Raw genomic sequence first — 72,089 nt, forward strand, 5'->3', positions numbered from 1 at the left:
CAGTCCAATCACAATGTGGGCAGCTTTCAGTCGGAATGGCTGTGACCTCCCTGCTTTCCAGTATGCCAAATCACCATTGAAAATGTTGTTGCAGTACAGTCTCCTTGAGCCGTAAAGACATTGCAACCACTGCCCCGGCCCGCCCCCCTTCCATCCTCCTCGTGTTTGGTTGCAGCCTGTCTCCCTCCCTAATAGTTATGCATGGCTTTGACCAGAAACTCTGCTTTTAGGAAAGTCTACACAGCCACACAATCAACACACACACACACACACAAACATATGTAAAGAACACACGCTCACAGGAGTCTGGAGTGCTCTAGCTCTCTTTCTCTCCTCTCTGGAGTGAGTCTGCACGTTTCCTTGTGTGCAATGCTGCTGTTGTGTGTTCATCCATTGGGTGAGCGTACTCTTTTGCAGTCTTTCCCTCTTGTCTTTCATCCTCTCTCACTCTTCTCTCACTATCCATTATCTCTGTCTCACTCCCTCCTTTCCCTGTATCATCTGTCTTTCTTAAACCATCCTCTATCTCTCCATCTCTGTCTCTCCATCTCTGTCTCTCCATCTCTCTACCTCCATCTCTCTACCCCCCCTCCTGTAATGCATCTCTGGGGTTCAACTCTGTAACCCAAAAACACCCCCCTCATCGCTCCCTCCCCTTCCCTGTGGCACAAAACTGATTGAGGATGACTGGTTCTTTCCCGGCTGCTCCGATCCAGCGCTGGCCAGCCGGCAGCAGGAGTTGGAGGAGGAGCTGGTGCAGGCCCGGGGTCTCACAGGGCCACATAGGGGCGGCAAGAAAATGGGAGGCACCGCCCACCAACACAGCCTGCAGGTACGGAGTAAAAGGGAGAGGGGGAGAATGAATGATGGAGGGGAAGTGGCAAGATGGGTGAGTGATTTGGTAGAAGGAGGGTGTGGTGAGTTCAGAGCTGGGAAGGAATAAGGCAGCAATAATAATAATTTTATGTGTGATAATATTTGTCCTCTTTCAAGTACAAGTGTATTAATACACGTGTGAATTATTGCATATCCCAACTCTCCCTGAGACACCCTCGGAGAGCGTGGTCACATGGTCACGGCCAGCAAGGATGCCTGTAGATGATCAGTATAACAAGGGAGATTAAATGTTACTGTAGTTCTGTCTGACGTTAGATTTGTACGCTATCCTCTGTAACATCCCAGACGATATGTACTTCAGTCACTAGACTAAAATGAGTATTGTCACCCCACCCCCACGCAGGAGGACTTTGAGTTTGATGGCAAGCAGGCGTTCCACCAGGACCCACACAGTGGCGGATCTGAGAGCACCACCCCGATGGAGGAGGAGGGGGAGAACATGGGAGGTTGGTGGCCTGAGTACACTTCCCCCAACACAGGTGTGAGACCCACTAGACAGTTTACGCTGGCATGCACGTTGTCGCTTTTTGTGTATTTGTCACCCACCCACCACCATTTTGGGAGCTTGAGATGTTTTAGTCCTTTGGGTTGTTTTTTGGTCATTTTGTCAACGTAGGCCTAACACTCCTCCGCCGTTTTGGGAGTTTTACATGTTGGTGTTTTTTCTCCCTCCAGTCTAACACATTCAACCCCAGAGTGGATACATTCCCTAAGGTTGACTCATCTGTGGGGTTTTGTGTTATCTCATCACAAGTTGAGATGGTTATTATTGGAACATGTGCATGCTGGTTGAACTGGCTAGTATTTGGCTCGCTACGATGTTGGTCCATGTCGAATGCATTGAACTCTTGTCAGTTCATATGAATTTAGGTGGAGAGTTCCCCCCGTCCGTGGTAAGTGTTTGGCTTTTATGTTGTTTTGCATGCCCTGTCTGTTCTTCATTTTCCTCTTATCTCTCCTTGTGTTTGACACATTCACTGTGTTGAAAGGTTCATGGTTTTTAATGGGACAAAAAAATATAAATAAATGTCCAAAAACCAGTGACCTTGCATGGGGCAAGTAGCAGGCCAACTATCATAAACATTGTAATCCATCTCAACAATATGTTTGCATGGAAACGTTTCAGTTGTGACTGTATAAAGGGCTGTTTCTATGACTACAATTTGCATCCATTTTCGCTAATTATTGTTGATGATGATAGATAACTACCAGATTTCTCAACCACTGAGTTGATTGTCTCTTTCTTGTCTATGCGACTGCCCTTACAGGTGGCCTACGGTCGGTAGTGGAGGAGTTGGAGCTGGAGAGGAACCAGCTGCAGGAACAGATCCTAGGCCTGGAGGACCGCTGTCAGGACCTTGAGGACCGGCTGCAGCTACAGGCTCGCATCGAGTCCCTACAGGTAAACTCTCACGTCTCACAGACCTGGTTGGACCCTCATATCTCACACCTTGTAGAGCTATCAGAACCACATGCACCTTGCAGAATGCCACACTGTACCAAGATAGCCTCCATAAAGACACTTAAAGCAGGGGTTCCAAAACTTTTTCACTCAGGCCCCCGTTCCAGCATTGGGGGAACATCCCACACACCACGTCTGTTTCTATTGGCACAAGCACTGTTCATGACACAAACTGTTCATACATTTTGCCGGTTTAAAGCATATTTCCTGAAATTCTACAAATTTTTTAATTGGTTATAGAGAAAATGTTGCCGTTTTTAAGCTAATTTACTTGCAGTTATATACATTCTGCCATGTCTAATGTGTATTCATGAAATATTTGAGTGACTCGAACATTACTACACAATCTGTGCTAAAAACCTAGCTAAAAAACATTAGCTGACATTTGCTAGTTGATCTGCAAATTTCTGACAAGTTATAAATAGATCTCTAAGGTATACAATGACCGACATATCAAGAGGAATACCGTAATTGCTGGACTATTAAGCGCACCTGAATATAAGCCGCACCCACTGAATTAAAAAAAAAATGTATTTTGTACATAAATAAGCCGCACGTGTCTATAAGCCGCAGGTGCCTACCGGTACATTGAAACAAATTAACTTTACACAGCCTTTAAACGAAACACGGCTTGTAACAAAAATAAATAGGCTTTAACGAAACACGTCTTGTAACAAAAATAAATAGGCTTTAACGAAACAGGCTTGTAACATTTTTTTTTTTTTAAATAGCAGTAAACAGTAGCCTACCAAGAAAGTCCTTGGTCACTATCTTCCTCCTGTGCACTGAAACCACTGAAGTCATCTCCTTTGGTGTCGGAGTTGAATAGCCTCAGAATTGCTTCATCCGATGTTGGATCGTTTTCATTGTGCTCTCCTCACTTTCATCCGGAGGCAAATTCCCCGCTGAGCTTATGCTGCCCTCTTCTTCAATACGCAGCAGCTCCACGCTGTCAGGACCCACTGGCAGACTTGACCATAAGTCGCTCTTCGCATGCGGCCCGTTTTAGAAAAGGATTTCTCCCCACTTGTCATCCAATCCATTTTCTAGTTCGGGCCATCTGCTTTTCTTTCCTCTGAAAGCTTTTGTTGTCTTTTTGCACTAAGTCAGTTTCTCACGCTGCTGTTTCCAACGTCTTATCATCGACTCATTAAGGCCAAGCTCCCGTGCAGAAGCTCTATTTCTTTTTCAAACAGCCAGATCGATCGCCTTCAAATTGAAAGCTGCATCATATGCATTTCTCCGTGTCTTTGCCATGATGAGGGTGACAAAATGACTACCGTAATCAGAATGATGGAAAGTTTGAGCGCGCTCGATTTACTTCACATTATATGACGGTGCTCAGTTTTTTGGCGGCATGAATTTGTGAAAGCGGGAAAAATCCATAAATTAGCCGCGTCATTGTATAAAGCGCAAGGTTCAAAGCGTGGGAAAAAAGTAGCGGCTTATAGTCCGGAAATTACGGTACTGATAATTTACTACCCAATTCGAAATTTCCCCTTGTCCATTCTATAATTACAACTTTCAAGAGTAAGTTGATAGCCAAAAAAATTCCCAAAAAAGTTCCCAAAAAAATGTTGGGGGGGGGGAACCCCACAGTTTAGGAACCACTGACTTAAGGGACCTTTCTTTCTCCCCTCTCACACTTCCATACCACTCACCATAGATGACCCACTTATACCCTCCTATACCTCCTGGTCTGTTAATAAAAAGAAGCACACAACTGACTTTGGGGTTTACTTACCTGTGCCAGTTCCTGAGGTAGTGGAAATCTAAACCAGTATATTGTAACTTTGTCAGCTGCTCCCATTATCAACATTTTGCATCTTATAAGTTCTCCTTTGTGTTTGGGAGTTTGTTTTGCTTTTGCTTTTGGATTGACTTTTTACTGAATTAATTTGTACTATTCAGTTTATTGCATGTTTCCTCCCGAGGACTAGGATTTTGTAACAAACCCCTCTAACACAGGTGACGTTTGATGTAGATGAAGAAAGGCATCCATTTTGGGTTTCCCAGGTGTGTTAGTGTTTGTGTGCGCTAGAGAGAGCACCTCCGGCAGTGAAGACTAATCCTTTGGCTTGTTTGTTTTGGAAACCCACTGTTCTGTGTTCACGGCTTGCGAGCAGTCTTCTAATAAGCGAGTGCTGTGTTGAGCATATTTTGGCCACAAACTCACTTGGTGTGGAGAACAAACTCACTTGGTGTGGAGAACAAACTCACCTGGTTGGTTAATTGTTCAACCATCATATAAGGAGCATTCAAAAGTATTTGACAATTCTAATCAGGCCAAGTTCAAAGCATTGTTTTACCCTAAGAAAGGCAAAAAAGATAATAGAAATGATACTAAGCCAAAATGTCCTGAAAGCTGAATTGTGTTCCTTTTATGGTGTGTTGTTTGGACTAAACCTAACACTGTACATAGAAGAAAGGGAGTAGTATTTTGGGTCAATATGTGTGCAGTGAGATGGAGTGAGCTTCCTACCGGCTTTACGCTGAGCTTTTCTCCAAACCATGTTAAACCTTCCCTCTCCTCCCCTCCCCACAGAACGAGTCCGAGAGACTACAGGGTCAACTGGCCAGCCTTCGGAGCCAGCAGAGCAGGGATGCAGAGAAACACCATCTCCTGGTCACCAGCCTCAACGAGCAGCTCATAGGGTAAGCCCACACAATTCAAAAAAGGTCACGGGTCACACACAACTAGTAGACCGGTTCATTTCCCAAATTTGTATCCAGTGCCAGTTAGTCATTTAAGGGTAAAAGGAATGTAAGGTTTTTGTACTGAATAGTTTGGCTCCATGCATCTAACTGCAGTCATATGCAAATTATTAATAAACAAATACAATCAAGCATGGGTAAAGTTGTGCACTGAGGATGATCATGTGTGTGTGCTATTTTGTTTTTAGATTATCACCATGTCCTCATTTGTAACCTTTAAAACATCTCCTTTCTCTTTGATGCTTTTTAGACTGAGCGACACCCAAGAGTGTCTCGAAACCTCTCTTATAGAGAAGGAGAACACATTAGTCAAGACCTCTGAGAAACTGGAGCTCATCGACAGCCTCCGAGATTCTTTAATGGAAAAGGAGGCGCAGCACAAAGAGGTCGCCGACAAGCTGCTTCAATCTGAGAACAATGTAAGTACAGTAGCCTGTTTTGGCCATCAATTAATAGTCAAATCTGTTTTATAGTAAGTCATGACACCTTCTTTTCTTCTTTCAGCTCACTGAAGTCTCCACAAAATGCAGTACCTTTGAAAAACAGTGTTCAGAACTGAAGACAGCGGTTGCAGATCTCACACATAAGCTGAGTGTGCTTAAAGAGAAGGTAAGGTTTTCGGTATATGACTACCATGGCTTAATTATTACTGTGATGAAATATACATATTAATTGGAATTCAGGTTAGAGTTTTTGCATATAAGTAACCAGAAGTGATGTTTATCTCAGATTTAATAGTTTAGGCAAACTATTAACTTCACACTCATTAAATGGCAATGATATTGACAGTACTTTAGGAGATTTCTGCCTCCAGTAACATACTTGTATTTTTTCCAAACCCGTAGACACAGAAACAAGAGGCCACAATAAAGACTCTTCAAAACGACCTGGATCAAACAAACGATGAACTGGACAAGTTGAACACCACCCATCTGGAAGAAAGGTCTCAGCTAATCCACAACCTTCAAAGCTGTGAACGGGAGATTGATAACCTCAGAGACGTCCTCTCAGACAAGGACAAGGAGATCTTTGCCCTCTTGGGCAACATGGCGGAGTACGCAGAGCAGATCATGGTGCTGAAGCAGGAGATCAAGCACAAGGAGGAGGACCTGGTTCGCATCGAGACCGCCCTCACCAAATCGGAGCGGGAGGCACAGATCATCAGAGACTCTCAGAACTCGGACCAGCAGGCTCTGAACACCAGGACGGCAGAGCTGGTGGAACAGCTGAAGGATGCAGAGACTGAGCTGAGCAAGGCCAAAGAGGAGAAGGAGTCGAGGACAGTAGAGGTGGAGGAGCTGAGGAAGCAAGTGGAAGAGGACAAGCGGACCATCCTGGAACTTCGAGGGGAGATCCAGCAGCACAACGTGGACCATCGTAATCATCTCTTGGAGTGCGAAACTCAGATCTCTTCACTGAAGGAGCATGTGACTGTTGCTTCCCAGAAACTACAGGAGTCCGAGGGTCTCATCTCTCAGTTGAGGGAAGCAAGTACATCCTGCAAGACACTGAAAGACCAGCTCCAGGACAAGGAGCAGACGTATGAGAAAGAACTCAAATCGGTCAAGGAGGAACGGAACAAGCTTCGCGCAGAGGTGTCCAAACACAACGATGACCTTAAGACCCTGTCCAACCAGCTAGAGAAGCAGACAGAGTGTCAGGTACAGTTGAAAAAAGAGGTGCAAGAAAAACTGGAGACAATATCCTCTCTTGACGAAAAACTCAGGGCCATCCAGGAAGAGGCCGAAGTAGAGCAACAGAAATGTAACACAGAACTGCAAGTCAGAGATTCTGAAAAGGAGAAGTTGGCGAAAGACCTGCAGGTTAAATTGGAAAATATCTCAAATATGAAGAAGCTCTTGAACAACATGAAGACTGAAAAACAACAACTGCAAGCTGACCTGAAGGAGAAGGTAGATGAACTTAAGTCGCAAAAGCAGCTTGTAGACGAGCTTAATACAAAATCTACCGCAGCTCTTGAACTTAACAGCAGTTTGAACTCTCAAGCAAATGGCCTCAGAGAGGAGAATCAGAGATTGCAACAGGATATAGCTGGAAAGCAGAAATCCATTTCAGAGATGACCGATGAAAGGGATTTTCTGAGAAGCAAAGTCTCTGACTTCGAAACACAGCATTCAGAAAACAGCGAAGTCATTGAAGGGCTTCTGAAAGACAAGGAGGAGCTGAGTGTTAGAGCCAATGAACTGAACAAGGTCATGGAGCAAAATAAACAGTCAATTTCCAAGAGTCTATTTGAGAAAACAAATGAATGTAGTCTTCTAACTAAAACACTCAGGGAAAAGGAGGAGACAGTTGCACGTTTACAGGTGCAAATTGACAGTTTGAACACTCAGGTGGAGCAGTTCCATCTCAACATTGCTGAAAAAGAGAAGTCTGTCACTGATCAAAACTCACAAGTAGAGGCACAGCAGAGCCAGCTGTCGCAACTCCAGGAAACAATGTATTTACTGCAGGAGCAGGAGACTGCCCTGAAAACTGGGCTCACGGAGAAAGACACCGTATTGCAGCACAAATCAGATGAGTGTAGCTCTTTACAGAATAAACTTGGGCAGCAGAAAAAGCTTCTATCCAAGTTACAGGGTGAGACTAAATCACTTAAAGGACAATGCTCACAACTGACCCAGCGTCTGGAAGAAAAAGAAGAGACCTTCAGACAAATGACACAGGACTGTGAAAACCACAAAGACGAGCTGAACCAGAGGAACGAGTCATTGAAGTCACTAAGCAGTCAGCTTGGTGTCATGAACGAGAGCAGTGCGAAGTTGGCGTCTGAAAACACAGAGCTGAAGACCACTCTGGAGAACCACGCAGCAGAAAACAACAAGCTGAGACATGAGATGGAACAGAGGCAAACTGAGGTGGTTGGCCTCCACAGTCACATCCAGGCACTGAGTGAGCAAAACCAACAACTCCGAGCTGCTTATGAGGTCAGAGATAAGGAACTTGCCCAGCAAATGCAGGTTGCATCTGAGCTTGATAGAAGGGTAAATGTGACTCTTGAGCAGAACACAAACCTGTGCTCACAACTGAACAGTCTGACAGAGGAGAAGCAGATACTGCAACAGGAATTAGCTGTACAGTCGGAGTCCATTTCTGAATTAAGCAAGGAGAAGAACTTACTTCAAGATAAACTTTCCAATTTTGCAATGCAACATTCAGAAAACTGCAAAATTATTGAAGGGCTACTGGAAGACAAAAAGGATCTCAGTGTCGCAGTAGAGGAACTCAACAAAGTCCTAGAGCAAAACAAACAGACCGTTTCAGAGAGTTTGCTGGACAAAACAAATACATGTACTAATCTCACCAAATTGCTTAGAGGGAGTGAAGAGGCACTTGCACATTCACAAGACCAAGTTGAAAGCTTAAACACACAACTTGATCAACTGAACAACAACATGACCGAAAAAGAGAAGACTATCAGAAATCAAAACTCACAATTAGAGGCCCAGCAGAGAGAGTTGTCGCAACTCCAGGAGACATTGGCTCTATTACAGGAGCAGGGGACCGCACTGAAATCTGGGCTCACAGAGAAAGACACCATGTTGCAGCAGAAAGCAGAGGAGTGGAGCTCTTTACAGAATAAACTTAATCAACTGCAGGGCGAGACTAAATCACTCGAAGGGCAATGCTCACAACTGACCCAGCGTCTGGAAGAAAAAGAAGAGACCTTCAGACAAATGACACAGAACTGTGAAAACCACAAAGACGAGCTGAACCAGAGGAACGAGTCATTGAAGTCACTAAGCAGTCAGCTTGGTGTCATGAACGAGAGCAGTGCGAAGTTGGAGTCTGAAAACACAGAGCTGAAGACCACTCTGGAGAACCACGCAGCAGAAAACAACAAGCTGAGGGAAGAGATGGAACAGAGGCAAACTGAGATATTAGATCTTAAGGACAACATCCAAGCATTGAATGAACAGAATGTCAGACTAAAAACCGAACTGAAAAACTCTGTCACAGAGGCATCCAAGAAACTTGAAGAGATTTCAGTTCTCAAGGCAGAGTTCTCTAACAGGGACAGTTATGTGTCTAATTTAACAAAGCAACTGACAGCAGCCTGCTTGGACAGGGATAGCTTAGGTTTGAATTTACAGCAGAAAGGTGAGTCCCTAAAACAGCAGGAGATGTTTATTAAGCAGTTACAAGCTAAGTCAGTAGAGGGTGAGGGTCAGATGAGCCAGGCCATCACTGAGCTGCAGACACAAGCTCAGAGTCTTCAGAAAAGCCTTCAAGACAGAGATGTTTCGCTGCATGAGGCGGAGAAACGGCTGAGTCTGCTCAGAGAGAAGTTCACCTTAGAATCTGAGGATTTCAAAACCCAGCTGAATTCAAGTGCGGAAACAATGAAACAGCTTCAGGGTGATCTGCGTAATGCGGTGGAACAGAGTAACCAGCTCAGTGGGAGGCTTGAAGAACAAGAGGCACAGCTTAAGCAGAAAGTTGATGATTATGTGAGTTTAAGGACATATGTTTCAGAGCTGGAGGATTCCACCACACAGCTCAGAGGTCAAGTTGACAGCCTGACCTCTGAGTCATCCCTGTTAGAAGAGACCCTGAAAGAGAAAGTCAAGTTCATCCTTGAGGCCCAAAGCACCTCCTCAGCTGTTAGCGAAAGCCTAAATTCAAAACTCAAAACCAAAGATACAGAATGTGAGCGCTTAAAAGAGCAGCTTTCGCACCTCCAAGAGTCCGTTTTAAAGCTCAATACCAAAGATGCAGAATGTGAGAGCTTAAAAGAGCAGCTTTCACACCTCCAAGAGTCTGTTTCAAAGCTCAATAGTAGCCTCAGTGCCCAGTCCTCTGAAGTGGCACGACTTCAACAAGCCTTAGAGGAAAGAGGGACTGTCGTTATGGACCAGTCAAAGTCCCTTCAGGAGCTGCAGAGAAGGGCAGATGAAGCAGCCCTCTTCAAAACCCAGTTCATGGAGAGCACAGAGTTGGTGTCACAACTGCAGGGTCAGATTCAGGAACTCTCCACTAAGTCTGCAAGCCTCAGCCAGTCAGCAGAGCAGAACCAAAGTGCCTTTGTAAATGTTCAGGAGAAGTATGCTGCTCATTTAGAGGAGCTCCGGGAAGCTCGGACGATGCTTTCTCAAAGGGCCGAAGAGATGTCCAGTCTTAATAAGGCCCTCAGTGACAGCAACGGCGCAGTTCAGGCAGCAGAAAGCACCATAGAGGTGCTGAGGAATGAGTCTTCCTTGCTACGTCAAGACCTTCGGCAAATACAAACACTGAATGTCGACCTTTCGAAACAAAAGGAAGACGCCCTTGCTACCCATCAAAGGAGCACCACAACATTCACTGTCGAAATTGAGAGACTAAAATCTCAGTATTTGCATGTGGCTGCTCAGGTAAATGCACTGACAGAAAATCTTGAGCAGAGAGAGATGTCTCTTCATGCCATTAACAGTCAGTACACAGCCCAGGTGAAACAGGCAGAGCACGTAATATCAGAAATGCAGAAACTAGAAGAGCAAAATAACAAGCTAAGAGAGGAGATCGCTCTGTCAAAGCAAGAAAATCAACAGCGGCTGGATGCAGCAATCAGTGAAAAAGAACGTCTGCAGCAAGAAGTTCAGAAACTCATAATTGAGAGAGACGAACATGACAAGAGCTACAGCAGCCAGATACAAACAATGCAGGAGCAGCTGCATCTCCAAAAGCAGCAGCAATCCAGCAGCGTGAACGAAGTCATGGAGAAAATGGTGGCTGAGAAGGAAAGACTACAGGTTGAGGTTAGTGTCAAAGGTGAAGAAATCACCGGATTGAAATCAGACATTCAAAAGATAGGGCAAACTCTTCAGGACTCTGAGAAGGAGTGGCTATCGGTCCTGGATAGAGAGACGCAGGATAAAAATCTCATTGCGGAGCAGTTGAAAAGTGTTGAAAATGAAATTAAGTCTAAAGATTTTAAAGTTCAAGCATTGAAACAAGACCTAGATAGTTTACATGAAAAGTTGTCAGAGGCAGCAACAGCAATTAGACAGGGTTCAGATCTGCTTAAAGCGAAAGAGGTAGAGGCATCCTCGTCCAGGGTTCAGATTGAAAACATCTTAGTATCTGTCCAGGAAAAAGACAAGCATAATATTGAATTGAGGCAGGCTCTTCAAGATATGGAAAGTGAGTTAAGACAATTGGAGGTCAGCAAAGAGTGTTCTGACAAAGATTTGTCTGTATTGTCCCTAACCATGTCTGATAGAGTAGTTGCTTTAGAGGAGGAAAAGGTCTCCCTACAGACTATGCTCAAACAGTTGAGAGAAAGACATCAGTGTGAGCTAGATTCTTTGAGGGGTGAATTAAATAAAGTTTCAGAATTGTTGAAACGGACAGAGTGTACCCTTAATGATAAAGAAATGGGCTATCGAGGTGAGAATCAACAGAATGTTTTATTGCAAGAAAAAATACAGCACCTTCATGCACAGCTCCAAACTGAGACTGAAAATCTGAGAGAGGCAGGTATTAAACAGACAGCTCTACTTAGTGACATCCAAACGAAAGATGAGCAGGTCAGCTGCATGACCATCCAAATAAGTCACCAGAAGGAATTGCTAGCAGGTCTCAGTCAACAGTTAAGGGAGAAAGATGCTTCAGTAGCGCAGGTAATTGAATCCGCCTCAAACGAAAGGATGAAATACGCAGAGGAAAATAGTAATTTCCTCTCACAGCTGGACAGCTTGGAAAATGCACAAAGTAGCTCTATGAAACAGCTTGAACATATGTCCTTGCAACTAGAAGAGAGCAAAGGTCATCTGTCACGCTCTCAAAGTGAACTTGAGACCAAGGATTTGGAGAATGGAGATTTGGTTAAAGAAAAGGATCATCTCAACACTCAGCTCACTAAGTTAACCAAAGAAAAAGAGGTCATGAAAAAGAAGCTCCAAGCTGCCCTGGTTGTAAGGAAAGAACTATTGAAGAAGCTAGAGGAGCATGAACATCAAATAGAGCAGAATGTGAATAAAGGAATGGAGATTTCAGGCCTACAGGATCGGTTGCAAGAACTCACTTTACAGGCTCAAGCTACTGCAAAAGAGCATGAAGACATTGTTGCAGATATTAAACAGCAAGTTCATCAGAAAGAGGGTGAATTCCTAGAACTGGCCAAGGTCTTAACAGTGCGAGACAGTCTTGTAGAACATTTTGAAATAAATATGCAAACTTTGCAGGCGAAACTAGATGAACAAGAAGCAAGTTTGACAACAGCACTGCATCATCTCAATGAAAAGAGCATCATCATTGATCAACTTAATTCCAACATCTCTGAGAAAGAGGAGGCTTTTGAACAGGAGAGAAGTGGTATGATGCTGAGGTTAGAGAAGCTTCAAGAGGATATGAAAAAGAGCGAGGAGAGTTTGAAGGAGGACATGTCAAGTTCCAGCGCTACAGCTGTTGACATTGAAAACGAGTTGACGAAGGTGAAGCAAGAAAAGGCAATGATGCAGAAAAAGGCTCAAGCTGCTTTACTGGCACGAAAAGAGACTATTAAGAAGTCTCAAGAAAGTGAGAAAAAGTACACCCAAGAGCTTTCAGAATTAAAAGATGATTATAAAGCACTCCTGGAACAACACTGTCAGCAGACCAATGACCTTTATGCTGTCCAGTTAAGTTACGACCAGAAGGTCAAGAAGTTTGAAGAAATCAGTCAGGCCTCAGTCTCTCAGCTAGGTGAATTGGAGACCCTAAGACTGCTTGTACAGGAACGGGATAAAACTCTTCAAGACCTCAACATATCCCTATCAGAGAGGGAGAGTCAAGTGCATGACTCCTCATCATATCAAGCAGAGCTAGAAACCCTTCACTTCAAACTGGAAAGCATGTCCTCTGAGTTGGCAAATAAGGACAAGGTTCTCATAGCACTGGAACAGAAGTCCAAAGCATTATCTGAGAGAATGAGCTGCACAGAAAGTCAACTTGAAAAAGCACATGCAGAGATAAAGGAGAAGATGGAAGAGCTCGCAAGACAGCAACAAGCAATGGAGATGGCCGAGCAGCAGCACCAGCAGGAAAAACAAACTATGGTAGATGACCACCTGGTGCTGCAGAACCAGTTGGGCGCATTACAAGCCACAGTGGAGGAGCTAAAACACACCTTAGAAGCACTTGTTGGTGAGAAAGAATCCCAGTTACACAAATTTATAAGTGAAAGCAAAGAACTAATAGAGGACAGGGATCGAATGAAAGGAGAGCTGGAGAATGCACTCACTACCATCGCCCAGCAATCGTCTGAACTTCAAATCCTCCAAAACACTTGGGCTGAAACTCAACAGCAACTCGGTGAAGAAAAGGAACAGCTAAAAGTGGAGCTTGAAAAAGCACAGTCCCATTCTGCAGAGTCCCAGGCTGAAATGGAAAGTCATAAGCTGCACATGGAATCACTACAGCAGGAAAAAGAAAGCGCCTACATGGTCATAGAACAATTAAACTGTGAAGTTGCCATGCTGGATGCTCAGCTAAAGGAAGCTGGAAAAGTACATGAGGAGCTTCTTCAAAAGATACCTGGTTTGCAGGATAAATCCTCTGAACAGATTGGGGTAATTGGGAAGGAGGTCCAGTATCTTAAGATATCCCCTGAAGAACATGAGATGAGTCTCAAGGAAAGAGATGATGCCCTGGTGATTTCTCAGGCTCTGGCCACAGAAAAGGAAGAGCTTATTGCTGCCTTGGAACAGCAACTGCAGCGGCAGATTCACCTTCACGAAGTTGCCATGGAAAAGATGAGGACTGAAGTTGATGAGCTTCAGCAGAGGTCTCAAGAAGATGCCAGCAAAACAAAGGATCAGGGCAACCAAAGCAAAACAGCACTTCTCACCAGGAAGCTTCAAGCAGCCTTAGTTTCCAGGAAAGAAATCTTGAAAGATAATAGCTCTCTGAAGGAACAAATACGTATACTCTCAGCTAAAAATGAAGAAATTGGGGCACCATCCATTGTACTGGAAACGTCTGTTGCCAAGTTGAAACAACAAAAAGAGGATCTGGAGAGTTCTGTATCATCCCTGAGCAAGGAGAAAGAGAAGCTCATTGCCGAGGTTGATCGCATCCTCAATGATAATCACAATTTATCTGCAGCCTGTGAAAGCCTCAAACTCACCATAGAAAATATCACCCAACAGAAACAGGCATTTTCGTGTCAGCTTGAGTCCCTGAAAGACTCGCAGACGGATGAGTTGTCGGAGTGGAAATCTAAGCACACAGAGCTGAAACAGGAGTATGAGTCACTTTTACAAGCGTACGAGAATGTCAGTAGCGAAATGGACAAGATGAGACAACTATTGGAGGGGGCAAGAAGAGAGAGACAAGAAGCTATCTTTAAAGCACACAAATCTGAATCTGAGAGGGAGAATCTGGAGAAGCAAGTTGGGGAGATGGAGGATGAAAATGAGAAAATTAAGGAGAAGATGAGAAAGTTTACTAAGGCAAAGCAGCAGAAAATGGAAGAGCTGGAGGAGGAGAATAAAAAAATCAGAATAGACTTGCTAGAGTTTGACGATAAGCAGAAAGCCACAGTTGAAGAGTTGACTATTAAAAACAACCACTTGGAAGCAGAGATCCACAGCCTTGTAGAGTCCTCAGAAGCGCTCAGGCGGAAGCTAACAGAGATTCAGCTCAACAATGGCAGTCTGGCAGAGGCACTCAAAGAAGCAACCTGTTCATTAGAAAAGTGGCCCACCGAATCAAAAGCATGTGAGCAAAACATGCAGCTTAAACTAGATGATGCACTCATTTTGAATAATTCACTGACTGCCCAGATTGAGTCACAGAAGACAGAACTTGCTTCCCAACAGGAAATCAATAAGTTAATGCAAAAGGAGAAAGAAACTCTCTCTGAAAGAATTAAACAAATGCAGAATAAGCATGAAAAGGAATTGGGAGAAAAAGACGATGCAATCTCAGAGCTCCAAGAAATGATCAACAGACACAGCCAAGAGATCATCAGCCTAAATGAGAAGGTCAGGATCTTGGAGGACGACAAGTCTATATTACAAGAGGAGCTTGAAAATGTCCAAGAGATCTCAGACAAAGTAAAACATGAGAATGAATATTTGGAGATAGTGATCCTCAAAAACGCTGAAAGAATTGATGAACTGACAGAGACAGTCAATGTTCTCCAAGCCCAGAACACACAGCTCTCCTCTCAATTGACTGAGAGCAAAGAGAAGGCGACTCAGGTTTGCCAGGAGAAGGAGGAACAGCAGCTGAAGTTAGTTAAGGAGTTTGAGGAGAAACTCAAAATGTTCCAGAGAGGCAATGAGGGCTCCAGAAATATAAAGAAGGAGCTACAGGAACTGCTGAAAGAAAAGCATCATGAAATCAATCATTTGCAACATGACTCCATCAAATACCAGGAGCTGATTTTAGACCTAGAAAGGTCTCTGAAGGCTTCAGAGTCAGCGCATGAACAGGTGGAAAAGGAGCTGAGGGAAATGACAGAGAGGATATCTTGTCTAGAAGAAGGGAGGAGGCATCTTGAAGCTGAGCTTACCACACACAAGAACCTTCTCAATGAGGCAAAGAAAGATTTGACAAACATTAGCTCTGAAAAAGACCAATTGGTTGAGGTTGTATCAGAAAAGAACAACCAATCAGAATGTCAGGTCATGGAGAGAACTAAAGCACTACAGCATGTAGCTGAGCAGCAAAAGAGTATTTTCATGGAGAGGGAGGTAATTTTACAGCAACATATAGAGGAACTTATGGGTTCCAAGGAGAAGGAGAGTCAAGTAGTTTTAGAATTGAAGAGGAAAATAGATTCTCAAGATTTACAGATGAATACTCTGAAGAGAGAGGCTGACACTAATTTAGCTAAGTTAGCAGCCCTGTCCTCTAGTCCTCAGGGTACCGATGCTGTGAAACAGTGGAATGATATGTTCCTAAATACCTTGCATGAGAAGGATAGCCAGCTTCTAGAACAGGGCTTTGTCATAACGAGATTCCTTGAAGACATTCGAGTGAAAGAGAAGGAGGTGACTGAACTGCAGGTAACCAAGTCGAGGCTGGAAAGGACACTTGGTGATTACACAGTAGCTGCCACAGCTCAGCAGAGGCAGTTGTTTATAATGGGTGCCAGCAATAGAGAGCTTAACGAAACCGTGGAGCTCCTGAATCAACAGTTGCAGGAACTGAGTGAGCAGGTTGATAGATTAGAACAGGATAGGTGTGTACTCAACAGACATCTCACTGGCAGTGTAGATTCCACATCTAAAATGGAGTTTGATCTCCAGCAGCTGGAAAATACACTTTTAGACACAGAGTCCCAGCTACTCCTCTCGCAGTCTCACAGTGACATGCTTCAGGTTGATTTTGAGAAACAGGAGGCCATTTCACTGCACCTGAAGTCACTCCTGCAGAACAAAGATGCAGAAATCTCCTCTCTGCTGTCCTCCAGAGATGGACAGATGTCTGGGTATCTAGAACAGCTGCAAGCCAATCACCGTGCCCAGGTTAAAGGCTACGAGGACAGACTAACCGCCTTGTACTATGAAAGGGAGAAAGCTGACAAGGAGTTCAGAAGGCTGGAGAACAAAGTAAAATCCCTTCAAATGAAAGTTGACAAGTCCATTCAGGAAAAGGAAAAAATGGCTGCTCAGATGGAAACATTCAGGAACTCCATGGTCTCCTTGCAGACAGAGAGAGAGCGTTTGATGTCAGAATATAGGATGTCTGAGGCAAGGAATCAGACTGTAATGCAAGGCAAGGAGGGGTCGGCTGAAGGAGACCTCAGTGCAACCAAGGGCCTTAAACACGAGATTAGGACTCTCCTTCATCAGATGGATGATCTGAACTCGGAGAATGCCATGCTCAGGGCACAGCTGATCAGATATAGAGAAGACTTGAATCGGGTCCTGTCCTTGAAGGACAGCCAGTTGAAAGAGTTGCTCAGGAAGCAGCAAGATGCCATCAAAAACCTGGAAAACCAAAAAGCCACAGCTGAAAAGCAGAACCGGAAGACCCTTCTGGAACTCAAGAGGGAAGGAGAGGCAAGCGATGCCTTTAAAGCTGAGAATTCCAAACTTCAAACACAGGTCACTGATCTGGAAGCTAACATATTGGCCCTGAATAAGGGACTGCAAGAAACGAATAAAGGCAAAGTGATTGCCGACTTGCAGCATGCCGTGGCAGCCAAAGCTGCGGAATGTAACGACCTCCAGCAAAAACTGTTTGCTCAGAAAGTGGCAGCGGATGACTGGAAAGGCAGCCTGCAGCTCCTGGAGCATGAGACTGAGAAGAAACTGGGAGAGGCAGAGGACAAGTACAACAGCGAGCTCGATGCCTTTGAACAAGAAGTCGAACTGATGAGAAACGAGAAGGAGACCGCTGACCAGAGGCTTGCTGAGCTGGCCAGGGACCTGATGCACACTGAGCAGCTGCTGTCCAATGCTAGAGTCCAAAGCACGGACCTGAAGTCTCAGAACGAGTCTCTGGGTAAAGCCATGGCCGCCTTGCAGAACGACCGCGACCAGCTCATCGAGGACTTCAAGATCCTCCAGAACCGATACGACGAGGAGCTCCGAGAGACCCAGGGGGCCATGACCAAGGTGGAGAGATGTCTAGGCGACACGACCTCGGAGCTGGCCACCTTGGCCAAAGAGAGACATATACTGGTACAGAAACTCTCTGCTCTAGAGAGCAAAGATGCTCCCTCCCAGCTCACTTCACTGGTAGACGAGCTGTCTGTGGCCTTGTCAGAGAAGGAAGGGCAGCTCCAACGGGTTTTCCTGGAAAACAACACATATAGCAGTAAGGTATTTGCTTTCTCTAGGTCCATGGCCAGCCTCCAAGATGACCGAGACCGGCTGATGGAGGAGCTGGCTGGGGCAAAGAGGGCATTCGAGTCCAGGCAAGGATTAGGTCCAGAGGTAGTAGACATCGCAAACACGGGGGAGTCAAATAGCCATAGAAGCAGTGATATTCAGGTCCTTCAGACTGGGAGAGATGTGCTGGTAAGTCACCAGTTGTGACTCAAAGCATGTTGTTTGGTTGTCATTTGGTTGTGTTTTGGTTTAGGCTGTGTGTGTGAACTTGCTGAGAGCATGCAGGGGACCAGTCAAAAAGCTAATCTACCTGTCATGGCTTTGGTGTGTGAACTTCCTGACAGCATGCAGGGGACCAGTAAAATAGCTAATCTACCTGTCATGGCTTTGGTGTGTGCAAGCATGACAATTTGGTTGTGTCGCAGGAATGCAGTTTTTTTGTGAAGTGTTCAAATGAGTCTCCTCAATGTGCGTTGTTGTTGTGTCTCTAGTGGTTTGTTTTGTCTATTAAAGGAGATGAGACAGAGGGTGGATGAGCTGCAGAGCGCCTTGCAGCAGGCACAGGCCTTCAAACTGCAGACTGAAACAGAAGTCAGCGGGTACCAGGCAGAGCTGGCTGAACTGAGGTAAGATCCTAACTGAACCTACAAAGATTTGAGTTGGCCATTAAATTGTATTACTTCTGCCAATTGGGTTACTTTTGCACATTGGTGAGGTCAATGCTCGAAAGCATTCAATGTGTTCTGAAAGATGAGCCGTCGAGGATTATAATAATTATGTCTTTGATGTAATACAAGCAAACCACACACACGGGAGTCCAAATGTGCACTTCACATTTCTAAATTCACAGTATGGAAATGTATGATCTCTATGATTGATGTAGAATTACAACCCATCATACCCTGGGTTGATCTAAACAGAATGTTTGCTTTATTGTGAAGAAAATTTGCAGTGGAACACGCACTTGAATGCCCTCACGACTCATCAAATCAAAATGTGTGTGTTTCTCTGAAGTGCCTTGTGAAATCCTAACGCCGTATAATCGTTTTTTAGAACTTGGCTAGTCTTGTTGGCAATAGAATGAGCATGCCCACCTGATCTAGACAGTAATGGTGGGGATGCAGGGCTGTGTTCCAAACAAAAAATTACCACTGTGCTTGCTTCATATATATTTTTGTATTTACTTAACCTTTTATTTTATTTTTATTATGTAACTTCCTCAATTGCACAGCTTGAAGGCTCTTTCGTTGAGTGATACATGTATTGAAATTAGAGGTGTGAGGCCTCTTGGAGACACCAGTCAGACCTCTCACTCAAACCCACAGTTTGGAGAGGTGTGTGACCTCTTGGAGACACCAGTCAGACCTCTCACTCAAACCCACAGTTTGGAGAGGTGTGTGACCTCTTGGAGACACCAGTCAGACCTCTCACTCAAACCCACAGTTTGGAGAGGTGTGTGGCCTAATGGAGACACCAGTCAGACCTCTCACTCAAACCCACAGTTTGGAGAGGTGTGTGGCCTAATGGAGACACCAGTCAGACCTCTCACTCAAACCCACAGTTTGGAGAGGTGTGTGGCCTAATGGAGACACCAGTCAGACCTCTCACTCAAACCCACAGTTTGGAGAGGTGTGTGGCCTAATGGAGACACCACTCAGACCTCTCACTCAAACCCACAGTTTGGAGAGGTGTGTGGCCTAATGGAGACACCAGTCAGACCTCTCACTCAAACCCACAGTTTGGAGAGGTGTGTGGCCTAATGGAGACACCAGTCAGACCTCTCACTCAAACCCTTGTCATTTTATTGTCTTATGTTGCAATTACCCCAAATGTTGCGTGAATATTGTTATCATGTTACCAAATGTATACAGATGCTGCGAAAAGTAGAGTAAATGTAAAAATCACATAAAATTAACAAGTTTATTTTTGGATTCGGTCTTGTCAGATGAAATGTTGTCTCCTCACCTTTGTTCTGATCATTTCCCCATAATCTCCAAAGTGTTTCCTTTCAACTGCTACCATGATTGTACATAGGCCTATGCTTCTCATATTATTTTCTGTTAGAGAAATTATTATTTGGCCCTGTTCATATATGCCAATTCCCCTGAGTGTAAATGGTGAACAAAGGCCCCGCTTCACATTTCACAAAAAAAAAATGCAAATGATGTAATTGTTACGCAACAGATGGCATCTAGTTACCACAGTGGAAACTGTGTTGCTGCACCAGAAAAGGTGTTTAGCTCACCAGCAGGTGACAGCCCATCCATCTGTCCTCATTGTGTCCCTTCAGGTTGTCTCCCCACCCACACAGAGCCCTCCCAACCCCCACTCGCTCACATGCCCTGGCAGGTCCCCATGGTCAAGCACTATATGAGTTGTCTCGTGATGACAATCCCCTTCAGCTGCTAGATCTCCTGCCAACCCCATCTCCAATACAAAGCAGGGCTCAATTCCATTTCAGTTAGAGAATTGGGAAAAAAAAGGCACATCTATTTTCAATACGCCTCTTATATTGACTGCGTTTGAAGTGGAAGTGGAATCTCCCCTGACCCACGCCTCCATGTGTGTTCCTTGTTTTGCCCAGTAGTGGTTCACTGCTTACTGCAGCCATACAAATAGATTGATTGTCCGCTACTAAAGAGAGACCACTGAATAAACCACACTACTGACTGGGTCCACCAGTGGGTACTCAAGTGTTGAGGCAATGACCTCTGACCTCTGTTCCTCCCCAGGTCTGAGAGTAGCAGGCTGCAGTCTGAGTGCCAGCGTCTGGCTGGGGAGAGGAAGGAGACCATGGCCCTGGTGGGAAAGGATGTGTCTGATGACCCGTCACTGACCCAGCTCCAGGCAGAGAGAACTCAGCTGCAGAGTCACCTGCAGCGCTGCCTCTATGAGATCCAGCAGAGAGATCTGCACTGCCAGCAGCTCAACGCCAAGGTACTGAACACGCACGCACTCACAAAACGACCCAAATCAGCTCTGCAACCAAAGTGCTGAACACAGAAACCAACGCACAGGTATTGAATAATTTTCTACTAAGTTCACCATACTCAACACAAATCTTTTCTCCTCCCAACCGCTCCTCTGTCCTCTCCTCATCTCTCAACCGCTCCTCTGTCCTCTCCTCATCTCCCAACCGCTCCTCTGTCCTCTCCTCATCTCCCAACCGCTCCTCTGTCCTCTCCTCATCTCTCAACCGCTCCTCTGTCCTCTCCTCATCTCCCAACCGCTCCTCTGTCCTCTCCTCATCTCCCAACCGCTCCTCTGTCCTCTCCTCATCTCCCAACCGCTCCTCTGTCCTCTCCTCATCTCCCAACCGCTCCTCTGTCCTCTCCTCATCTCCCAACCGCTCCTCTGTCCTCTCCTCATCTCCCAACCGCTCCTCTGTCCTCTCCTCATCTCCCAACCGCTCCTCTGTCCTTTCCTCATCTCTCAACCGCTCCTCTGTCCTCTCCTCATCTCCCAACCGCTCCTCTGTCCTCTCCTCATCTCCAAACCGCTCCTCTGTCCTCTCCTCATCTCTCAACCGCTCCTCTGTCCTCTCCTCATCTCCCAACCGCTCCTCTGTCCTCTCCTCATCTCCCTATCTCAGCTGCAGCAAGTGGTGGAGGAGAAAGGGGGTGTGTCGACCCAGCTGAGGGCAGTGTCTCAGACGCTGAGAGACACCCAGAACCGCTGCTATTGGCTGGAGAACCAAGCCCTGCCTAACCAGCACCACCAGGGCCTTGCAAAGGTAGAAAGTCGTGTGTGTGTGTCTCAGGCTTGTCTGGTGTCTGAATGACTATAGTGTGTTTGTCTGGTATCTGTGTCTGACTGTGTGTGTATCCTTGTCCGTCTGTGTTTTAATGAATAGTAGCCTGGCTGTACTCTGTGTCAGTAGGTTACTATATGTATGTTTGCATTTAACGTTGGACACATGCTCATCCTACTGAAGTGAATCAGCTCCAATGTCCTGCTGTTGTCTCTCCCGTCCAGCAGGGGGCGGTGTCTGTAGAAGTGGCTCCGGGAGCTCCCCAGGAGAGGAGCAGTGCTGTGGTAGACATGGAAGCACTGGAGGCCGGCGAGCTCAGGACCAGGTGACTCTCTGTCCCTTCGTCTGTCTCTCTCTCAAACTCTCTCTCTCTCTCTCTCTCTCTCTCTCTCTCTCTCGGTCTCTCACTTTGTTGGTATGTTTTGCTCTCTCTCTCTTATGTTCTCACTTTCTTTCTCTCCCTTTCTTTTTCTCTCGCTCTCAGTGTCCATGCATGGTTAGCCTGTTTCCAGATCTGTTTGTGCTCTTGCCAACCATTGCTGTCAGTGTCAAGCCAAACAGTCTGCCAGTCTTCATATATATATCAACAACCAATCAGTGACCTCTCATAAATACGGTTTCATAGTGAGCATTGAGAATACCGTGATGCCAGACTGTTTGGCATGACAAGGCGTGTCAGAATGACTACATTGTGTGTGTGTGTTCCAGGCTGGTGGAGGTGGAGCAGAGCGTGGTTCAGCTAAGTGAGAGTCTGGCTGAAGAGAGGACCAGGAGGGAAGCAGCCGAGGAAGCTCTGGGACTGGCTGAGGACAGAGCCAAGAGGTGACATGCACACACACACACACACACACACACTAATGCAGGGTTGAGACATGCCTAGGGGAGGGGTCTGGTCTGAGGAGGAGGATAGTATGTATTCTGTAGTACTGGGATAGGTAAAGATTTTGCCACAACTGGACACACACACACACAGCTATTCTCACACTATGTGTGGGTGCCCGTCTGTTTGAGTTACCATGCCAACTCATTGTCATGCCAAACAGCAGTCTGGCCTCACAGCATTCTCAACGTTCACTACAGCCTTCAATGTCAACACCATCACTGACATTAGGGGAGACGACAGGAAATGTAGCTAATAAACTTTAATTTGACCATTAATAACATACACACTCTGTCTCTGTCTCACACTCTAACACGCTACCCAAACCGGACGAGTGTTTGAGCGTTGCAAAATAATAATGTTATTCAATCATTGCACCCACACTGCTCGCTCGCGCCAAAGAGCGTCTGCGTTGCCAGGCGCTAAAATAGAAGTTGCTTCTGTTTGTGACGCTGAACGCAATGCAAGTCCTGCCTCCCATCTCCTCATTGGCTTTTAGAAGCATATACCCACGTGCCATCTCCTCATGTGGGTGATTGAAAGATGAACTGAGGTCGGTCGGTTGGTTGTGTTAATACATCTTATTATGAAAGTTAGATGCCAATCGCCATTATAAAGTCAAAGAAGAAAAAGCCTGAAATAAGGATAGATGACTAGAAATGATTCGGTTGACCGTTTTATGTGTGGATTAATTGTCGGAGTAGAGGACCTTGTGCATTTCAGGTAAAATAACAACTCAACATTTATATCCCAGGACAAATTAGCTAGCAACAGAAAGCTAGCTAAATAGGACAAATTAGCTACTAACTGCTAGCTAGCTAGATAAATTGCCATAAATGTTTAATGCTTTTCGACCTGTCCCCATATTAATATAATTGGTTCAGAGTTTGTTTTGATATTTCAACCGGTGTATTGTGATCGTGTGGCGGGACAAAATCGATTTGCGCGCAATACCTCTCGAGAATCAATTACTCTCAAGAATCTCTAGAAATTCTCCTTAATTTCTCGTGAACAAGAATAGACCCTTAGCTCCTACTCTCAAGAATCTTTCAAAATGATTCTTAATTCTCATCAATGAGAATAGACCCTTTCTCTTTGGCACATGTTCATACTTTCTGACACAGGTGCTTTTTAGATAGACCTGTCAGTAGTTGTTATGCTGGTAACGGTTCATGATGATTTGATGATGATGTGAATGGTTGTCGCTGTGGTAGTTTTGATTGTTGTTGCAGAAGCACATGCATAAAGTAATTGCCGCGCAGGGATGAATAAAGTTATTTGAATTGAATTCACACACTCAGTACTAAAGGCGGATGTCTCTTTCCTCTCCAGTGTTGACTCCAGTCCATCCAGGACGACCCAGAGAGACTTCAGCATCCAGCTGGATACAGAAGAGGAGTGGGAGGCCCTCATCCTCAACCCCAACGAACCCCTGTTCACACGCAAGGTCAGTGTTATTCACAAAACTTAAATGAGTCGATGTCCGCAACCTTGTGGAAAGCTATTTGGCATAATAATAAAAATACCCATTAAAATCTGTCTGTTTCTTTGCTGCATCTCAATCCAATTAATTTATTGCCACCGTGGCCCGTCGGTGTAACTGCTAAACTGCTTGCTGTACACTGTTTTGTGTAATTGTACACATGGATTGGATTGTGGGTTTACTAACGTGTTAGTTCTAGGTTGACTATAACGTTAATATGGTGACAATAATGAAGGCTGTGTAGCGGTTTGGCTTGGATATGTCTCTTTTGCACCTGGTCACAGACCGCTGTTGTGCACTGAAGTCCACAAGCGAAGGGAAAAGGTGAGAGGAGGAGAGCCTGTAGATGCCAGATGGAAAGTGTTTGATGCTGTATGTGGATACTATGAAAGTGAACTGTGTGATCGGGTGTATTCATTCCGCCGATTCTGTTTCAAAACGTTTCTTAATAAATGGAAGCAAATATGGGCCTCCCGAGTGGCGCAGTGGTCTAAGGTACTGCATCGCAGTGCTAGCTGTGCCACTAGAGATTCTGGGTTCGAGTCCAGGCTCTGTCGCGGCCGGGAGACCTATGGGGCGGCCCACAATTGGCCCAGCGTCGTCCGGGTTAGGGGAGGGTTTGGCCGGCAGGGATCGACCTTCGCCTCTCCTGAATCCGTACGGGAGTTGCATCGATGAGACAGGACTGTAACTACCAATTGGATAGCACAAAATTGGGGAGAAAACTGTAAAAAAATATATATTCAAAAATAAAAAATAAATTGAAAAATGGAATCAAATGAAATGGGGAGAGACTTACCTGAATTTGTCCAATGAAAAGTTATTTTTCCATTTTGCAACTGTTTGGACTAATGATTTCACCCCAGATCAGCTAAACGCAGGCAGGAGTGTTCAAGGCTGCGTTGAATGTGTCACTGTCTGTCATTTTGATTACCAAAATGTGTCTCTCGACCTGTGCAACTATGTTATAAACTTTAATTTGTAGGCTAGGGTGTAGCAACATCATGATTCTTATACGGCAAAGTTGAGTATCTTGTAGTAGCCTAAACCTATGGATGTTACATTGAGCTGGGTGAATGGAATAAGAATGACATCATCCAATATGATGTAATAGAAATAAGGCCATGCACCAACAAAAAAACTAACATCCTCCCTAATCTTAAACGGCACCAGCCGCCACCGATGCAGAACTACCTGGTCCCAGATCTGTTTGTGCTCTTGTCAGCACCCCTGGAGAAAGGCAGAAGTAACGTTGGGGCTGGTTTAGATATTGAATTCAACAAATGTAAAAAGAATCAAGCTAAAACGTGTGTTATTTGACATGTGCATCCTCATTCTACTATGTGCTCTGGTCAACTCCATTACTGTCATTGCAAGGCAAACGTGTTGGGCATGACAAGGAGTTGGCATGATGGCACAAACAGACTGGCACTCAGGCTAGGACTGTTCTTCTTGACTCACCAATCATCAATCACATGTATGATGACCAATGGCAACCAATATGATTACCAATGCCTGTTTGACGAATGACTCTCCCCTCCCTCTCCTAACCAGGTGAAAGGCGGGATGCTGGCCTGCAGGCGCTGGATTCGGGGGCGGAGCCTGTACTGCTCCAAGCTGCTGACGTCACGGGCCCGCTCGCGCTACCTCTTCCTTGGCTACCTGCTGATTCTGCACGTGGCTGTCCTCATGTGCCTCACCGGCGTCCTCTAGTGCCGTGGGGGTGAAAACAATCACAAATTGCAGATAGAAATGTATAGAGCAGACTATGAGGCCCGTTTTCTCCACGACAAAGACGAATGTCTGTTCTACTCCATTTCTAGGTAGTTCACAATGTGTTTTTTCCCTGGAACGTTATTCCACCTTTCAGAATAAGCTGCAGGTTTTTGTCTAGTATCCAGAGTTTTCATGAGAGTGAGGGCTTTTGGGGTGTCTCGAAAGTCTTGTGGCTTCTTCGCCTCGACTCCTTCCCTTGGTTCTCACTGGTCTGAAAAGAAAATGGACAGCTGAAAGTGGATCCTTTGGTTAGATCCTACCTTGTTGTTTTCACCCATCATTTTTTTGTCAGATCAGCGCAGATGGAGGCGAGAGGAAGAAGACTGTTATTGACTATTAAGACTCACCCTTTGGAATGTCTCAGGAGAAAGTGCCGTTTCGATCCCGTCTGTTATGTGTTAAAGCCTGAGAGGGTACAGAAAGCCATATCCATTCTACATGAACGCTAGCCTAAGATGTACGTACGTGTGTGTGTGTGTGTTTGAAACACATTTGTGTGCGCAGGTGTGTGTGTTCATTTGCACGTGTACAAGAAAAAAAACACTAGTCCACTGTAACCTCATTTAGATTTGACCTTGGAGAACAAAGACTGGTGTAAGTCTGAGATGATACATGAACAACATGCTGAAAATGCCCCACTCAGACTGATGCTGATGTCTGGCAAGACGCAGATAAGGTATTTCAGGAGAGAAGGGTGAGAAAAGCTACCCATACTACTATTTCTGCAAATATGCCTATGTTATTGCACTGCTGCTCAACCCTTCTCCCCAATACCAAACCCACTGTGTGCTCAACCTGGCACTACCAGGCCATGGCACAATGTTCCCTTTGGCACCCCTTGGTGTCTCCTGGGTAATAACTGTCTCATGGTGGCCTTGGCACAATTATAAGGTGTATTCTATAGCTGCTGCATTCAAAGCTATGCACTAAAACTCTTATCAGGGGGTGGAGGTTTCCCTTCTCTCCTTCAGCAAAGATATTCAACATAATATAGGGCCAGAAGTTTTATCTGACCATGTGTCCTGATAAGGAAATACTGATCTGGACCCTAGTAATAGGATCTAACTGGACCCTAGTAATATGATCTATCTGGACCCTAGTAAAATGATCTAACTGGACCCTAGTAATAGGATCTAACTGGACCCTAGTAATAGGATCTAACTGGACCCTGGTAATAGGATCTATCTGGACCCTAGTAATAGGATCTATCTGGACCCTAGTAAAAGGATCTAACTGGACCCTAGTAATAGGATCTAACTGGACCCTAGTAATAGGATCTAACTGGACCCTAGTAATAGGATCTAACTGGACCCTAGTAATAGGATCTAACTGGACCCTGGTAATAGGATCTATCTGGACCCTGGTAATAGGATCTATCTGGACCCTGGTAATAGGATCTATCTGGACCCTGGTAATAGGATCTATCTGGACCCTAGTAATAGGATCTATCTGGACCCTAGTAATAGGATCTATCTGGACCCTAGTAATAGGATCTATCTGGACCCTAGTAATAGGATCTATCTGGACCCTAGTAATAGGATCTATCTGGACCCTAGTAATAGGATCTAACTGGACCCTAGTAATAGGATCTTACTGGACCCTAGTAATAGGATCTTACTGGACCCTAGTAATATGATCTATCTGGACCCTAAAGGTTTTACCTTGTCAGATCACATGGTCTGAAAAATATCCTCCTACCCCGTTTGTGAGCATGTACCCTGGTAAGTGTGTAAGTAAGATGTTGTATTTAAGGCTGGAGTGTAAAAGGGTGCGAGTGTGCACCCTTGAAAGTCTACTTTGTGTATTTATGTATCTATTTGTTGCTCTGTGCCCCCCAATGCGCTGTTGTTCACTGTACATGTCTACTTCGTCTGTTGATTGATTACATGCTGAGTGAGTCACATGTTTGATAACGCAGGGCGGCAATTCACAAAGCAGGAGGCAATATGTCAGCCATCTTACTTTGAGACACTATTTGTATTTCTCTGGTTTGTATCTCATCTGTTTCAAGTTTAGCATGGGAAGTCCTGAGAGAATGTCATACTAATAACAAGTGTGTTTATTACATCTCTGCACTAGGAAATATGAAGCCTGAGTGACAGGCTGTTTGTGCCATCATGCAAACTCTTTGTCACTCATTGTTATACCAAACACGTTTGGCTTGACAATGAACAATGGAGTTGGACAGAGCACAAACAGATTTGGGACCAGGATAGGAAATCTGGTGTTTCAGAATATTTACGGTAGTTAGCCAGCTGAGCTAAAAACATTGCTCCTGCTTTGTGGAATACCACCATAGAGAATGACAGACGCCTTTAGTGGCCAAAAGGCTGTATTAGCATGGGCAGCGCCGTTGAGGGCTTCCACCATTTTAATGTAGTCAACTGGGTTGGACTTCCAACTTCATTGGCTGATCCCTCCTGGTAACCCTGTTGGAGTCATGTCCAACCGGATCATTAGGAGGGATCAGCTAATCGTGAAGAAGAAGATTGACTACTTCAATGGCACTGCCCAAGCTGTCAGACGCTGTAATGGCACAGATACAAAGATAATGGATACCACCCTGTTCTAACGTTGGTGTTATGGTACCGTGGTCCTGATGGTCTGTATATATGGTGTGATTGAGGAAAGGATGACAAAATACATCTATTTATAAGAGGAAATGCTACTGAGTGAAGCCGAAATGTCATATTTTCTAAATAGGGTCTATTTTTTAGAAGTGAAATCGTTTGGGACAGAAATACTATCCTATCCAGGCATTAATGGCTTCAATACCTTGAAAGGTTGACTTTCACAAAGAAAGGAATTTTAATAAATCTGTTTGAAAAACACGACTCAAGTTACCTGTTTTTGATGTGTGTGGACGTGAAGTCCCCACAAAAATAGTAAACGAACAACAAATATTTGACCAACTGGGGACATTTTGTTTGTCGCCACAAGGACAAATGCTATTTCTAGGGGGTTTAGGGTTAAGGTTAGAATTAGTGGTAGGGTTAGTAGCTAGGTTAGGGGTTAGGGAAAATAGGATTTTGAATGGGACTGAATTCTGTGTCCCCACAAGGTTAGTTATACAAGACTGCTGCATTCAAAGCTATGCACTAAAACTCCCAGTTGTATGCATCTCATCTCACATCAGGGGGTGTAGGTTTCCCTTCTCTCCTTCAGCAAAGATATTCAACATAATGTAGGGCCAGGAGTTTTATCTGACCACGTGTCCTGATAAGGAAATACTGATCTGGATCTATCTGGACCCTAGTAATAGGATCTATCTGGACCCTAGTAATAGGATCTATCTGGACCCTAGTAATAGGATCTATCTGGACCCTAGTAATAGGATCTATCTGGACCCTAGTAATAGGATCTATCTGGACCCTAGTAATAGGATCTATCTGGACCCTAGTAATAGGATCTATCTGGACCCTAGTAATAGGATCTATCTGGACCCTAGTAATAGGATCTATCTGGACCCTAGTAATAGGATCTATCTGGACCCTAGTAATAGGATCTATCTGGAACCTAGACTTTGTCCTGGTCAAGTTGCATGGGAAGTAACTAGCTGTTTCATATTTAGCATGGGAAGTAGTGAGAGAATGTCATACTAATAACAAGTGTGTTTATTACCTCTCTGCACTAGGACATATGTAGCCTGAGTGACGGTCTGTGCCATCATGCCAACTCCTTGACACTTGTTTGGCTTGAGAATGAACAATGGAATTGCCCAGAGCACAAAACCAGTGGAAGCAGAATAGCCCCAAAACATAAATGATCCACCACCATTTCTTTACAGTAGGAATGGGGTTATTTTCTGTTTATGCATCCTTCTTTGAACAACAAACCCAACACTGGTGTGCGTGAACAAAGAGATCTATTTCATGTCATCCAAGAACTGTAAACACCTGGAGTTTGTTAAACAACGTTGGTACTTGGATTGGAACCGGTGCTATGGTCAGATGACATGAACATTTAGCTCTTTGGCCACGAACACAGGTGGTGGGTTTGGTGTTGAAATCAGGATGCTGTGCCGCCCCCTCCCAGGTATGAAGTCATCATGAAGTGACATTAACATCCATAAGGACCTGTACGCCAACAATGTCCTCTCTGGTGGTGCCACCATGTACTCTGGTATCAGTCACCACATGCAGAAAGAGATCACAGCCCTGGTCTCCAGCACTATGAAGATCAAGGTAAATCACTGAGAACATGTGGTGAAACTGTTAAAGAATATACCCAGTCTGAAATCAGCTCCCACTCCTACTTAATCCACTGCAGGTCTGATGTTGTAACCAGTCCATCTCAGTGTCATTTCCACAACTATAGCATTTAGACCAGGGGTGTTGAACTCAATGGAGCACATAGTGTCTGCTGGTTTTTCCTTTTCTACCTCACTTTCATTATCTCCAGCGCAATACCAGTGTCTACAGTTGTGAAAACGTTGCAAAGTGAAAGATTTGTCTCTACCACTGCCTCTACAGAGAATGTTTTTTTATTTATGGTATTACTACAACCACCCAAACATCACCCTGCTCTGTTCCACTAGACAGGATGTTCATCTTCTCTGCAGTGTTCCACCACTTCACCACTTCCTGAGGGGGAGGGGACCAAAACAGTTTGAGTCTATCTAGTCATTTCAAAGCATAAACTTTCAGTGGGACACTTCAGCAATACAAAGTTAACATACTGTACTTACTGGTCACGTGAAGGCCCATCGGTTGGCTGGATCTGGTGTCTACATCACAGTGGTCAGGAAGAGAGACGAAACAACGGTAGTACCCTGAGTCAGACAGGGTGATGTTGTGGAGGGTCAAGTAGGACACACCTGTCCCTGGACCTGTATGATTCCAGGTGAGGGTGTGTCTGGACTGACCCTTTAGGGGTAAACAGGTATCCCCATCTTCCCTGCACCATGACACTATGAGCTCAAACCTGAAACTCACCACACAGGACACAGTGACAGAGCCAGAGATGGGAGCCCTCCACCAACAGCCATCAGACACAGAAAACTCTGCTTGACAATCTGTGGATTAAAACAAGCACACTCAAGCCTGAAATAAGGCAAACATCTCATTTGAATAGCTGTTTTGGGAAATCAGGAATTTAGCTGCATGGAATTCTAAAGTACAGTAGTCAAGAGGCATAGATGGACAGCATTTGTATTACATGAAGAAAGTTGATCTTACCATTTACTATGACACTGATGGAATGGCTAATGATCATTGATCGATCTGTATTAACTGAACACCTGTACAGTCCAGCATCATCTAAGGTGAGGTTAGTAAAATGCAGGAATGTTATTCCAGAGTTACTTGTTAAGTAGTTCCACTGGGTTTGGATGTGAGGAGTTTTGGTCACAGGATTGCAGATATCTTTGTTCAGTTTACACCAAGTGACTTGTGGTAGATCAGTGCAGAATCCTACAGTACAGTTAATCGTCAGTTTCTCCATGACAAAAGCTTGAACCACAGTGTTCCGAGACACTAATATAGTCATCACAGATGGGATGTTGCCCTGTGGGAGAAAAATATTATGAAACACCACAGCGAAATATTGGATTCCGTAACAACAAATGTTTTAGATTATTCTCAAAACTTGACTTGGCATTAATGGACATTACACATAGCATAGCCTTCACCAGGCAGTCACTACATTAAATAATGAATCATCAGCATCATTAATAAAATAATTGGAGCACACTGTTCATAATCAGAGAATAATGTTATTTTAAAAACATTGAAAAGTAGCTTGAAGAAAATATTAGAAATATTCTGGTCAGTACCTTGAAGTTGTTTTGCAAACAGCAGGAGGAGGACCCCAACCAAGCCTTTCCCTCCTTCATTAGACGTATATGTATCCATTGTCTTCATTTGAGCCTTGGTCTTTAGTTCACTGATAATACACATTGAACTATACTCGTCTTTGTCTTGTCTAATGCAACGTAAGGCACTGTTTGACTGTTTTTATCTGTGGGCTACTTCCGCTACCACTACTTCCTCTGTGGTTTTTATGAAGCGTATGTCTGCTGCTAACATCTAAACCAATATTATGTCTGTGGTCTTATCTGCCTTGTTCTTTGATCATGATCTTGTTGAGATGGATACAGATAAACAGGAGTCCACATAAACTGGGTCTACCAGTGCATCCAAACATTACTGTTGGCCTATTCTGAAAAGACCCTACACCTCTTGAAATAAATACATGTATTTCATGTGTTCTGGATTCAGAGTCAAGCCTTTCTGTTGTCTACTAAGCCTACAGATAATAATACATTGTACATATTGAAATACAGTATAACACTTCCATTTGAGGAGTATTACGCAAAAAGGTTAAATCGATCTCAAACTTTGTTTTGTCCCAAATCAAACATAGAATATTTTAAGGAGAGATGTAGCACAATCCTTGTGACCACGACAGTGTTTTATACAATCTAAGACAAACAGGGACAAAGAAAGAGAGACTATGAAAATACATCTCTGATTGATCCCAGACCTGCTGGCCAACTCTAGGAAATACTTCTGTTATAGTATACAATCTATTTGCTTTAATATTTTTTCATGGTCTCAATGTTTTCTTAGCCCTCAAGTCACATCTTGACACCAGATGAATATTTTTTTTATCAAATCAAATGTTATTAGTCACATGCGGTTATGTTGGTTAGTCACAATACAGTGAAATGCTTACTTACGAGCCCCTAACCAACAATGCAGTTAAAAATAAAATAAAAACAGATTAGAATAAGAAATAAATGTAACAAGTAATTGAAGAGCAGCAGTAAAATAACAATAGCGAGACTATATACAGGGGTGTACCGGTACAGAGTCGATGTGCAGGGGCACTGGTTTGTTGAGGTAATATGTACATGTAGATGTAGGTAGAGTTATTAAAGTGACTATGCAGAGATGATTACAACGGAGAGTAGCAGCGGTGTAAAAAGGGGGGGGGGGGGCAATGCAAATATTCTGGGTAGCCATTTGATTAGATGTTCAGTCTTATGGCTTGGGGGTAGAAGCTGTTTTTATGCACTTTTCTCTCGACGTGTATTCTGTCCTTGAATTTAAGCATGAGAATATCATGCTATTCACCCGCTATTTATTTTGGGGTGGGGATCAATGAAAGGAAGGTGTGTCGGAGGTGTGTCTACAGATAAACCTTATTCGGACCTTGACTTCATTCCCTCATAATTCCACCACCTTTACGTGCATTGAAGCGATAAATAATGTCGAGCAACATGTCGGTTCCAAACTGGAACAACATCTACCTTATTTTCCCCGACATCAATAAAACCATTCTCCATTCGCTGTAGTTTACACATGTAGAAGACCTAGGTAAGAGGTATAGACGGACAGTGTTTGTATTGAATGAAGAAAGTAGATTTTACTATTACAACGATGGAATTGCTAATGATGTAGCGTCTATCTTTATTCACTTGTACTGAACACCTGTACAGTCCAGCATCATCTATAGATACTTTAGTAAAAGGCAGGAAGGAGGGGTTTTGGTCACAGGATTGCAGATGCCTTCATCCAGTTTACACCATGTGACTTGTGGTAGATCAGTACAGAATGGGACAGTTAATCACAGTGGTGTAAGGTACTTAAGTAAAAAGACTTTAAAGCACTACTTAACTCGTTTTTTGGAGTATCTGTACTTTACTATTTATATTTTTGACAACTTTTACAACACTACATTCCTAAAGAAAATAATATACTTTTTACTCCATACATTTTCCTGACACCCAAAAGTACTTGTTACATTTCGTATGATTAGTAGGACAGGAAAATTGTCAAATTCCTGCACTTATCAAGAGAACCTCCCTGGTCAACCCTATTGCCTCTGATCTGACAGACTCAATGAACACAAATGCTTTGTTTGTAAATTAATGCCTAAGTGTTGGAGTGTTCCCCTGGCCATCCGTAAATGTTTTGCTTAACATAAGGAATGTACAGTTATTTATACTTTTACTTTGCCTTTTGATATGTTTATTTTAGCAATTACATTTACTTTTGATACTTAAGTATATTTAAAACGAAATATTTTTCGACTTTTACTTAAGTAGTATTTTACTGGGTGACTTTCACTTTTATTTGAGTCATTTTCTATTAAGGTATCTTTACTTTTACTCAAGTATAACAATTGAGTACTTTTCCCACCACTGGTTAATCGTCATATGCTCTGTGCTAACTGTTTTAACCACAGTGTTTCGTAGCACTCTGACTCGGTCAGTCGCATGGCAGTGATCTTGTCCTATTTTCCATTAGGAGAATAAGGAGCTCTTGTAACGGTGCGTAGAGTGATGGGTGTGGAGTCAGGTGCAGAGAGCAGAGGATTCGGAAAAACACTTCATTCCGTACAATAACCGCGCACAAAGAGGGTGACGCCGAACACAGGCGTAAACACTCCAAAATAATGTACTCCACAGGCACATACGCTGACAGACAATCCAAAAACAGAGACACTCCTATACCAAAATACAGCAAAACAATCCCGCAAGAACACAGGCGGGCTAACTAAACTTAAATAACCCCAAACAAGGAACATGTAAAACCAATTAGACCCAACAAAACGAAAAGGGATCGGAAGCAGCTAGTAGACCGGCGACGACGACCGCCGAGCGCCACCCGAACGGGAAGGGGAGCCACCTTCGGTGATATTCGTGACAGCTCTCCTCCTACTATAGATTAGTAACTGGTGATAGTTTCACTATATTGCCCAAACGAGACATGAGACTTTTCAGTTAAAAAAAGATATGTTTACGAATATTGTCAAAGCGTATGACATGGCCTGTAAGTTTACTTTCTGTAGTAAGCATACATTAGTCAATCTCGAGGGGTCCTGTATGGCTCAGTTGGTAGAGCACAGCGCTACCTGTCCATCGCTTTGTATGAAAGCGTCTGCTCAATGGCACATATTATTATTAGTTAGAGTTCATGTATTCATTCAATACTATATAATTGCGAAAATATGTATAAATATTTTATACAACTTTGAATAAATACATTTGTGCAAGGATGTTACCAAGCAGGCATTTCCCCTCATTACTTTGTATACCTGTTCTCTTAACTTGAGCCTTGGTGTTGTTTGCTGATGAAACTAACTGGTGTGCACTATATTCTTGGATAAAGGAACAATATCCCTGACCTGCCCTACTGAATTATATTTTCCTACCGAATAAATAATCAGTAGCCTACTTGTGAAGACTGATTTCTGATGTGGTTTTTCAAAGGCTTTACATCTAAGATGCAATGACTATGGCCATCCTTCCTTCCACTGTTGTTTTGATTATTTAAAATAAATTCTTGAATAATTATAGGGTAACGTGAGTTTCCCCACTGCCGGCGCTTTGAGTATCTGGAATTGAATTGAATTATTATAGGTAAATGTGTGTCGGAAGGTAACTTACTCTGTGTAACGTCTGCTTCCAACTCACACCCTCAAACACGTAGATCCCCTGAACACAGCTCACTCTCCAGATCACAATCACCTGAATTCTGATCACCTGTTCACACACCTGTATGTCATTAGCACACACTATTTAGTTCAGTTCTTGGCACCCCATCACTGTGAGGTACTGTTTGTTCTGTGACACACGTCTTTCAGAGCGCTGGGTTTCCTGTGAATGACAGTTTTTGCCTGCCTGTACTTTAGTCTATCAGATTTCCTGTTATCTACCTATTGCCTGATCTCCCGGACTACATTACTAAAGTCGTGGCCAAAAGTTTTGAGAATTACACAAATATTAATTTCAACAAAGTTTGCGACTTCAGTGTCTTTAGATAGTTTTGTAAGATGTTACTATGGAATACTGAAGCATAATTACAAGCATTTCATAAGTATCAAAGGCTTTTATTGACAATTACACGAAGTTGATGCACAGAGTCAATATTTGCAGTGTTGACCCTTCTTTTTCAAGACCTCTGCAATCCGCCCTGGCATGCTGCCAATTAGTTTCTGAGCCACATCCTGACTGATGGCAGCCCATTCTTGCATAATCAACGCTTGGATTTTGTCTGAATTTGTGTGTTTTTGTATTTTTCCATCCCCCTTTCGAGGATTGACCACAAGTTCTCAATTGGATTAAGGTCTGGGGAGTTTCCTGGCCATGGACCCAGAATATCAATGTTTTGTTCCCCGAGCCACTTAGTTATCACTTTTGCCTTATGGCAAGGTGTTCCATCATGCTGGAAAAGGCATTGTTCCTCACCAAACTGTTCCTGGATGGTTGGGAGAAGTTGCTCTCGTGGGATGTGTTGGTACCATTCTTTATTCATGGCTGTGTTCTTAGGCAAAATTGTGAGTGAGCCCACTCCCTTGGCTGAGATGCAACCCCACACATGAATGGTCTCAGGATGCTTTACTGTTGGCATGACACAGGACTGATGGTAGCGCTCACCGTGTCTTCTCCGGACAAGCTTTTTTCCGGATGTCCCAAACAATTGGAAGGGGATTCAGAGAAAATGACTTTACCCCAGTCCTCAGCAGTCCAATCCCTGTCCCTTCTGCAGAATATCAGTCTGTCCCTAATGTTTTTCCCTGAGAGAAGTGGCCTCTTTGCTGCCCTTCTTGACACCAGGCCATCCTCCAAAAGTCTTCGCCTCACTGTGCGTGCAGATGCACTCACACCTGCCTGCTGACATTCCTGAGCAAGCTCTGTACTGGTGGTGTCCCGATCCCGCAGCTGAATCAACTTTAGGAGACGGTCCTGGCACTTGCTGGACTTTCTTGGGTGCCCTAAAGCCTTCTTCACAACAATTGAACCGCTCTCCTTGAAGTTCTTGGTGATCCGATAAATGGTTGATTTCGGTGCAATCTTACTGGCAGCAATATCCTTGCCTGTGAAGCCCTTTTTCTGCAAAGCAATGATGACGGCACGTGTTTCCGGTAACCATGGTAACCATGTTTGACAGGAAGAACAATGATTCCAAGCACCACCCTCCTTTTGAAGCTTCCAGTCTGTTATTCGAACTCAATCAGCATGACAGAGTGATCTCCAGCCTTGTCCTCGTCAACATTCACACCTATGTCAACGAGAGAATCACTGACATGATGTCAGCTGGTCCTTTTGTGACAGGGCTGAAATGCATTGGAAATGTTTTGGGGGGATTCAGTTCATTTGCATGGCAAAGAGGGACTTTGCAATTAATCGCAATTCATCTGATCACTCTTCATAACATTCTAGAGCAGGGGTGTCAAAGTCAAATGGACGGAGGGCCAAATAAAAAATTTAGCTACAAGCCGAGGGCCGGACTGTTCGAATGTTCATTGAAAAAATTTTAAATGACGCATATAGTCTAGTGAACCTAATTGAACCTACTGAAAACCTAACAAATATATTCCAATATGATCAGATAAATAAAGCAATATTTTCTTATGGCTCTGTCAGTAATCTTTAATTTTCAACAGACACAAAAGACAAATTTCCTTTATATAAAAATCCCCATAACATGAACATTAAATGAAAGAAACCGGTATTCAAGGCACCATCAGTAGCCTATATTTTCTATTTTAGCAAAAGTGGGCTAAATTTACTTCAAAGAAAAAAACAATAATAGCAATTTTCTATCATCCACTCAACTGAAATATTTTTAAAATATAATTGGATTGAAATACAATAAAATAAAGTGCAAAAATCTATTAATCAAAAACAACACTTTGTTTAAGGAGAAGTAACATGCAGTGAAAACAAATATTAAACTTTAACTTTTAAACTTGAACTGAGTAAAAACTCTAAATATGTGATTGCACAGTAATGTTCACTTGTTTGAGGTTGAGGGTGATACTTGGTGGTGTCCCATCTTTTCCACAAGTTCATCAATGTTCGGGGTAAGGCTCTGAGCTGAGGAAATCCTCAGAATTGAGTGGAGGTGTTCAGCAGTAAGTCGACTTCTGTGTGATGTTTTGTTCAGGTTCATCAAAGAAAACAGTTGTTCACACAGGTATGTGCTGCCAAACATAGACAACGTTTGAGCAGCCTGGATGCGCAGCTGGGGCATTGTGTCGGGGAGGAAACGGGCGAACTCCGCAGCACCCACTGCCGCATATTTTGCCCTCAGTGCATCATTGCATTGGAGGTCAATCAACTCCATTTGGAGGTTTGGTGGTGAGCTTTCCACGTCAACAGCAAATGGGTTACCGAGCAGTTCCAACCTGCTTTTTTGTGCTTCAAAGTCAGCAAATCGGCGTCGAAAGTCAGCGGCAAGCATACCTATTTTATCAGCCAACTGTGCGCTCGGGAACGCACTGGTAGAGAGCTTCTCTTTCATGGTCTGGCAGCTGGGAAAGTGGCTCAAATTTTCTTTCCGCATCTGCGTCTCCCACAGAGTCAGTTTGGTTTTAAATGCCTTCACTGTACTGTACATATCAGAGATGACATGATCCCGACCCTGCAGCTGCAAGTTCATTGCATTCAGATGACTCGTAATGTCACACAGAAAAGCCATTTCACACAGAAACATTTCGTCTCGGAGTTGTGTTGTGTCTTTCCCTTTGCTGTCCAAGAACAGACAAATCTCCTCACGAAGCTCGAAACATCTTTGAAGCACCTTTCCCTGGCTTAGCCATCGCACCTCTGTGTGATAAGGCAAATCACCATGCTCCGTTTCTAACTCCGTCAGAAATGCCTTGAACTGGCGGTGATTCAAACCTTTGGCTCTGATAAAGTTAACTGTGCGCGTGATGATGCTCATTACATGCTCCATTTTCAAGGCTTTACCGCACAACGCTTCCTGGTGTATGATACAATGATAAGCTGTCAGCTCACCTGTCGCGTTTTCCTCTTGCATCTTTTCCCGTATCTTCGCCACCAGTCCGCTCCTGTGTCCACACATCGCAGGTGCTCCGTCGGTTGTCAAACCCACGAGTTTTTCCCAAGGCAGCTCCATCTCATTTACACATCTTGACACCTCTTCATACAAATCATGCCCCGTAGTTGTGCCATGCATAGGACGTAAAGCCAAAAACTCCTCTGTCACGCTTAGGCTGGAGTCCACTCCGCGGATGAAAATTGACAACTGGGCAATGTCAGAAATGTCGGTGCTCTCATCCACAGCCAAGGAATATGCAATGAAATCTTTTCCCTTTTTCACAAGCTGCTCTTTTAGATTGATGGACAACTGGTCTACTCTCTCGGCAATGGTGTTTCTGCTCAGACTCACATTTAAAAAGAGTTGCCTTTTTTCTGGGCAAACTTCGTCACAAACTTTAATCATGCAGTTTTTGATGAAATCCCCCTCCGTAAATGGCCGGGCTGATTTAGCGATCTCTTCTGCCAAAATAAAACTGGCCTTGACAGCAGCCTGGCCTTGTGATTTGGCTTTTTTGAACAGAGCCTGTCGAGATTTGAGGCCTCGTTTTAATTCCTCTGCCTTTTGTAGCCTTTGTTCCATGTCCATATTCTTGTTTTTGTCCGCGTGTTTCGTTTCATAATGTCGTCTCAGATTATACTCTTTCAGTACCGCCACACTTTCTCCACACAGAAGACACACAGGTTTTCCAGCTACCTCCGTGAACATATACTCCGACTCCCACCTTGTTTGAAACCCCCGGTTCTCAGTGTCCACCTTCCGTTTTGCCATTTTTGATGGGTATCTGAAAGTTAATTTTACTGTGATGCTGACGACTGCTGTGCCAATAAATATTGAAATGAAGCAGCCTACTGCTCGGTGCGTCACCGTTGCATTGTGGGAAATGTAGTATTGGTGCGTGTAAAAGATCTGCGGGCTGCCGGCTTGCTGCGGTCTGCGGGCCGGTTCTAATAATAAATCAAGATCATCCCAGGGGCCGTAAAAAACCTTCTCGCGGGCCGGATGTGGCCCGCGGGCCTTGACTCTGACATATGTGTTCTAGAGTATATGCAAATTGCCATCATACAAACTGAGGCAGCAGACTTTGTGAAAATGTATATTTGTGTCATTCTCAAAACTTTTGGCCACGACTGTAGTTACTGCCTCCTGTGGTCCTTTGCAATAAACACCTGCTGTGCCCTGCGCTTGAACCCAGCTCTCTGTCTCCCCTCGTGTTCATTACACTCTGGGTGTTTTTAATTATTAGTGTAGACCTACTTTGAAAATACCCTAATTTCTTCTTACTCTTGTTAAACTATTGATTGCTGGTGAGATCAATGAACACAGAAAATCAAGCAGTATAGAAGTAGGATCTGAATTTGAGCCAGTTTGATACAGCGGGAAAATAATTCTGCAGCAACAGGAAATGTGAATTATTATGTGGATTATAATACATTTACATTTGTGTAGGGGTTGATACATTTTTCATAAGGGATTATTAAGTCTGAATATTACAAACTTCAGGAGACTTTTTATTTGATTAAATTGTATTTTGTAGGAAAATTGTTCTGCAATAGGGTGATATAATTAAAGGGGGGTCCTGCTGATTGAGTCTGATCAATATTATCTGCGCAGTAAAGCCTAACATATACTGTAGATCAACTGCCAGCTTTAAATAAAATATGCTATAATATAATAATATTGAACAATTGATTTGCTTTAGGATTTTTTTTTTTCTCGGTTAAGTGTTTCCTTTTAGCATTAGGCTTAGCCTACTGGTTTAGCCTACTGCGTAAATTACAATGCAACAAAAGGTTTAGAACATGATAAACTAGAGGTAATGGTTCCAGAATCACCAGGTGCATTCACCTTTCGAATCCAAACAAATCTGAATTCATGACCGACTGAAAAGTGAAAACAATATGAATGCCAACAAATCCAGATTCTTCCCCTCTCTCTATGACCAGTCCAACGCATGCGGGGATATTTGGACCTCAATGTTGCAGGACCATAATAATTGCAATGCGGAGCAGAAGCAACGGAAGCAGCCCGTTAGAGACACGGAGCTGTGGCCTGACACGGGCATCCTAGTGGTGAACAACTATCAACCTCTGGAGGTGTTTAGTCCCCCGACCGGTAACCATGTGGCCAGGAGGAGCGAAATGGACGAAGTCAACGAGCTGGCTATCCTGATGATGGAGTTGGAGTTGGGAGCGCAGATGGGAGAGCCTTTGGATCGCGGGAGATGTACAATACAGTGCTATTTTTTTAATATATTCTTATTCTGACTTTAAACGCGCTGTTTCGTATTATAGGCCCAGTAGTTCTATGCGACAGACAGACAGTTTGTGGCGTCTGATGCTGTTGTCTATTACAATGTTAGACCTCTTTGCTCTTTACAAATTGATTGATTCTCTTTCCCTCCCATTATAGATGACTTCCTAAGCAACCTTCATACATCTGTCATCCAACAACTGAGAAGAGAAGGATTCAAATCAGGGAAAAAAAATATAATGATTGAATCTCATCAGAATTACCTTGACTAACAACTATTTATGTTCATAAATAAATCCTATATTAAAGTCACAAACCACATTCCCCATCAAACAGCCAATCTGGGCCTCTTGAGTGGCGCAGTGCTAGCTGTGCCACTAGAGATTCTGGGTTCGCGACCGGGAGACCCATGGGGCGGCGCACAATTGGCCCAGCGTCGTCCGGGTTAGGGGAGGGTTTGGCCGGCAGGGATATCCTTGTCTCATCACGCACTAGCGACTCCTGTGGCGGGCCGGGCGCAGTGCCCACTGACACGGTCGCCAGGTGTATGGTGTTTCCTCCGACACATCGGTATGGCTGGCTTCCGGGTTGGATGGGTATTGTGTCAAGAAGCAGTGCGGCTTGGTTGGGTTGTGTTTCGGAGGACGCATGGCTCTCGACCTTCGCCTCTCCCTGAGTCCTTATATTGAGTTAATTTGCAAAGATTAAAATCCCATAGTCTGACATCCTGTTTCTCTCTGCAGACTGATGTATCAGCATTAAAATGGGAAATGTGTTCATTTCATCACAAAACTGATCAGCATCTACAGAACAGACAGAAAGGGTTTCATTGTACAATACAGTAGCTACATGGTAATATAACCGTCCATCCACAACCACGAGTGTTGTCAGTCCATCAGCAAAAGAGATGCTGGAAACAGAAAAGCAACAGTTCTGGTTAGGAGTTACAGCAAGAGAGAATGTTCCTCTCCTATTTACACTCAGACACACTGGACGGGCTGAAAACCCAGACTTGTTCTTAAAGGAAAATGTGTTCATAAGAAGAGTCTGAGATCAAGGTCAATATTCAGACGACTAGGGGTCAATGTTTTTAGATAATCTAATCTATCTCATCACCTGTTCATGTGGAAAAGCCTATTTTATTTTATTTTTATTTTACCGTTATTTTACCAGGTAAGTTGACTGAGAACACGTTCTCATTTGCAGCAACGACCTGGGGAATAGTTACAGGGGAGAGGAGGGGGATGAATGAGCCAATTGTAAACTGGGGATTATTAGGTGACCATGATGGTTTGAGGGCCAGATTGGGAATTTAGCCAGGACACCGGGGTTAACACCCCTACGATAAGTGCCATGGGATCATTAATGACCTTAGAGAGTCAGGACACCCGTTCAACATCCCATCCGAAAGACTGCACCCTATACAGGACAGTGTCCCCAATCACTGCCCTGGGGCATTGGGATATTTTTTAGACCAGAGGAAAGAGTGCCTCCTACTGGCCCTCCAACACCACTTCCAGCAGCATCTGGTCTCCCATCCAGGGACTGACCAGGACCAACCCTGCTTAGCTTCAGAAGCAAGCCAGCAGTGGTATGCAGGGTGGTATGCTGCTGGCATCGTAGGACAAACGAATGTAGGACAAATGTAGGACAAACGAAAAGACAAGTAAAACAGCGCATAGCTGAACATCGCAGCTCAATCAGGTGACAGAACATTGACTATCCAGTAGCAGCTCAATCAAGTGTTAGAACATTGACAATCCAGTAGCAGCTCAATCAGGTGTCAGAACATTGACTATCCAGTAGCAGCTCAATCAGGTGTCAGAACATTGACTATCCAGTAGCAGCCCAATCAGGTGTAAGAACATTGACTATCCAGTAGCAGCTCAATCAGGTGTCAGAACATTGACTATCCAGTAGCAGCCCAATCAGGTGTCAGAACATTGACTATCCAGTAGCAGCTCAATCAGGTGTTAGAACATTGACTATCCAGTAGCAGCCCAATCAGGTGTTAGAACATTGACTATCCAGTAGCAGCTCAATCAGGTGTCAGAACATTGACTGTCCAGTAGCAGCTCAATCAGGTGTTAGAACATTGACTATCCAGTAGCAGCCCAATCAGGTGTCAGAACATTGACTATCCAGTAGCAGGTCAATCAGGTGTTAGAACATTGACTATCCAGTAGCAGCTCAATCAGGTGACAGAACACTGACTATCCAGTAGCAGCTCAATCAGGTGTCAGAACATTGACTATCCAGTAGCAGCTCAATCAGGTGTCAGAACATTGACTATCCAGTAGCAGCTCAATCAGGTGTCAGAACATTGACTATCCAGTAGCAGCTCAATCAGGTGTTAGAACATTGACTATCCAGTAGCAGGTCAATCAGGTGTAAGAACATTGACTATCCAGTAGCAGCTCAATCAGGTGTCAGAACATTGACTATCCAGTAGCAGCTCAATCAGGTGTCAGAACATTGACTATCCAGTAGCAGCTCAATCAGGTGTCAGAACATTGACTATCCAGTAGCAGCCCAATCAGGTGTAAGAACATTGACTATCCAGTAGCAGCTCACTTTGTTGAAGCTAACCATCCTATCTCCTCCCTCAAATACACAGGCACTGAGCATGTTGCTCTACCAAGGACAGGAGGTAACATGGAGATACTACTACTACAGAGGGAGGCTTACTGGATATCCTGTCTAAAAACATTGACCCCTAGTGGTCAGAATTTTGACTTTGATCTCAGCCCCTTCTTATGAACACATTTTCCTTTAAGAACAAGTCTTATAAATGGAAATATTTTTTATTTTACAGCTTATTAGCGTACACCTAATATGTTCCCCCTGTTGATGAAGTTCATTATATATTAAGGTTGAACCAAAAGATTACATGTAACACAAATTAATATGAAATTATTATGTGAAATTGAATGAAACAATGTATGTTGATGCTAATATGATGTACAATATTCCATTATGTTTCAATATGATAACAATAGCGTAATATATTTAATATGCCATATACAATTTTTTTAACAGTTTCACTAATTAATTTTAATTAACTTTATCATTATGACACACCCCTCACTACTGTCATTGGTTACACTAATTGCACTGTGTGTCTACATAACCTGGTTCAAGTATTCATGGCATTACCCTGAGAAAGGCACAGTGATGCCGAAACGTTGGTAAATACCCATTAAATTGTTGGGAGATTATACTTGGAGTGTTTCGACTTTCTTTCTTTTGATAGTTTATTGGCCGTTAGTCAGCACCTCCACAAACTATTATTCTGGGTGTGCACCAGCTCATGTTTTTTTTATATATAGTTAGGTCCAACATTTTTGCCACCCTTGATAAAGATGAGAAGAAAATACTGTATAAAATAAATACTACAAACACTGACATCTGTAAGGACCTGTACGCCAACAATGTCATATCTGGTGGAACCACCATGTACCCTGGTATCGGTGACCACAGGCAGAAAGAGTTCACAGCCCTGGTCTCCAGTACCATGAAGATCAAGGTAAATGGCTGAGAGCATGCCTACGACACACACACGTTACTGTAGCGACGTTGTGTTGGTGTGTCTGGCTACGACGTAAAGCAGGTGTGTGTGGGATTCAAAGATTCGTTCATTCATTGTAATGATATTCCGGAATTGGACACTTGGGCACTTGCCATTTTCGCTTCTTCTTCTTCTTATAATAACAAAAAAACGTTAAAACGAGCAACTGTAAAAAAAAATATATATAATAATTATTCAAAAGATATAATTTTCAGACATATGAAACCTCCTTCTCTTAACCTCTCATCTCCCCCTGTGTAGATAATTGCTCCCAGTCAGTGTACTCGGTGCCTCCATCTTGGCCTCCCTGTCCACCTTCCTGCAGATGTGGATCAGTAAGGATGAAAACACAGAGGCTGGATCCTCCATCGTCCACAGGAAGTGCTTCTACACACCGTTCCCTCCACCCACGTATCCCATTCTAAACAACAGATGACCCCCACATCCTCCTGAACACACAGTCTGGGGTGAAGTTTCCCCTAGGTACAGATCTAGGATCAGCTTCCCCTTCCCCAATCGTAAGTGCAAAACTGACCAAAGATCAGTGTCTAGGGTCAACATCACCCTACTCCTTAACACACCAACCTATGACCTTCGACTCTTGTGACCGTTGACACCCACCGTCTTAAAAACCCTCTCGTTGGCCACAAATGCAAGTATGAGACGAGTCAACAACATTATTTGGACATGAGTTAATAGAAAAGGAACTTTTAAAAGTGAGATTTTCACTGGGGAGTTATTAAAAAGGTACAACATTCAGATTTGCAAAGCTTTCTTTATTGATGAACAGACTGGGATTCTCAGTGTTACACAGAAATCATCATTTGACTTTATTTCTATTGCTGTACTAAAGCTTTTCCAAAGTCACATTTGACACAATGAGACATCATACCTTACAACCCCTTGAAATATTCAGAAGGGAAATAACTATGCTGCTAAAATGTTATAGTGAAGTTTAATACCATAATTAAATTGTGAATTAATTGGAAAGAACATTAAAGTCAACCTTAAACATTTCTAAAGGATTTGTTACTTTATGACATGAAAGCTAACATTCAGTGTAAGTTCATTATTTATTTTTGTCGGAAAGATAATACAACATTTCACAGAACATAGACAGAGAAATTGCCATGCAAAGGCTAACATCTTGCACATGTTTAGGCTGACTGCCTTTCCACCTCAGGTTTTTACTTGCCATACCAGAGGAAGAAAGGCCTACCGTTGTTGCCAGCACTCAGATTTCTTTCGATGAGAACCAAGCCGGCCTTCTCATAAGGACCATCTGCATGGTCGTTGGGTGTAATGGTCAAGACCTTGATAGGGTGAGATCCATCTTTATTGAACCAGACAAACACTGGCTGACCAGATGTTCCCTCGTTGAGGTTAACATTCACCACGGAGAAACCGCGCTGCTGTAGGCTGAAATCCTGCTCATGGCTGACGGAGACATTCACCTTGGTGACCCCGCAGCCCTTATCGGTGGATTGGCGATACCAGAGGAAGATCCAGTTTCCTCTGGCACATCTATTGAGATCTTCATCCATCCGGATGTAGCCCTCGTTGAAAAGGTTGATGTCTTCTTGGAATGAGGTGGTGGCAGCAACATCGCAGATGTAGGTCACACTCTCTCTCTTCACCCAGAGGTAGATGTAATCTCCTGAGTTACCGCGGTTCAGATCATACGGTAGCCTTTCCCAGCCGTGTTTGAATTGAGAGGCCTCTGCATTCACCTCAGTGATGAGTAGCAGATCAACAATGGGAATGTCGTACTTAGGGCTTGCACCACTAGAGTACCACAGCTGGATGACATTTCCCTTTGCTCCAGAGTTGAGGTCTTCGGGAAGCTCAGTGTACCCTGCACTCCTCGGGCCATCTTTCATTTCCTCAGTGAATGAAAACTGGACTCTGGTGATGGGTTCTTCATTGCTCTTTTTGTACCACATGTAAACACTGGTGGTGGATGAATTGCCTTGGTTGAGGTTGACTTCCATCATGTGAAAGCCTTGCCCACAAAGCTGTTGCTCCTTTTCAGGGCTAGTGGAGATTGCAATATCTGTGATGTATTTAGAAGCCATTTTGTGTAGTTGGAGACAAGTGTCTGTAAAGTACAAATACATAGTGACATTGGTCAACACCTCATATGAAGCAATAAACAACACACTAAATACACCAAAGACCAGGACATTTGATAAGTATAAAATATGAAATAATTAACGGCTAGCTTTTTTAACCTTTTGTCAATAGGGGGGCGCTATTTTCACTTTGTAAAAAATCGTTCCCAAATTAAACTGCCTCGTACTCTATTCTAGCTCCTACAATATGCATATTATTATAACTATTGGATAGAAAACACTCTCAAGTTTCTAAAACCGTTTGAATTATATCTGTGAGTAAAACAGAACTCATTTTGCAGCAAACTTCCTGATAGGAAGTGAAAAATCTGAAATAGAGGCCTTTTTCCAGTGCCTTCCTATTAATTTGCCTGAAATCTATGGATATACATGCACTGCATACGCCTTCCACTAGATGCCAACAGGCAGTGAGAGATGGAATGGGGTGTCTAGCTTGATCTGAGGCCGAACGAGCTTTTGGAATGACGTGTCTGGAAATGTCATTGTCTTTGAAGGCGCGAGAAGGAACCCCAGATTGCCTTCTGAAAAGCTTTCGGTATACACGTTAGATATCTCCGGCTCGCTCTGATTTTATTTGATAGATGTGATAAAAACATCATAAAGTAGTTTTTTAAAACCAAGTTATATCAGTTTATTGAACGTTTACTGCGAGTTTTGGAATTTTCTTTTCTTTGCGTCATGTGAAGTTGGGCACGTTTGCGCCACATGGCTAGCTATGGTTGCTAATTCGACAGGAGAAGAGGACATTCTAAAACCAAACAACGATTATTCTGGACAAAGGACTCCTTGTACAAGATTCTGATGGAAGCTCAGCAAAAGTAGGAACCGTTTATGATGTTATTTCGTATTTCTGTGGAAAATGTTTAGTCATATTCTCCGCACTTATTGCGGGCGCTGTCTCGCTATAACGTAAGCTGTATGTCATACTAAAGTTATTTTTAAAAATCGAACACAGCGGTTGCATTAAGAACTAGTGTATCTTTCATTTGCTGTACAACATGTATTTTTTAGTAAAATTTATGATGAGTTATTTGATTAGATTAGGTGACTGTCCAAAATATCTCCGGAGAATTTTGTGCATTTTGACTACGCATTCACATTGTAAAACCACGATTTGTACCGCTAAATATGCACATTTTCGAACAAAACATATATGTATTGTGTAACATGATGTTATAGGACTGTCATCTGATGAAGTTTGTCAAGGTTAGTGAATAATTTGATATCTTTTGCTGTTTTTTTGCGATCGCTACCTTTGCGGTGAATGAATGTGGTTGTGTGTTTGGCTATTGTAGTAAGCTAATATAATGCTATATTGTGTTTTCGCTGTAAAACACTTAAAAAATCTGAAATATTGGCTGGATTCACAAGATGTTTATCTTTCATTTGCTGTACACCATGTATTTTTCATAAATGTTTTATGATGAGTATTTAGGTATTTCACGTTGCTCTCTGTAATTATTCCGGCTGCTTTGGTGATATTTTCTATGGTAGCTGCAATGTAAAACTATGATTTATACCTCAAATATGCACATTTTCGAACAAAACATAGATTTATTGTATAACATGTTATAAGACTGTCATCTGATGAAGTTGTTTCTTGGTTAGTGACTAATTAAATCCCTATTTGGTCGGTTTTGTGATAGCTACCTATGCGGTAAAAAAATTGTGAAAATATGCGGTTGAGTCTTTTGCTATTGTGGTTAGCTAATAGAAATACATATTGTGTTTTCGCTGTAAAACATTTTAAAAATCGGAAATGATGGCTGGATTCACAAGATGTTTATCTTTCATTTGGTGTCTTGGGCTTGTGATTTCATGATATTTATATGCTAGTATTTACTTGTGGCGCTATGCTAGGCTATGCTAGTCAGCTTTTTTACTGATGAGGATGCTCCCGGTTCCGGAATGGTGACCAAGTAGAAGTTTTAAGCATTTTCTCCAGGTGTTCTAAAGGGGAAACATGGCTTATCAAAATGGTGACTTCAAGGATGCACGAAAAATGCCCTGAACAGATACTAAAACAGAAACATGGGCTCGGCTGAGTCAAATTAATAATTATACAAATATATTAAATTCTAAGTTTACTGAATAAGAAACACTACAACACATAATCACATAAACCAGGAGTGGTAACAACGCCCCCTAGAGAACAGCATTGATCACATATCTGTTTTGCGCCTCAGTTTTTTCATCAATTATGATCTAAATTGAAGACTATGATCCTTTGGTCATCTGAATCAGGTGTTATGGGGCTAGTGGAGCAAGTGTGCAACCTATTATTCTAACACCACCCTGCCCTTTAAAGTAACACACAGACATACTCATATTCACATCAGAACTCTTGATTGCAAGTCATTTCTTTACCAGTGATGTTGTGTTCTTCCTCTGTTCTGGAGTGTCAGACATCTCTGGGAGAAAGTGTCTTCTCTAGGAGAAAGTGTCATCTCTGGGAGAAAGTGTCTTCTCTAGGAGAAAGTGTCTTCTCTAGGAGAAAGTGTCATCTCTGGGAGAAAGTGTCTTCTCAAGGAGAAAGTGTCTTCTCTGGGAGAAAGTGTCTTCTCTTGGAGAAAGTGTCTTCTCTTGGAGAAAGTGTCTTCTCTGGGAGAAAGTGTCTTCTCTTGGAGAAAGTGTACACATCAGAGAGCTGAGTGTCTCTTTTATACAGTTTGTCCAGTTACGGTGGCAAATTATTAACCTATCATAGTTCTACAGAATACATATTACTAGGAACTGTATCTTTCCTCCTCCTCAGACCACACCCCTCCTCTAGTCATGTCTCAACCTCTCCATCCAGTACCCAGTTTATGTCTCTTTTTGACCCTGACCCTAAAGTTGGAATCCATAGAGGTGAAACTGACACTTCAGTTTGCAATATTACAACAAAGACATTCATTCAAACAACGAAGACAAAATAAAATTGGTTGAACATCATTCCACATGATTCCCCTCACAATAGAACAGCAGAGTATGTACTATGATGTATTTATTTTATTTACATATACATCTTGTTTTAGAGAGTAGATCATATTTAATATTGCAGAGAGATTGTGGCCTCTATCAATGTAATTATCTGCACCATTTCCAATCCCCCATATATATATGTTTTATTATATTTTCTTACTTTATTATTTTCCCCTAAGCCTACCACCCCACCCCAAATTGGAGTAAACTAATGGACAACTCTACTTCCAGCTTACACAACATATAAACATTTTACATTAGTTATCTCTTTATGTCCCACCATTAAGCTACTCAAAACTCCTCCCATCTATCTCTGAATACCATCACGTTTTGATTTGTATTTGCCATATACTTTCAACTGTGCTGTGACGTTTTCAGAAGGTTCTGAATCTTTCTATTCCCATAGTTTCTACAGATTGTACATTAAAGATAAACATTTAGCTAAGAGTATGTATTATTATATTATTGATCGATTGACTATGACTTTTTAAATCACCCAGCAGTGCTATTTGCAGAGGTAGCTCCAGGTAAATGTTGCAATTCTTCAGCCATTCCTGAACGTGTGACCAAAAACAAGCTACATATGGGCAGTCCAAAAATAAGTGATCTAATGATTGTCTCTACGCAGCAAATTCTGCAGAGCTGGGATGGTTGTATTGCCCATATATATTACACTCTACTGTTTGCAATAATCTTGTATAATAATTTAAATTAAAAAACTCAAAGTTTTTAATCCAGCGTCATTTTATGTATCAGTTCATAAACCATGTTCCATGGAATCGGTACACCCCAGCCAACTTTTTTAGATGTGACAAAATACATAATGCTATCCAATATTTGATTACAAACGTATCTGGTTCGGATCCCGGCAAATAAATCAATAATTTTGTTTGTTCAGGAGAGATGATCCCTTAAACAAAGGACAAATATGAGGAAACATATCTTTGAAACTTTCCACTTACAGGAAATGCTCTCTCTATATTTCACACCAATTCAATAGCTGAGGTTAAGATACAGTTGCAAGGACATCTGACACAAGCTTTACAAAAGTACATATGAGGTTCTGATGTACACACACACTCACACAAGCACGCACGCAAACCCATTGGACACTAAACTTACTGTACAGACCAGGGTTAAACACTTCTTTATATTATTACACATTAAAGGGGTAAAACACAAGTATTAAGCCTACTGTTGGCCTACTCTGAAAATACCCTACAAATCTTTAAAGTGAGTTTCCCCACTGACAGCGCTTGCGCATCTTGGAACGGAAGGTAATTATTATAGGTAAATGTGTGTCGGTAAATAACCTACTCTGGTTGTCTTTAAGCATTAGTGTAGACCTACTTTGAAAATACACTAATTTCTTCATACTCTTGTTAAACTATTGATTGCTGGTGAGATCATTAAACACAGAAAAGCATGCAGTATAGAAGTAGGATCTGAATTTGAGCCAGTTTGAAAATAATCCTGCGGCAACAGGAAATGGGAATTATTATGTGGATTATAATACATTTACATTTGTGTAGGGGTTGATACATTTTTCATAAGGGATTATCAAGTCTGAAATGTACAAACTTCAGAAGCCTTTTTATTTTATTTTGAAGGAAAGTTCTCCTGCAACAGGGTGAAATAATGTATCGATTAAATGTTTCCTTTTAGCATTAGGCTTAGCCTACTGGTTTAGCCTAAGGCGGAGGTAGCGGTCCTGCTGCTGGGTTGTTGCCCTCCTACGGCCTCCTCCACGTCTCCTGATGTACTGGCCTGTCTCCTGGTACCGCCTCCATGCTCTGGACACTACGCTGACAGACACAGCAAACCTTCTTGCCACAGCTCGCATTGATGTGCCATCCTGGATGAGCTGCACTACCTGAGCCACTTGTGTGGGTTGTAGACTCCGTCTCATGCTACCACTAGAGTGAAAGCACCGCCAGCATTCAAAAGTGACCAAAACATCAGCCAGGAAGCATAGGAACTGAGAAGTGGTCTGTGGTCACCACCTGCAGAACCACTCCTTTATTGGGGGTGTCTTGCTAATTGCCACCTTTTGTCTATTCCATTTGCACAACAGCATGTGAAATTTATTGTCAATCAGTGTTGCTTCCTAAGTGGACAGTTTGATTTCACAGAAGTGTGATTGACTTGGAGTTACATTGTGTTGTTTAAGTGTTCCCTTTATTTTTTTGAGCAGTGTATATAAAATATATATTAAACATTCTATTGTGCTTCATTTAGGATGCAGCAGTTTTTTGGTTACCAATCAGGCTTACCGTATTAAGTGGATACATGTTTTGCAATTTTAACACCATCCCCTGAACTTCAGAGTAACCGAATGCCAGTCAGCCAGGTCTGGTTCGCTGGAACTTCACAGTTTATGAATGACACCTGAGTGTCATTAATGTCTCTAGGATGGTCTTTGCCGCCCTCTGATGACTGGTGGGACCATGACAGTACCCCCCCAGGGCGACCACCACGTAGTTGGTTGAAGTCCCGAACAAGTCCCGGAACCAGGATGTCCTGGGCAGGCACCCACGTCCGCTCCTTGGGACCGTAGCCCTCCCAATCCACCAAGTACTGCAGGGTGCTTCGGACCCGACGAGCATCCAACAGATGCCGGACAGTGTAGGCCGGGCGGCCATCCACAAGTCGAGGGGGCGGAGGGTAGGTGTGGGGGAAGAGAAGGGACATGAGAAGGGTCCTTACCAGCTTGAGATGGGAGACATGGAAGGATGGACAGACCCTCATAGACCTGGGAAGCTGGAGATGATAGGTGACCTGGTTGATGCGACACAGGATCTTGAATGGTCCTATGTAACGTGGAGCAAGCTTCCCTGAGTCCACCTTTAAGGGAAGATCACGGTTGGATAGACACACCCATTGACCTGGTCAGAGGAGTCGAAGAGGTCTTCGGTACCGGTTTGCCTGGTGTTGGTGTCGGGTAGAGAGGCGGTGCAAGGAGGATCGCGCTCTTATCCAGGTGCGGCAATTTTATCGAATGAACGCCTCAGCTGATGGCACCCCCGCTTTGGCCTCTTGTTCAGTGAACAGGGGGGTCAAATCCGAACTGACACTCGAACAGCAACAGCAGTGTGTTACGAGCATATTCCACCCAGATGAGGTACTTGCTCCAGTTGCTGGCCTGAGTGGAGACGAAACAGCGGAGGGACTTCTCCAGCTCCTGATTGGCCCGCTCAGTTTTCCCATTTGACTGTGGGTGGAACCCCGAGGAGAGACTCCTCGACCCTCCCTAACAGGGAGCAGAATGCCTTCCAATAACTTGCGACAAACTGGGGCCCACGATCTGAGACAGTCCTGGGGAAGTCTGTGTAGTCGTAAGACATGTAATCATGAGATTAGCTGTCTCCTTCGCTGAGGGCAACTTGGGTAAGGCGATGAAATGGGCTTACCCAAATGGGCTGAAATTGACGACCACTAGGATAGTGGTAAGCCCTTGGGATGGAAGTAACCCTGTGATAAAGTCAACAGACAGGTGGGACCAGGGACGGTTGGGGATGGGCAGAGGTTGGAGCAACCCAGCCGGTTGCTGTTGTGAGGACTTGCTTTGTGCACAGGTGGAACAGACGGCAACAAAGGATCTCACATCCTCAATCAAGTTGGGCCCCCAGAATTTCTGCCTCAGGAACTCCGGTGTCCGATTAACCCCTGGATGCCCAGTTAATTTAGAGGATTGTCCCCATTGTAGCATTCGAGACTTGCGGGTTAGGGCCTAGGACTTGCGGGTTAGGGCCATGATAGGCGCTGCCACTGCACCAAAATTTCATATAAAACGCCTGGAAAAAATGGCAAACCCGAGGAAACGCTGGACTTGTTTGAGTGAGGCAGGACGGGGCCAGTCAGTGACCGCCCTAACCTTAACAGGGTCCGTTTGGATGCCGGCCATAGAGATAATGTGGCCCAGGAAAGAGACTTGGGATACATAGAACTCACACTTCTCAATCTTGACGTAAAGTTGACTCTGCAGGAGGCATCTCATGACTTGGCGGATGTGCAAGATGTGTTCCGGAAGGGTCTTGGAGAAGATCAAGATGTTGTCGAGGTAAACAAAGACGAAACGATTCAACATATCACTAAGAGTGTCATTGACCAATGCTTGGAATACTGCCAGTGAGTTGATAATCCAAATAGCATGACTAAATACTCATAGCGGCCACTAGGGGTCATTTCCCTCCCTGATTTTCACCAGATTGTAAGCGTTGCGGAGGTCCAGTTTGGTGAAGAATTGCACCCCTTGGGCCAGCCCCAAGGTGGCGGACATCAGGGGTATGGGGTAATGATTCTTAATCGTGATCCTGTTCAGCCCTCAGTAATCGATGCATGGACCCAGACCTCCATCCTTCTAACCCATGAAGAAGAAACCTGCACCAGCTGGGGATTTTGAGGAGCGAATGAAACCTTCCTCCAGCGACTCCCGGATGTAATTGTCCATGACTGCATTTTCAGGGATCAAGAGGGAGTGAAGACGGCCCCGGGAGGGGTGGAGCCGAGTAGGAGTTCTATGGTGCAGTCGTATGGATGATGGGGAGGGACGGTGGCGGCTTGCCTCTTACTGAAGGCCTCCCGGAGGTTGAAGTATTCGGGAGAGAGAGCAGAGAATTCTTGGTCTTCAATGGATGCAGGGGGACGTGGCAAAGCTCTAGGTGGGGGTCTTAGATGTTTAGTCTGGCAGTTCTTACCCCAGTCTAGTAGGTGTCCTATGGACCAGGAAAGAAGTGGGTTATGTAGCGCTAGCCAGGGATACCCTAGGATAAGGAGGTTCACGGGAGCTGTGATCAAAAGAAAACAAAGAGTCTCTGAGTGATTCACCCTGCACAGCTCGTCAGGGTCTGCCCTTGTCCTGGCGAGTCCTGGCGTTTCCCGTCAGCTCTGGGCATGTAGCAGTAGAGGCGGAGGTCTCGGTTTTTGCGTCCCAGCTGCATGGGCTCCTCAATGCTGGATTCGGGGGGCTTGGGGTACTCAGAAAACCGGAATGGTGTCAAAAAGGCACTGTCTCAAATGTTCCCGGAGGTGGATCTCGATACTGATTGCTAGCATTACATGGGACTCGAGGTCCTCTCCCAGTTCCTGAGAGGCCAATTCATCCTTGATGGAGTTAGACAAACCCTGGTGGAAAGCGGTGACCAGTAACTCTGTATTCCACCCACTCTCGGCCGTCAGGGTGCAGAACTCAATGGCGAAGTCAGCCACTGGTCTGGCCCCTTGGCGGATGTTGTATAGTCGGCTGGCCGCTTCTTGTCTGCTAACTGGGTGGTCGAAAGACTCGTCGCAACTCGGCAGTGAAGGCTAATATGTAGCTGCAGGATGGTGGCTGGTGTTCCCACACCGCCGTTGCCCACACCAGGGCCTTGCACGAGAGTAGAGAGATGATGTAGGCGATCATGGCCCGATCGGTGTGGAACAAGGAGGACTGTAGCTCAAACACCAAAGAGCACTGAGTGAGGAACCCCTTGCATCTTCCCAGGTGGCCGTCATACCGCGCGGGGGCTGGGATCTTGGGTTCCCAGTGCAGGTTCCCTGGTGGAACAACGGAGAAGCCTGTAGCACTGGGCAATGAGACTTGGGCATTGGCTCCTCCTGGGTTGAGATTGGACTGTGGTTGGAGGGAGTCGGTAAGTGCCCGGAGGGTCTCTGATATGTGAGAGAGATGTTCTTGCTGCCACAGTGTGGTATGTTACAACATTCTTGATCTGTGTGATCTCTGCTGGGTCCATGTTTAGGCAGAAGCTTGCTGTGACGTGGTGAGTTAGGACCCATGTGCAGAGAAGAGACCAGATGAGGAATCAGTGGTTAAGGATAAATGTAAATATTTTACTGAGAAACTGTAGCCGAAGGATACCAGTACACTGGAAAAACAACAAACACTAAGTCTCCAAATCTGACACAGGAAACAAACGCACAGGGTAAACAATTCAAGCTTCTGCAAAGGAAACCAGAAAACACACCTCTTTTAAAGGGGGTCGTCTCTCCTGAACAAACAAAATTATTTATTTATAGACCGGGATCAGGACCAGATACGTTGGTAATCAAACATTGGATAACATCATGTATTTTCTCACTTCTAAAAAAGTTGGCTGGGGTGCATTCAGTTACTTAGAAGTTCAGGGGATCGTGTTGGAATCTCAAAACACTTGTCCACGTGATACTGTAAACCTGATTGGTTACCATAAAACTGCTGCAGCCTAAATTAAGCACAATAGAAAGTGATGATTATTCATTTTCATGTTTTACATTGGATGTAAACAAAATATGTATTTTTAGGTTGCTAATCGTTTTACATGAAATATTTAGTAAAACACTCCACTGACAAAGCACAGCTCAATGTACCCATCAAATGGACCAAGGACCATGACAAGAGGTTTAAACTGTGTGAACTATCACCAGCACAATGTCAGACGTTTATTTTTCAATCAATACTTTGTCATAACAATCTCTGAAAATATTTTATAATGAGCACATCAAGTGTAAGTTACTTATAATAAAGTTGGATTCTATTGTATGTGGCCTTTCTAATCCACTATCAGGTGTTGTTGTCACTAAATTGATCTGTCAATGGCAGCATGTACTGTCAAAGGTGATCAATTTTGCAAGGCAGCGCTGTATCTCACAATTACACAACAATTAAACAGCAGCATAGTAGCATAGAAATACACCAAAGACAAAATAAATAGACAAAACACAATCATGAAAAACAACCATTGGACAAGTTTTGATAGTACCTCCCTTTTGGAAGTGCTTTTATCTGTTTTGTGTTTAATTAACATGCCCCTGTTGTAAAGAGGTTAGGTACACGCTAGTTAACGTTGTATTAGTCTTGTAACAACAAGCTTAATGACAGAATTGGTTTCAGATAAAGTTATTGAAATAATAGTAAACATTTATAAAGTAATTCAAAACTTTATTGGTATGTTAACACATGACATATTAACACGTTCAAATGACTGAGGATCAGCGTCAACAACCAGGAGGCCAAAGATACCATGTCACAATATTACTGTTGTAAAACACAGACATTCTTTGGAAATACACAAAATGGAATTTCACAAAACAATAAAAAAAGGTTCCTTTGAATCACTAATCAATTTGACTGTAGAATTGTTGGTTTAGATTCAAATGAACTGTGAAGTTCCAGCGAACCAGACCTGGCTGGCTGGCCTTCCCTCCTGTCTCTGTCACGTACATAAAAGATAAATGCAGCCACCCACACACACCATGTCATTAAACAGTAGGTCATGATTTCAGATGTGTTTGATGTGAAAGGTGAATGAACATGGTGGCTCTGGAATCTTAGCATATTTTTTATTAAGGCAAATATAGGTATTTTATCTAAACATTAGCCTACAATTGGTCTACATAAACTCCCTTCAAAATGGATTGTATTGTTGCCAACTTGGTTCTCTCTCTCTCATGTGCATGTGAAATGATCTTGGTCACAAAGATTGAAGTCTACACATGCCATCTCTCCTGAAAATATTATGTTTTTGATATGGGACAAAATAATGCCTGTTATATTCTAAAGAACTGTTTAACCCGTGTGTGTGTGTGTGTGTGTGTGTTTGTGTGTGTGTGTGTGTGTGTGTGTGTGTGTGTGTGTGTGTGTGTGTGTGTGTGTGTGTGTGTGTGTGTGTGTGTGTGTGTGTGTGTGTGTGTGTGTGTGCATCAGAACCTCATATGTACTTTTGTAGAGCTTGCGTCAGATGTCCTTGCAACTGTATCTTAACCTCAGCTATTGAGTTGGTGTCAAAGTTAGAGAGAGCATTTCCTGTAAGTGGAAAGTTTCAAATACCTGTTTCCTAATTTGTGCTTTGTTAAAGGGGGTCGTCTCTCCTGAACAAACAAAATTATTTATTTATAGACCGGGATCCGGACCAGATACGTTTGTAATCAAACATTGGATAACATCATGTATTTTCTCACTTCTAAAAAAGTTGGCTGGGGTGCATTCAGTTACTTAGAAGTTCAGGGGATCGTGTTGGAATCTCAAAACACTTGTCCACGTGATACTGTAAACCTGATTGGTTACCATAAAACTGCTGCAGCCTAAATTAAGCACAATAGAAAGTGATGATTATTCATTTTCATGTTTTACATTGGATGTAAACAAAATATGTATTTTTAGGTTGCTAATCGTTTTACATGAAATATTTAGTAAAACACTCCACTGACAAAGCACAGCTCAATGTACCCATCAAATGGACCAACGACCATGCCAAGAGGTTTAAACTGTGTGAACTATCACCAGCACAATGTCAGACGTTTATTTTTCAATCAATACTTTGTCATAACAATCTCTGAAAATATTTTATAATGAGCACATCAAGTGTAAGTTACTTATAATAAAGTTGGATTCTATTGTATGTGGCCTTTCTAATCCACTATCAGATGTTGTTGTCACTAAATTGATCTGTCAATGGCAGCATGTACTGTCAAAGGTGATCAATTTTGCAAGGCAGCGCTGTATCTCACAATTACACAACAATTAAACAGCAGCATAGTAGCATAGAAATACACCAAAGACAAAATAAATAGACAAAACACAATCATGAAAAACAACCATTGGACAAGTTTTGATAGTACCTCCCTTTTGGAAGTGCTTTTATCTGTTTTGTGTTTAATTAACATGCCCCTGTTGTAAAGAGGTTAGGTACACGCTAGTTAACGTTGTATTAGTCTTGTAACAACAAGCTTAATGACAGAATTGGGTTCAGATAAAGTTATTGAAATAATAGTAAACATTTATAAAGTAATTCAAAACTTTATTGGTATGTTAACACATGACATATTAACACGTTCAAATGACTGAGGATCAGCTTTACCAAACCCAGGAGGCCAAAGATACCATGTCACAATATTACTGTTGTAAAACACAGACATTCTTTGGAAATACACAGAATGGAATTTCACAAAACAATAAAAAAAGGTTCCTTTGAATCACTAATCAATTTGACTGTAGAATTGTTGGTTTAGATTCAAATGAACTGTGAAGTTCCAGCGAACCAGACCTAGCTGACTGGCCTTCCCTCCTGTCTCTGTCACGTACATAAAAGATAAATGCAGCCACCCACACACACCATGTCATTAAACAGTAGGTCATGATTTCAGATGTGTTTGGTGTGAAAGGTGAATGAACATGGTGGTTCTGGAATCTTAGCATATTTTTTATTAAGGCAAATATAGGTATTTTATCTAAACATTAGCCTACAATTGGTCTACATAAACTCCCTTCAAAATGGATTGTATTGTTGCCAACTTGGTTCTCTCTCTCTCATGTGCATGTGAAATGATCTTGGTCACAAAGATTGAAGTCTACACATGCCATCTCTCCTGAAAATATTATGTTTTTGATATGGGACAAAATAATGCCTGTTATATTCTAAAGAACTGTTTAACCCGGGTGTGTGTGTGTGTGTGTGTGTGTGTGTGTGTGTGTGTGTGTGTGTGTGTGTGTGTGTGTGTGTGTGTGTGTGTGTGTGTGTGTGTGTGTGTGTGTGTGTGTGTGTGTGTGTGTGCATCAGAACCTCATATGTACTTTTGTAGAGCTTGCGTCAGATGTCCTTGCAACTGTATCTTAACCTCAGCTAGAGAGAGCATTTCCTGTAAGTGGATAGTTTCAAATACCTGTTTCCTAATTTGTGCTTTGTTAAAGGGGTCCTCTCCTGAACAAACAAAATTATTTATTTATAGACCGGGATCCGGACCAGATACGTTTGTAATCAAACATTGGATAACATCATGTATTTTCTCACTTCTAAAAAAGTTGGCTGGGGTGCATTCAGTTACTTAGAAGTTCAGTGGATCGTGTTGAAATCTCAAAACACTTGTTCACTTGATACTGTAAACCTGATTGGTTACCATAAAACTGCTGTAGGTGGCCTTACTAATCTACTATCTGATGTTGTTGTCACTAAGTTGATCTGTCAATGGCAGCATGTACTGTCAAAGGTGATCATTTTTGCAAGGCAGAGCTGTATCTCATAATTACACAACAATTAAACGGCAGCATAGTAGCATAGAAATACACCAAAGACAAAATAAATAGACAAAACACAATCATGAAAAACAACCATTGGACAGGTTCTGATAGTACCTCCCTTTTGGAAGTGCTTTTATCTGTTTTGTGTCTAATTAAATGTCTCTGTTATATAGAGGTTAGCTACACACTAGTTAATGTTGTATTAGTCTTGTAACAACACAGCTTAATGACAGCATAGGTTCCAGATCAAGTTATTGAAAAATAATAGTACACATTTATAAAGTATTAAAACGTTATTGGTATGAAAACACATGATCAAATACTTGTTGATAATCAGGTAGCCTAGTTGTTAGCGTGTTGGACTAGTAACCGAAAGGTTGCAAGATCGAATCCCTGAGCTGACAAGGTAAAAATATGTCGTTCTGCCCCTGAACAAGGCAGTTAACCCACTGTTCCTAGGCCGTCATTGAAAATAAGAATTTGTTCTTAACTTTTCTGGGACCGGGGGCAGTATTGAGTAGTTTGGATGAATAAGGTGCCCTATGTAAACTGCCTTTTACTCAGGCCCAGAAGCTAGGATATGCATATGCATGGTAGTATTGGATAGAAAACACTCTAAAGTTTCCAAAACTGTTAATATAATGTCTGTGAGTATAACAGAACTGATATGGCAGGCAAATACCTGAGGAGAATCCATCCAGGAAATGCTATTATTTTGACATGGCTGTTTTTCCATTGAAAGCCTATCCACCATACAAAGACTTATGACGCAGTTCACGATCCATATCGCTTCCACTACATGTGGCCAGTCTTTAGGCATTGTTTCAGGCTTTTACTCTGAAAAATGAGGGAGAAACACCACTTTCAATGAGAGAACTGTCACGTTCCTGACCAGTTTTCTGTTATTTTGTATGTGTTAGTCGGTCAGGGCGTGAGTTTGGGTGGGCAGTCTATGTTATGTGTTTCTATGTTGGTTAATGGGTGACCTGATATGGTTCTCAATTAGAGGCAGGTGGTTTACGTTTCCTCTGATTGAGAGCCATATTAAGGTAGGTGGTTTCACATTGTTTGTTGTGGGTGGTTGTCTCCTGTGTCTGTGTATGTTGCGCCACACGGGACTGTTTCGGTTTGTTTGTTCGTTCGTTCGTTCGTTTGTGTAGTCATTTTTCCTGTTCGTGTGTTCTTCGTTGTATTGTAAGTTCTTACATCCAGGTCTGTCTACATCGTTTTGTTATTTTGTTTATTATCAAGTAGAGTTCGTTTTCCGTCTTGTTTAAATAAATATCATGTCATTTCACAACGCTGCGTTTTGGTCGAATCCCTGCTCCTCCTCTTCGGATGAAGAGGAGGAGGAAACTTGTTACAAGAACAGTGGAAATTTCCAGAGATGTGGCCTGCGCATGACCGGGAGCGCGCCTTTCTTGTTTTTCCTTTCTATTGACGAAGCTATTGTCCGGTTGAAATATGATTGATTATTCATGACAAAAACAACCTGAGAATTGATTATGTTTGACATGTTTCTACGAACTTTTATGGTAGTTTTTAGATTTTTTGTCTGCCTGCTGTGACTGCGCTTTGTGCCAATGGATTACTGAACAAAATGCACCAACAAAACAGAGGTTTTTGGACATAAACAGGGACTTTATCGAACAAATCGAACATTTATTGTTTAACATGGAGTCTTGTGAGTGCAACCATATGAAGATCATCTAAGGTAAGTGATACATTTTATCGCTATTTCTGACTTTTGTTACTCCTCTGCTTGGCTGGTTACTGTTTGAAATGATTTGTCTGCTGGGAGCTGTTCTCAGATAATTGCATGATTTCCTTTCGCCGTAAAGCCTTTTTGAAATCTAACACTGCAGTTAGATTAACAAGAAGTATATCTTTAAGCTGATATATAACACTTGTATCTTTTATGTATGTTTATTATGAGAATGTCTGTTTTGTTGAGTTTCACGCTCTGCAATTTCACCGGATGTTGTTTGAGACAGTGGATTACTGAACATAACGCGCTAACAAAAAGGAGGTTTTTAGATATAAAGAAGGACTTTATCGAACAAAACAAACATTTATTGGGAAACTGGGAGTGAGTGCAACCATATGAAGATCATCAAAGGTAAGTGATTAATTTTATCGCTATTTCTCACTTTTGTTACTTCTCTACTTGGCTGGTTACTGTTTGTAATGATTTGTCTGCTGGGCGCTGTCCTCAGATAATGACATGGTATGCTTTCACCGTAAAGTATTTTTAAAATCTGACACTGTGGTTGGATTAACAAGAAGTTTATCTTTAAGCTGATGTATAACACTTGTATGTTTTTGGAATTTTTATTATGAGTATTTCTGTTTTTGAATTTGGCGCTCTGCAATTTACGTTAGCGTAACACCTATCCCAAATAGGTTTTTAACTGACTTGCCTAAATTAAGGTAAACATTTTTACATAGAGATAAGCTTTCATCTTAACGTCTTTTCCCAATGCCAAGCCAGTGTGTTTTCATTTGCAATGAAAATGTCACTGTTTACAAAGAATTCAATCTTAGACGTCATTATAAATCTCACCATGGAACTTTCAAAGTGACCTTTTTCAGACAGGCCCGACGCAGAAACATTGAAGCGTTAACTACACTCACTGCTTTTTTGGCTGACATATTCTGTCACTTAAACAAGTTAAATCTCCAGTTACAAAGAAGAGGGAAAACAGTCGTGGACATGGTGGAAAAACTTGAGGCCTTTACTAGGAAGCTTAAGTTGTTCGATTTGGACTTGTCATCTGGAAGGCTACTGCACTTCAGCACACTGAAGAAACGACAGGCAGCGTGACCAAGCATTGTCACAGAGGTGATGGAACACTTCATCAAGCAGCTGAGGGACAACTTCTCCACCAGATTGGAAGACTACAGCATGCCCAATGATATTATTGCGTTTATACGTGATGCTCTCACAGTCCGCCCAGGTGGAGAATTATCCTCCCTTGCTAAGAAAACGATACCCTCGCTGGATGAGGCCGCAGTTCAAACTGAGCTGATTGAATTCCAGACATTGAGCTAAATCAGGGATGTGCTCAGGAGTGCTGAATCATTGTGCACGTTTTAGGTGGCATGCTCAGAGGAATACAACACTAAAGAAACTTTCATTTAATGTGTGTTAACCTGTCTAGGATGAGGGTGCCGCTAGCGGCACTCCCCCCCCACCCCCACTGAAAAGGCAGAGCCGCGAAATTCAAAAAATATATATTTTTTAAATATTTAACTTTCACACATTAAAGTCCAATACAGCTAATGAAAGACACAGATCTTGTGAATCCAGCCAACATGTCCGATTTTTAAAATGTTTTACAGGGAAGACACAATATGTAAAGATGTAAATCTATTACCTAAAAACACATTAGCATAATCCACCATCTTTTATTTGTCCACCAACACCAGTAGCTATCACCAATTCGGCTAAACTAAGATATTTATAGCCCCTAACCAAGAAAAAAACTCATCAGATGACAGTCTGATAACATATTTATGGTATGGGATAGGTTTTGTTAGAAAAATGTGCATATTTCAGGTAGATGGCATAGGTTACAATTGCACCCACCGTCACAAATGGACTAGAATAACTACATAGAGCAACGTGTTTACCTACTTACTAATCATCAAACATTTCGTAAAAATACACAGCAAACACTAATCGAAAGACACAGATCCTGTGAATACAGACAATATTTCAGATTTTCTAAGTGTCTTACAGCGAAAACACAATAAATCGTTATATTAGCATAGCACATAGCACATAGCAGCCCAGCATTGATTCTAGCCAAAGAGAGCGATAACGTCAACATCGCCAAAATATATTATTTTTTTCACTAACCTTCTCAGAATTCTTCAGATGACACCCCTGTAACATCACATTACAACATGCATATACAGTTTGTTCGAAAATGTGCATATTTAGCCACCAAAATCATGGTTAGACAATGTGAAATGTAGCCCAGCTGGTGAGAAAATGTCCGTGCGCCATATTAGACAGTGATCTACTCTTATACATACATACTCATAAACGTGACTAAAAAATATAGGGTGGACAGGGATTGATAGACAATTTAATTCTTAATACAATCGCGGAATTACATTTTTTAAATTATCCTTACTTTTCAATACAGTTTGCGCCAAGCGAAGCTACGTCAAAAAACATGGCGTCCTAAGCCACTAACATTTTTCGACAGAAACACGATTTATCATAATAAAAATGTCCTACTTTGAGCTGTTCTTCCATCAGTATCTTGGGCAAAGGATCCTTTCTTGGGTCTAATCGTCTTTTGGTGGAAAGCTGTCCTCTTGCCATGTGGAAATGCCAACTGCGTTCAGCATGAACTGGAAGCGTGCCCAGCAATTCACAGCGTTTCAGAAATAAATGTCCCAAAATCGCACTAAACGGATATAAATTGCTATAAAACGCTTTAAATGAACTACCTTATGATGTTTTTAACTCCTATAACGAGTCTTAACATGACCGGAGAAAGATTACTCCCAACACTAATGCTTGGAACAGGTGCCTCCACGCGCATAACGCAGCTCCAAAAGACTTACTAGCTACAGGGTTTTTTAATTTATAGTGCCTGTGAACGCGCAATCGACCCCATTCAAATCGTCATCACGTAAAGGCATCCAGGGGAAGACGTAAGCAGTGTCCGTATACTCATAGCAATAACTGTGGCCTTTTAACTGACTCCAGATCAGGGGCCAACATTTCTGAAATCTGACTCCATGTCAGGGAAATTGCTGTAGAATGAGTTCTGTTCCACTTAGAGACAAAATTTCAACTCCTATAGAAACTATAGACTGTTTTCTATCCAATAATAATAATAATATGCATATTGTACGATCAAGAATTTTGTGGGAAGCCGTTTCAAAAATTACACGATTAGCATAAATGGTGACAACAGCGCCCCCAGCCTCAACAGGTTAAGTTCTGTTAACCTCTTTGGGCTGCAGGGGCAGTATTGAGTAGCCTGGATAAAAGGTGCCCATTTCAAACGGCCTCGTACTCAATTATTGCTCGTACAATATGCATATTATTATTACTATTGGATAGAAAACACTCTCTAGTTTCTAAAACCGTTTGAATTATATCTGTGAGTAAAACAGAACTAATTTTGCAGCAAACTTCCTGACAGGAAGTGGAAAATCTGAAATCGATGCTCTGTTCTAGGGCCTGCCTATAAATGTGCTTGATATTTATTAGTATACATGCACTTCATACGCCTTCCACTAGATGTCACCAGGCAGTGAGAGAAGAAATGGAGTGTATAACATGATCTGAGGCCGAATAAAAGCTCTTGGCATGACGTGACCCCAATTTCCTGTTTTCTGGAACGCGCGAGAAGGGACCTGGTATTGCCTTCTGTAAAGCTGTCCTTATAGACGACTAATATCTCCGGCTTTGATTTTATTTGATACATGGTACATGCAGGTGGAGACACAAAAGTCAGAAATAACGATTTAATAAATGCCTTACCTTTGAAGATCTTCTTCTGTTGGCACTCCAAAATGTCCCAGAAACATCACAAATGGTCCTTTTGTTCGATAATGTCCTTCTTTATATCCCCAAAATGTCCATTTACTTGGCGCGTTTGATTCAGAAATACACCGGTTCCAACTCGCCCAACATGACTACAAAGTATCTAATAAGTTACCTGTAAACTTGGTGCAAACATTTCAAACAACCTTCCTAATCGAACCTAAGGTATTGTCATGACGTTGCCCTCTTTGGGTACAGCAAGCCACATCCCCCTCTCCCTGTCTCCTATACCCAGGCTGCTGTGGTCAGAGAGAGGTCGTAAATTCTTGGAGGAGATGATCTCCTCATGGCCACAGTATAGAGACAATATGAATTTTCATAGAGAACAAAGGAATTTCTTCCACCTCACAGAACTTGAGGTCCGAACAACATTTATGTTCAGGAGAAGGTATAAAAGATCGGTGAAGAATTCAGCTACGTACTGGTCCGTTTGGTACAATTTTGTAGGGCTCATGGGAGATGGTGCGGCCACATTACCATAACGCTGTTTATATAATAGGTTCAGATATGAGGTTTACATCTAATTGTTGTATAAGATGAATGAGTGAGGATGATACTGTTTGTAAAATTGTGTAATGTGATTTTGGACTGTTTAATGAAGGAAACTCCAATTCCCTTTTGAGTTTAACTAAATCAGAGGACCGCCCATGAGCCCAGTTAGGGTCGGGCATCCTGGGACAGGCCCCTTTCTGCAACTCCCGAATAAAACCCCCATTTTGAGAATTTCTCAAGAGACCATGTTTCCTTCAATTACGAGAGGACAAAGGTTGCAGACCAGCTTACCCTGATAACGAGAGGGCCAAAGTTTGAGTAGATGGCTGAATCTTTTAACCATACCACGTGGTTAAACTCTTGGACTATCAATCTACTGTTTGTTTATGCATTTCTGTGAATTCTTTAGTTGGTAAATAAATAATTTTAAGACAATTGATGTATGGATGACTCATAGTGAAGACTGGGTTCGTGCAGATAACCAACAATTTATGACATTTGGAATGAGACTAATGTGAGGTAAAATAAAGAATAATTCATTAACCTTTTGTCAATATGGGGGCGCTGTTTTCACTTTGTAAAAAATCGTTCCCAAATTAAACTGCCCCGTACTCAATTCTTGCTCGTACAATATGCATATTATTATTACTATTGGATAGAAAACACTCTCTAGTTTCTAAAACCGTTTGAATTATATCTGTGAGTAAAACAGAACTCATTTTGCAGCAAACTTCCTGTCAGGAAGTGAGAAATCGGAAATCGAGGGCTCTGTTCCAGGGTCCGTTTATAAATTTGCATGGAATCTATGGGTCTACATGCACTGCATACGCCTTCCCCTAGATGTCAGTAGGCAGTGAGAATTGGAATGGGGTGTCTAGCTAGATCTGAGGCCGAACAAGAGCTCTTGGAACCGTGGGTGTAGTCTTTTCACCGTTCGTCTTGGCGCAAGACAGACCTCAGGATTGCTTTCTGAAAAGCTGTCGTTATAGGCCTTAGATATATCCGGATCTGATTTTATTCGATATATGTCTTAAAAACATCATAAACTAGTTATATTAAACCGACTTATAGCAGTTTATATCAGTTGTTTGCGATTTTCTGGAATTTCTTTGTCTTGCGTTATGGTGCGTTGGACACTGCTGCGCCACATGGCTAGCTTTCGTTGCTAATTCTACAGATGAAGAGGGCATTCTACAACCAAACAACGATTATTCTGGACAAAGGACAACTTGTACAAGATTCTGATGGAAGCTCATCAAATAGTAGGAACCATTTATGATATTATTTCGTATTTCTGTCGAAAAATGTTTAGACTAAAATCTGCCCAGATTTCGGGCGCTGTTTCGCTGTAACGTAAGCTGTATGTCGTAATAAGGTTATTTTTAAAAATCTAACACAGCGGTTGCATTAAGAACTAGTGTATCTTTCATTTGCTGTCCAACCTGTATTTTTTAGTAAAGTATATGATTAGTTATTTGATTAGATGATGTGAGTGTCAGAAATATGTCCGGATTATTTTGGGCAGTTTGGCTAGTATTCACGTTGTTCAACCACGAATTGTACCGCTAAATATGCACATTTTCGAACAAACCATATATGTATTGTGTAATATGATGTTATAGGACTGTCATCTGATGAAGTTTGAGAAGGTTAGTGAAAAAAATAATATATTTTGCTGGTTTATTCGCTATCGCTAACGTTCCTTGATTGAATGCGGCTGTGTGGTAGGCTATTGTAGTAAGCTAATATAATGCTATATTGTGTTTTCGCTGTAAAACACTTAAAAAATCTGAAATATTGGAGTCACCATCCCGGATCCGGGAGCACCCTCATCAGTAAAAAAGCTGACTAGCATAGCCTAGCATAGCGCCACAAGTAAATACTAGCATCTAAATATCATGAAATCACAAGTCCAAGACACCAGATGAAAGATACACATCTTGTGCCTGAGTAACAGGCAGTTTACTTTGGGCACGCGTTTCATCCGGACGTGAAAATACTGCCCCCTATCCCTAAGAAGTTTTAATTATTGATACCCTCTTTAAGAACGGAGCGCCCTTGGTCATGAATAGTGTTGTTCTATGTTATTCTGGTACTAACTTGTTTTAGTAAATGTGAAGCTCCAGTTCACTTCCTTGTATTCGGAGTCTTTCTTATTATATACATAAGTAACAAGAGCTAAGACACTACAATGGGCTAACAATGTATGGATCAACTTACACCTGCAAGTCCTCATTTTCCTCTATGTACACATCGACGGCCCTGAAATTACTTAATTTGACTCTATGTAAACTGGAAACCACATATAGGCTGCATTTATTGTAGCTGGGGATTTTAACAAGGCTAATCTGAAAACAAGGTTCCCTAAATTTTATCAGCATATCGAATGAGTGACCCGGGCTGACAAAACCCTGGATCATTGTTATTCTAACTTCCTCGACGCATATAAAGCCCTCCCCGACCCTTCTTTCGGAAAATCTGACCACGACTCCATTTTGTTGCTCCCAGCCTATAGACAAAAACTAAAACAGGAAGCACCCGTGCTCAGGTCTGTTCAACGCTGGTCCGAACAATCGGATTCCATGCTTCAAGATTACTTTGATCACGTGGACTGGGATATGTTCCGCATAGCGTCAGACAATAACATTGATGAATACGCTGATTCGGTGAGCGATTTTATTAGCAAGTGCATCAGTGATGTTGTACCCACAGCGTCTATTAAAACATTCCCCAACCAGAAACCGTGGCTTGATGGCAGCATTCGCGCAAAACTGAAAGCGTGAACCACTGCTTTTAATCAGAGCAAGGTGACCGGAAACATGACCAAATACAAACAGTGTAGCTATTCCCTTCGCAAGGCAATCAAACAAGCTAAGCGTCAGTATAGAGACAAAGTAGAGTCGCAATTCAACAGCTCAGACACGAGAGGTATGTGGCAGGGTCTACAGTCAATCACGGACTACAAAAGGAAAACCAGCCCCGTCGCGAACCACGATGTCTTGCTCCCAGACAAGCTAAAGAACTTCTTTGCTTGCTTTGAGGACAACACAGTGCCACTGACACGGCCCGCTACCAAAACCTGCGGACTCTTCGTCACTGCAGCCAACGTGAGTAAAACATTTAAACGTGTTAACACTCGCAAGGCTGCCGGCCCAGAAGGCATCCCCAGCCGCGTCCTCAGAGCATGCGCAGACCAGCTGGCTGGTGTGTTTACGGACATATTCAATCAATCTTTATCCCAGTCTGCTGTTCCCACATGCTTTAAGAGGGCCACCATTGTTCCTGTTCCCAAGAAAGCGAAGGTAACTGAGCTAAATGACTATCGCCCCGTAGCACTCACTTCCGTCATCATGAAGTGCTTTGAGAGACTAGTCAAGGACCATATCACCTCCACCCTACCTGACACCCTAGACCCAATCCAATTTGCTTTCCGCCCCAATAGGTCCACAGACGACGCAATCCAACCACACTGCACATCACCCTCGGTCTCAACCCCGCCCTGTGGAACTGGGTCCTGGACTTCCTGACGGGCCGCCCCCAGGTGGTGAGGGTAGGTAACAACATCTCCACCCTGCTGATCCTCAACACTGGGGCCCCACAAGGGTGTGTTCTCAGCCCTCTCCTGTACACCCTGTTCACCCATGACTGTGTGGCCATGCACGCCTCCAACTCAATCATCAAGTTTGCAGACGACACTACAGTGGTAGGCTTGATTACCAACAACGACGAGACGGCCTACAGGGAGGAGTTGAGGGCCCTCGAAGTGTGGTGTCAGGAAAATAACCTCACTCTCAATGTCAACAAAACAAAGGAGATGATCGTGGACATCATGAAACAGCAGAGGGAGCAGCCCCCTATCCACATTTGACGGGACAGTAGTGGAGAAGGTGGAAAGTTTTAAGTTCCTCGGCGTACACATCACGGACAAACTGAAATGGTCCACCCACACAGACAGCGTGATGAAGAAGGCGCAACAGCGCCTCTTCAACCTCATGAGGCTGAAGAAATGCGGCTTGTCATCAAAAACACTCTTTTACAAACTTTTACAGATGCACAATCGAGAGCATCCTGTCGGGCTGCATCACCGCCTGGTCACCAAGCGCAACATAGCTTCAGCGTGTAAATCAGCTAGAAAGATGTGTCGGCATCGAGTAATTGTCTCTGGCCCCCTCCCAGTTAGGGGGAGTGATGAGCTCTACAGCACAACTCAATCGCTGGTTGAAAACTGTTTTCTGCCCCTCCCAAAAGATAGAATTTGTAGATAATTGGGACTCACCCACAAACAGGACCAAGCCTGGCCTGCTGAGGAGTGACGGACTCCATCCTAGCTGGAGGGGTGCTCTCATCTACCAACATAGACAGGGCTCTAACTCCTCTAGCTCCACAATGAAATAGGGTGAAGGCCAGGCAGCAGGCTGTTAGCAAGCCTGCCAGATTAGTGGAGTCTGCCACTAGCACAGTCAGTGTAGTCAGCTCAGCTCTCCCCATTGAGACCGTGTCTGTGCCTCGACCTAGGTTGGGCAAAACTAAACATGGCGGTGTTCGCCTTAGCAATCTCACTAGGATAAAGACCTCCTCCATTCCTGCCATTATTGAAAGAGATCGTGATACCTCACATCTCAAAATAGGGCTACTTAACCTGTTAGTGAGTAGAGGGCGCTATTTTCACTTTGGGAAAAAATCGTGCCCATATGAAACGGCCTCGTACTCTGTTCTAGGTCATACAATATGCATATTATTATTACTATTGGATAGAAAACACTCTGAAGTTTCTAAAATTGTTTGAATTATATCTGAGAGTAAAACAGAACTCATTCGGCAGCAAACTTCCATACAGAAAGTGAAAAATCTGAAAACGAGGCTCTGTGTCAGGGCCTGCCTATTCAACTGGCTTTTATTTATGGTTCTGTATGCACTTCATACGCCTTCCACTAGATGTCAACAGGAAGTGGAAGGTTGAATGGGGTGTTTAGCTTGGTCTGAGGCCGAACAAGAGCTTTTGTAGTGACAGGTCAGCCATTTTGTCAATTTTCCACGGCGCGCGAAGGACCTCGACATTGTCTTCTGAAAAGCGTTCGGTATGCACGGCGAATTTTTCGTTCCAAGCGCAACGTTTTCTTGGACACGTGAGCTCGACATGGCTAGCCAAAGTTGCTAATACGAAAGAAGAAATGGACATTCTAAAACCAAACAACGATTTATTCTGGACCAAGGACTCCTTGCACAACATTCTGATGGAAGCTCAGCAAAAGTAAGACACAATTTATGATGTTATTTCGTATTTCTGTGGAATATGTTGACCCTAACAGGGCGGAGAATATGTGAGCGCTGTCTCACAATAATGCATTTTGTATGTTGTAGTGAAGTTATTTTAAAAAATCTAACACAGCGGTTGCATTAAGAACCAGTGTATCTTTCATTTGGTGTACAACATGTATTTTTTAGTAAAGTTTATGATGAGTTCTTTGATTAGATTAGGTGACTGTCCAAAATATCTCTGGAGATTTTGGTGAATTGTTGCTACATATTCACAATGTATAACCACGATTTGCAGCTCTAAATATGCACATTTTTGAACAAAACATAAATGTATTGTATAACATGATGTTATAAGACTGTCATCTGATGAAGTTGTCCAAAGGTTAGTGAATAATTTTATCTATATTGCTGTTTTTGTGAAATATATGCTGGCGGTGGATAAATAGCTTTGTGTGTTTGGCTATTGTGATGAGCTAATATAATTATATATTGTGTTTTCGCTGTAAAACACTTAAAAAATCGGAAATATTGGCTGGATTCACAAGATGTTTATCTTTCATTTGCTGTACAACATGTATTTTTCATAAATGTTTTATGATGAGTATTTAGGTATTTCACGTTGCTCTCTGTAATTATTCTGGCTGTTTTGGTGCTATTTGTGACGGTGCTGCAATGTAAAACTACGATTTATACCTCTAAATCTGCACATTTTCGAACAAAACATAAATGTATTGTATAACATGATGTTATAAGACTGTCATCTGATGAAGTTTTCAAAGGTAAGTGATTAATTGTATCTCTATTTGTGGCTTTTGTGAAAGCTATGTTGGCGGTGAAAACATGGCGTTGTGTGTTTGGCTATTGTCGTGAGCTAACATAAATATATATTGTGTTTTCGCTGTAAAACATTTTAAAAATCGGACATGTTGGCTGGATTCACAAGATGTTTATCTTTAATTTCCTTTATTGGACTTGTTAATGTGTGGAAGTTAAATATTTCTAAAAAATATTTTTGAATTTCGCACTCTGCGAAGGCAGCGGAATGTTGTGGGTGTTCCGCTAGCGGAACCCCGGGGCGAGAAAGGTTAATGTTAGATCCCTCACTTCAAAGGCAGTTATAATCAATGAACTAATCACTGCTAATACAGGTAACTCGTCACTTCCTGTTGAATCTGCAGACGTGTTGCTGTGCGTTTTGTTGCTGTGCGTTTTGCTGCCAACTTTACTTTACTTTGCTAGCTGACAACTTTACGTTTTTTGTTTTGTTTCTGTTTTTAATTACCGTTTATATTTTTAGTTTTTCCATCGCAACTTTTTCCCCTCATTCAACTTT

At 42.8% G+C, this 72,089-nt stretch overlaps 2 protein-coding genes across 5 annotated transcripts; one reads left to right on the forward strand and one right to left on the reverse strand.

The window, feature by feature from the left end:
• Positions 1-716: 716 nt before the first annotated feature.
• On the forward strand, positions 717-28,562 carry LOC129844931 (golgin subfamily B member 1-like; the record flags this gene model as incomplete). 4 transcript variants are annotated; one of them, XM_055913092.1, is given in 14 exon segments in its annotated part: positions 717-832; positions 1,241-1,376; positions 2,166-2,299; positions 4,905-5,014; positions 5,325-5,493; positions 5,579-5,683; positions 5,920-18,030; positions 18,355-18,467; positions 20,574-20,778; positions 21,434-21,574; positions 21,817-21,917; positions 22,301-22,414; positions 23,805-23,919; positions 25,510-28,562. In XM_055913092.1, coding segments are annotated over 14 exon segments (13,829 nt in total), but the record flags the coding sequence as incomplete, so codon positions are not given.
• A 1,678-nt stretch (positions 28,563-30,240) lies between these two features.
• Positions 30,241-31,198, reverse strand: LOC129844932 (polymeric immunoglobulin receptor-like). The gene is made up of 3 exons (XM_055913096.1): positions 30,909-31,198; positions 30,419-30,745; positions 30,241-30,314 (listed from the first exon to the last, which is right to left on the reverse strand). The coding sequence occupies exons 1-3, from the start codon at positions 31,171-31,173 to the stop codon at positions 30,265-30,267; spliced, it is 642 nt and encodes a 213-aa protein (XP_055769071.1). The 5' UTR covers positions 31,174-31,198; the 3' UTR covers positions 30,241-30,264.
• Positions 31,199-72,089: the final 40,891 nt, after the last annotated feature.

Source organism: Salvelinus fontinalis, unplaced genomic scaffold, assembly GCF_029448725.1.
Source record: "Salvelinus fontinalis isolate EN_2023a unplaced genomic scaffold, ASM2944872v1 scaffold_0254, whole genome shotgun sequence".
NCBI lineage: Eukaryota > Metazoa > Chordata > Actinopteri > Salmoniformes > Salmonidae > Salvelinus > Salvelinus fontinalis.

Excerpts from the sequence above, each read along its gene's own strand:
- LOC129844932 (XM_055913096.1), bottom strand. The coding sequence starts at position 31,173 with ATGGAGAAACTGACGATTAACTGTACTGTAGGATTCTGCACTGATCTA. Across the intron at positions 30,746-30,908 it reads CATCAGTGTCATAGTAAATG|ATTGTCAAGCAGAGTTTTCT; the intron begins GTAAGATCAACT and ends TTTAATCCACAG. Across the intron at positions 30,315-30,418 it reads GATGGGCCTTCACGTGACCA|GAAGTGGTGAAGTGGTGGAA; the intron begins GTAAGTACAGTA and ends CCTCCCCCTCAG.